Below are 54,151 nucleotides of genomic sequence, written 5' to 3'. Positions count from 1 at the left end.
GAATTTATGACTAACTTGCATTTTGCCTCTTTTTAATATTTTCAGTTTTTTTCCTTTTCTTACTAACGTCTGTGTTCATGCTTTTATTCTATTCTTCTTTTGCAATTTATGTCTGTCAATAAAAAAACAAACAAACAAACAGCAAGTAGAGGAGATTTACTAAATACATGTATTTACTAAATGTAATACTTTTTTATACCCTCTGTAATGAAAGGTACAGTTGGGTCAGTGTAGTGCTGATGATTTACATCCATAAATATGCATGTTATCAATCCAATAAGAAAATTTATCATGATAAGATATAATATATATATATATATATATATATATATATATATATATATATATATATATATATATATATATATATATATACCCAGGGGGCACAGGGTGATGTATGTGTTTAGGGGCGGGGCAGGAGGGAGAGCTGATTGGGCTGAGCAGTGTGCCTCTGATTGCGGTGAGATGCAGATGGTCAGACGTTACCAAGGAGTAAGGCAGTATTGATCGAGTATATTTTCCATCATTTTATATCTATAGCACAGCTGAACTTGTGAGGGTGCTGGAGAAATGGAAATGACTGTAATAAACGGGATTTTTAAAGGTTAGGAAAGGTTTATAAAAGTTATAATAAGCAGGGCTGGTATGTTTTATTACTTCAAAGGAACACATTTCAGATATTAATGGAAAAATATGGTTTAGGGTTCAGTGCCTCTTAAAGCAACAACAGCAAAAAAACTGAGGAGCCACTTGGGAGCTGAAAGAGTCGGTTCTTTTTAGTGAGCCGAGTTAAAAAGAACCGACTCTCTGAAAAGATCCGGAATTCCAATCACTACCAGGCACTGATGCGCTAGTGTGTGTGGATGGTGTGAAGAAATGTCTCCACCTTCTGGCCAATTAATACCATTAATACCAAAACAATATTTAAATTCTATATTATCAATAAAGAGACTGTTCAGCTTCAGAACCAGATATTTCCAAAGACTATTGAATCCCTACATTTATAGAAGCTTCTATACCCTTTGCACTTTCTGAGATCCACGTGAGACAATGAACAAAAAGCACAGTTTAATAAAGATATTATAAGATATAGTTGTTTTTTCTCTTTTTTCTTATTTAAAATTAAGCAGGAATGATTTCAGACTGTGTTCTGAAGAAGCATGGGTTCATAATTATGCAGTATTTGAGCAAAATTATGGGCTGTGTCCCAATTGTATACTATACAGTAATGGTGTGAGGTATATACTATTTATTAGTCTTAATAGTGCGGGTTTGGCAGGTCGCACACAAAATACAATATTTCATAGTATATATAATACAAAACACTCAAATAAAAATATATATATTTCAAGAATTCAATTCAGTGATTTTTACTTCTTACTAAAAAAAATAGCTTATCCAATTGACAGGATGTTTTGCTTAATATAATCATAAACAGCACAATTTACACAAATTTTATCTGTTTTTTTTTTGCCAGTGCATCTTTTGCAATAAAAAGGAAAACAATACTTTTTAATTTTCAGATTAAATTAAAAGGAAAATTCAAATATATGTTTATTAACATAACCTAGCTAATGCTAACATGGCTATTAGCTTAGCCAGACTACATTAGCTGGCTAACCAGCTAGCTAGATATGTGTGTACAGTAATATTGGTAATTTTAAAAATTAATATATATATATATATATATATATATATATATATATATATATATATATATATATATATATATATATATATATATATATGTTAATTATATATGATTAATATGTTTAGCTATGACTGAGAACGCGGCTTGTATACATTAAAAATGTTGATTATGTAGTGTTTTTTGATTATTTATTTATTTTTAATTGTAAATTAATAATAAAGTCATCTAAACTATAAAAAAAACATATGGAATTAATTAGTAAACCAAAATTAATTAAATAAACCAGAATATGTTTTATATTTTAGATGATTCAAAGTTGCAGCTCACACTGAGTTTTTTTTCAGTCAGTTTTATGAAGTAGAGTCACCTGGAATTCAGGCTTTCAGTTAACAGCTGTGCTTCATCAAGAGTTAATTACTTGACTTGCTTTCCTGTTAATTTGTTTGAGAGCATCAATTGTGTTGTAAAGAGGTAGAGATCTATCTATCTATCTATCTATCTATCTATCTATCTATCTATCTATCTATCTATCTATCTATCTATCTATCTATCTACTAGCCACCTGTCTTTCAGTCTGTCTGTATATCTACCTACCTACTTACATGTCTGTCTATCTTCCGACCTAACTACATACATACCTCTCTCTCTCTCTCTCTCTCTCTCTCTCTCTCTATTTCTCTCTATATATATACCTACATATCTGTCTGTCTATCTACCTAACTACTACTTACCTGTCTTCTAGTCTATCTGTGTCCTTATTTGTCTGTCTATCTACCTACCTACCTGTCTAAGCCTGTATGTCTGTCTAACTACCTACCGATTTACCTACCTACCTGTCTGTCTGTTTGTCTAACTACCTACTTATCTACCTACCAATTCCTTTGTCAGTCTGTCTAACTACCTACCTACCTAACTACATACATACCTACCTACATCTCTCTCTCTCTCTCTCTCTCTCTTTATATATATATATATATCTATACCTACTGTCTATCTACTTTCAACCTACCTAACTACTACTTACCTGTCTTGTAGTCTATTTGTGTTCTTATGTCTGTCTATCTACCTACCTACCTGTCTAAGCCTGTATGTCTTGTCTAACTACCTTACCGATCTACCTACCTACCTATCTGTCTGTCTAACTACCTACCTAACTATCTACCTACTTACCTCCCTACCTGTCTGTGTGTATGTCTGTCTAATTACCTACCTATCTACCTACCTGTCTGTCTGTCTGTCAAACTACCTACCTATCTACCTACCAACCCGTCTGTCTATCTGTCTGTCTGTCCCTCTCTCCTCTGAGTGTGTGTATTAGCTGTATAGAGCTGTAGGTGGAGGTGCAGTTCTCCTCCAGGCCTGCAGAGGGCGCTGTAGAGGGCGCTGCTGAGCCGGGCTCTGGGCTCGGGGATCCGCGGGTAAACACAGAGCAGAGCTGGAGCTGCTGGATCAGAATCAGCAGCAGCAGCAGCAGCAGATCAAAAACATTATTATATTATTATAAACCCTGAATATCATCAGATCAGCGCTGCTGCAGCACCCAGAGATTATTAACACACAGCCCGCAGGAGAGACTCACACACACTGCAGGTAAACAAACACACACCTGACATATACTCACCTGATTTAACCTGTTATTATTATCACATCAGACTCACTGTCACACTGTGTGTGTGTGTGTTTGTGTAGAGAAAGTCTGTATGAGTGTGTAAAATGAATGTGTATAAGTGTGTGTTGAGTGTAAGTGTATATGTGTAGGTTGTGTTTGTGTGTAGAGTGTGTACTGTATATGTGTAGAAGGAGTGTGTGTGTGTGTGTGTAGAGTGAGTTTGTAGAGTGTGTATTGTGTAGAATGTGTGTGTGTGTTTGTGTAGTAAGAGTGTGTATGAGAGAGTACAGTGTGTGTATATGTGGGGAGTAAATGAGTGTGTGTGTGTGGGTGTAGTGTATGTGTGTGTGAAGTGTATGAGTATGTGCTCTGTGTGTGTGTATGTGTATGTATGAGTGTGTGTATATGTGTAAAATGAGTGTGCAGAGTGTATATCTGTGCTAAGTGTATAGAATGTGTGTGTGTAGTGTGTGATGAAAGTGTGTGTGTTGAAAGTGTGTGTACAGTGTAATGTAGTTTCACCTACTTCCCTGAACCCTGCAGTTCAGCTGTAAGGGCCACACTGACCCACTTTATGTTTAATCATTAAAAAGCAGTTAAACAGAATTTATATATTTAATATATTTTTCGTATTTTTATAAAAAATGACTTAGTAAAGTCTAAATAAAATAAAATATGTGTTTTGGACAGAACTGAACAATGCAGTGATGCATAAATAAACACATATATGCATATTTCCATCAAGCTAGAACAGACTTGCATAACATAAATATCATCAATCAAAATACAACACTCAGTGCAAAATCCCCACAGCTTTAATTTCATCAACTTTACCCACAAAATAACAGCAGATTTATCTATTTATAGAGTATTTTAATGGTAATGTTAACTGTGTTAGTGTGTGTTAAATGTAAGATGATTTATACAGTGTTTTGGAGTGTATTATAGAAATATGATCACTTTTTAACAATGTACTGGTTGTATTGTGGCTCAGGGTCATGATCTCTAATATATCATCTCTACAGTAACAGAGAAGAGCTTCTGCTGTGTAACAGTGTGATTCATCAGGAACGCAGGGCACAGAGATGACCTGGGCTGAGTCCAAACCACACAGTGGAGCTTATACTCCCTGATTTCAGCTGATCTGATAATCATGTGGATTCACATGCTGGTTTATCTCTGATCTTTAGCCCATATCCTCAATAAATACCTAAAAAAAAATGAAGGCAAGCAAATAGAAAACATATTTAGGCCATTCCACTGAATGAGTGCCATGTGCCAAATTATGCTTCTTTTTTGTCTTTTTTTTCCAACTCTAAATCTGACACATGTATTTAACTATTTAAAACATGTACTGGTTAATTCAGGCAGCTTTACTATTTTTTTTACAAGGTTTCTAAACTGAAGATGGTTACTACACTTATGTGAGATTTAAAAAGCATGTTTAAAAGCAGATCCACTATTTTGATTTTCTCTCAAAAAAAGTCTTTATTTTATAGAATTTATTATAGACTTCATGTTCAAATAATTTATATTTATGACAAGAAAGTCAAAAATATAACTCCTGTTACTGGAACTCACTCCTGTTACTTTTTATGTTTTGTGAAACAGGAATTAAAGTAACAGGAATGAGTTTTTAGCGTAGAATTAGCAAAAACATGAAAAATAGCTAATGGTGGCTATGCTAATAGCATGAGAACACTGAGCACATTCTAGTGATTTTCCCAAAATTTGTATTTTAAAAATAAACCAATAAGATGTAAGACTTAATTTAGGTAACAGGACTGAGTGTTGAGATTGTCATAGTCAGTCATAGTTAATATACAGAAAAACTAACGAGGGAACTTCATGTTGGTCTTCCCATGATCTTCAGAAGAACCAGCTGATGTCACTTCCTGTTGTAGATGTGACTTCCTGTTGTAGAATATTCCAGATGTTCCAGATTCGGGGGTAATGTGTTACGGTAACAGGACTGAGTGAAACCCAGGAACAAAACTAAAATTGTGTATTTTAACTTAATTATTATGGATTTATGATGAAAATATATATTTAATGGTAAAGTAGTTTTTTTATGATTTTAATTACATATTTTACTTTTGCAATTAGGTCAGTGCACAAAACACTATGTTTAATAATGAAATGTATTTTAAAGTTATTTTGTGTGTACATTTGTGCATGGCACAGATTCGGCAGAATGGCTCATATACAATATTTCAGGAAAGTGAGAACAGATTTTAGTCAATTTTTTTATGCGTGACATGGCTATTTTCCTTCCCTGGTGTCATGTGACTCGTTAGAGTACCTAGAAAACTCTTCCTTTGCCTACAGTCAAGCATGGTGGTGGTAGCATCATGGTCTGGGGCTGTAAGAGTGCTGCCATTGATATTCTGAAGCAGTGCATGATCCCCTCTCTTCAGAAATTGGATCATATATCAGTTTAATAATATCTATATAATAATATCTGTATGGTGCAGATTGGTGAGCCGTGGTGACCCCGTGCCCCGGTCAGTATGGCAGAAGCTCACCAGGCGGTGGCGTTTCAGTTCACCGTCTCTCCTGATGGAATCGACCTGCAGCTCAGTCATGAAGCTCTGCGGCAGGTCTACCTGTCCGGCCTTCACTCCTGGAAGAAGAAGTTCATCCGCTTTAAGGTGATTTATTCCCTCTATCTCACTCTGTTCTATTCATCTCATCATTTAATCAGAAATAACAGTGTAAAACTCATTAACTGTGAGTTATCTCTGTGTTTTACAGAATGGTATAATGAGCGGGGTGTACCCGGGCAGTGCCCCCGGGTATATGCTGGTGTTAGCCGGGTACATGGGCAGGGCTAGATACGCTCAGCTGGACCCCTCTTTAGGGCTCTTCTCTAAAGCTGGGAAGTACATACCTGTGAGGTAGGAATGTGTTAAATACAGTCCCTGAGTGCTGATTGGTGCTCAATATAAATTAAAGCTTAGTTCTGTAAATATAGTGTTTATAGATTTGTTTAAACTGTAAGAGCTCTAGTCACACATACAGAATAGCATCACTCTTAACAAATAGATTAAATAATAATAATAATTACACTCAGCAAAGAGCAAAATATGTTTCAATTTGATAGATAGATAGGAAGAGAGACAGATAGACAGACAAAAAGAAAGAAACAAATATGTCGAAGGATGGATGGATAGATAATAACATGTCAAACATGGATAGATAAATGGAGACAGACAGGTAAATACATGCACATGTGAAATGAGAGAGATAAAAGACAGAAAGATAAAAAACTAACATATTGATGGATGGATAGAAACATGTTAAACATGGATATATAGATAAATAGAGAGACAGACAGGTACATAGAAAGACATGTTAAATGAGAGAGAGAGAGAGACAGACAGAAATATAGAACATGAACATGATAGATAGATAGATAGATAAAACATTAAAAAGAGAGATAGATAGATAGACAGAAAGATAGATAAAAACAAACATGATAGATAGATACAAAACATTAAAAAGAGAGATAGATAGATAGATAGATAGATAGATAGACAGACAGAAAGATAGAAAGAAACAAACATAGATAGATAGATAGATAGATAGATAGATAGATAGATAGATAGATAGATAGATAGATAGATAGATAAAAACATTAAAAAGATAGATAGACAGAAAGAGAAAATACAAGCATATCGATGGATGGATTGATAGATAGATAGATAGATAAAAGCATATTAAGCATAGATTGTTAGATAGAGACAGATAGATGGGTAAATAGATAGACAGACATGTTTAAAGGGAGAAATAGACAGATGGATATATAGAAAAAAAGCAAACATGTTGAAGGATGGATAGATACACAGACAGATAGAAAGACAGACAGGATATCTGATGTATATAGAATATTCCTGCTAAGTAAAAACTGGGGTTGCAAAAATTGTTGTTGAGCCAAATAAGTAAAATACTGAGTAATTAATACTGTAAGATATTGTTGTGTGTTGTTGATTAATGGGTTTAATCGTGCAGCTCTTGTTAATCAGTAGTATCTGTGAGTTGTGTAGGTTTAATAGACGTTGTGCTGCTGCTGATGTTTGTGCAGTAGGTACATGTCTCTGGACACTCAGAGGACAGTGGGGGGCATCATCGTGGGCACCGGGCTCTGGGTGGCCATCATCTTCACCATGAGGAGCGTCCTGAGGAGCCTGCTGTCCTGGCACGGCTGGATGACCGAGCGCCACGGACGCATATCCTGGAAAACCCGCGCCTGGCTGGTGAGTACAGATCAGCCATTAATACAGACAGAGAGACCATGTCAAAATAAAAGTCACTTAAACAGATTATATCCACATAAAAGACACTAATTCAAATAAACTAACAGAGTTTTATAAACGAAAGGTGATTAGTGCAGCCAGTGCAGTAACATAAATTACTTTTATATTAAAACTAACAACTAAAATTGCTTTTTATTAAAAATAAGATCTGATAAAACAGTGAAAAACATCAGATTCACTTGCCCTGGGTTTTTGATCAGTATATAGAAATAGATTTTAATAACTGCAGTGCTTTTTTTAATTTTTTTTTTTTTACTGCAGTAAAAAGCACCGATGTGGAAATTCTGCACCATTACTGATATCTGATATTATACATTTATACATATATAGCTTCTTTATAGCTTACAGGGAGACTGTACACTGTTTATATAATTTATAAACATATTGAACGTTTAAATACTTTATATTTTAGCTTCCAACCAGCTGAATACAAACAATAAAAGAGAAGGTTTCTCCTGATAAATTAGTTTTCACTTTTATTTAGAGAAATGTTTCTGATATAGACTGTTCACAGGTTAATTTAAGTAATAGATCTATTGAAAATAAAACAAAATAAATAACAATTAGATTTAATCAGTAAATTTTAAAGTGCAGGATTCGTACGGTCATGAAAAAACTGAAAAAAAAAAGTCAGTGAAAATAGCCATTTCCAGGCCTGGATACATTAAAAAAACAAAACAAAAAAAAACCAGAAAGTTTTGGAAAAGTCATGGAAATGTGTTTATTCACTGTTTTGGTTTTAAAAATAACTTCGGCAATAACTTCGGTTAAATCAAATCGCATTAACTAGCTGTGTATGAGGGTTCCTATTCAGCGCAAAGTTTCAGAAATATATTTCACACATGCAGAAATGTTATTGGGCTAGTAAAACGTGACATTTGAGAGTGTTTAAAATTAATTTTAGGTAAGATATAGGCATATTATAACCAGTTTTAACATGGATTTTTAGTTTTATGTTTTTTGGCATATCTGTACTGATGTTTTAAAGATTGTGTGGTCCTTAAAATTTACTGCGAAGTTTTTTAAAACGTAATAAAAAGTCATGAAAATGTTGAATTAGTCGAAAATATAGGAAGCCTGAAAGTAGTGTGGCCCCTGTCATTTGGTCCTTTTCAAGCATAGAAGCACACAGTATATATATATATATATATATATATATATATATATATATATATATATATATATATTGTCGACTGATACCAATATAATCATTGCACATTGCACTAGTTATGGTCTGTGTAATTGTAGTTTTGTAGTTGATGACACAAAAAGCAATAACCTGAAAACAAATAGAAAAATCCCTAAAATCATCATATATTATATGTAGTAGAGCCTGCTGTCAGAGTCTGTGTTTAAAAACAGATAATCCTGTAAATTCTGTGTTTTTAGGTGCTTGTGAAGATTTTCTCTGGGATTCAAACTCCGACCCTGTACAGCTTCCAGACCTCGCTTCCATCCCTGCCTCTGCCCTCAGTGAAGAACACCATGAGACGAGTAAAAACAGCTTTTAACCAATATTTTATCTTTTAGCTTCATAAAGAAAAACAGCTGATTTATTGAATCAGCTGAATCAGTAATCATGCAATTAATATTACTGATTTAGTTACAGTACCAGTGAAAAGTATAGACACCTCATCTCTCTTTCGTTCAGTGTATTTTCTATTATTTCTTTTTATGATAACGCCACAGTAAAACACCTACAACACCACAGCAACCACCTAACTATACTAAATTATGTTGCTTGTGCTTTTTGGAGCGATACATGGTATGTTTTTTGTAAAACGGACATTTTTAATCATTTTGAGGGTCACTTTTGGGGCGGAGGGGGATTTCCCCTAGAAAGCCCTGGCCACAGCAACCACCTAGCAACACCACAGCAACTACATACATAGCAACACCACAGCAACCACCTGGTGCTGTAACAAACTGGTACAGTTTCCGTACAACGGAGGATTTTAAGGTTTTTTAGGACATTTCAGAGCCCTCCCCACAGCAACCACCTAGCAACACCACAGCAACTACATACAGGTGCTGGTCAACAAATTAGAATACCGGTAATTTGAAATAGTGCAATCATGAAATTCTTTGAATGCATTTTTTGTGCAGAAAGCAAATCAGGTGTTCACCGCACCTGTCCTACTCGTTAGACTAATCACAGAACTCGTTACCTGGAAAAAAGCTGAGCTTTCCAAAAGGCCCATTTAGGCCATTTAACTGTGACACTGTTGTTTTATTGAATTAGAATAATGGAGAAACCGTTTCATTGAATTAGAATAAATGCTGGAATTTTTGTTTTCTGTGAAGAGTGTTCACTGTGCAGTATAAAGTCAGGGTTGAGTAGAATTTCTAAGTTGTAAAATCAATCATGGGTAAGCAGCGCGACCTCTCAACCGGAATAGTGGCTCAAATTCAAGCCCTTCGCCAACAAGGCTTGACCCAAACTAAAATTGCTGAGCAGCTCGGCATCAGCCAGTCTTCCGTCTGCAAAGCTCTCAAGAAAAACTGCAGCAAGCGCACCAACTGTTCCGGCGTCCGAAAAACTTCTGCTCGCGACAACAAGCAGCTGAGAAAGATCACAGTCAGCAACCGGTTCAAGTCCACTTCCGAGCTCACCGACTTGTGGAACAAGCAGACCGGCGCTGACGTCTCCAGATCAACCACTTACCGTCGTCTGCGCGAACTCGGCTTCAAATCTCGCGTTCCAGCAGTAAAACCGATGCTGAACAAGAAACAAATGGAGAAACGGCTGAAGTGGGCCAAAGAACACGCGAGTGGACTGCTGAAGACTGGCAGAAAGTGGTCTTCAGTGACGAATCACGCTTCTGCATCTCCTTCGGTGACCAAGGTCCTCGTGTCTGGCGTCGTGGTGGCGAAACCTACAACCACGAGTGCGTGAAAAGATCCGTCAAGTTTCCCCAGAGCGTTATGGTCTGGGGATGCATGTCCGCTCGAGGTGTAGGGAAACTCTGCTTCCTCAAGAAGACGGTCAATGCTGCCGTATATCAAGATGTTCTGGAAACGTTCCTGATTCAGACTGTTGAGGAACAGTTCGGCGAAGAAGACTTCATATTTCAACAGGATCTTGCACCGGCTCATGCGGCAAAGTCGACCAAAGATTGGTTCACTAAAAAACAGCTTGAAGTTTTGGCATGGCCGGCCAACTCGCCTGACCTCAATGTCATTGAAAACCTTTGGGCCATCGTCAAGCGGAAAATTCGCGACAGAAAGCCTACTACGCTGGACCAACTGAAGCAGAACATCGCCACTGCCTGGGAAGCTGTGAGTGCGGAAACTTGCGACAAGCTGGTCAAATCGATGCCGCGGAGACTTCAGGCAGTCATACAAGCCAAGGGGGCAGCCACAAAATACTGAGAAAGTGATGATTGTAATTATAATAAAAAATTATTCTAATTCAATGAAACGGTTTCTCCATTATTCTAATTCAATAAAACAACAGTGTCACAGTTAAATGGCCTAAATGGGCCTTTTGGAAAGCTCAGCTAAGCAAATTTTTTTCCAGGTAACGAGTTCTGTGATTAGTCTAACGAGTAGGACAGGTGCGGTGAACACCTGATTTGCTTTCTGCACAAAAAATGCATTCAAAGAATTTCATGATTGCACTATTTCAAATTATTCTAATTCGTTGACCAGCACCTGTACATAGCAACCACCTGGTGCTGTAACAAACTGGTACAGTTTCTGTACAATTTCCGTAAATTCATTTTCAGAACTTTTCGGGTTTCTATGATCCGGATCAGTTGATGAGTTTGTTTATTTGGAGCTTTAGTTTCTCCCTCTGTTTGGTTTGGTTTCACACAGGCATAAAAACCTAAACGCACCAATAATGTGCACCAATAATGTGTCCCTTAATTGTTTTCACGTCTTAAATATTATTCTACAATGTAGAAAATAGATTAAATAAAGATATAAAGAGGAAACACACGGAATGAGAAAGTGTGTAAAATCTTTAGACTGGTACTGTATATTATTAAAGATAAAATTTGATTGTGTTTTTTGTGTTTTCAGAGGTAGCTTGGTGTGTATCTGGTTAAGTATGAGGTACAGCTTGTGTGTGTGTGTGTGGAGAGTGTGTGTGTGTGTACTGAATGAACTGCACGCTGTTGGGACTGTATTCATGAACTTCTCTAACAAAAGCCTGTGAGATAAACACCCCCGGTTTTATTCAGATGCTGGAGCTGTTCTAGAACTTCAGTTCTACTCTAAATATAAATAAATAACACTATAAACCCTGTTCCTGCAGTATCTGGAGTCAGTGCGCCCCCTTCTGGATGATGAGGAGTACAAGCGCATGCAGGAACTGGCTTTAGACTTTCAGAAGAACCTCGGACCCAAACTGCAGTGGTACCTGACGCTGAAATCCCTGTGGGCCACCAATTATGTACGTTTTTTTGTGGATTATCGGCTGAAACAAGATGAAAATTAAACATTTTGGCTTAAGGTTTTCAATCATTTTTACATTTTTTCACCACAGAATTAAAAAAAAAATGCTAATTATATTTGTATCTTGCTTTTAATAGAAAATGCAATCATAAAACTACAATTTAAAGCTAGAAAAGTCTGATAACAAACTTAAAGTTGGCTTGGAAAAGCTTGTTAATAACATTAAAAAAAGTTCATAAACAGCTAGTCAAAATTAAGTCTAAAAAAACCCCTAAATCCAGTGCTATGTTAGTTTTACTTAGACTTAAATTTAAACGTATCATTTTTACTGTGAGTAGAGTAAAAATGAACTTAAACCTGCCGTTTGCATGACGTCACTGTGGAAACACTGCAGCATGACTAAAATATAATCAGTCTTTTCACTTTTTTTTGTTGGCTGAACAACAAAAGTGCTTTTTATTGCCATTATCGGACAATTTTTTTCTACTACAACTACGATTTAAGCGTATTTATTGATCCACTTTCGTCAGAAATGTGTTTGCCCTTAAAAACACACGTGCAAAGAAACATAATTTCATTATGCTCTGATTTATCATCAAAGCAACTGCTTAAAATGATCAGAACCATTAATAATACTAGACTTCATGAGGAGGAATTTGATGGTGATTTAATGAAGCATAAAAAGCACTTACTGCCCAAAAAAGGAGCTGTAAAATTATAATTCTTTAAACTTTTCTACCGTTTGCATGTGGGCACTGTGGAAACACTACAATATGACCTGAAAATAATTAGTCTTTTCACTTTTTTCATTTAGTTGAACACTGAAAGTGCCTTTTTAAAGATGATTTAAGTTTGTAAAGAAGTTGTTAACGTAGTAAACTAATACTGATAGTGTTATAAATGATGCTTTTTACACTTTTTTGTGTTTAATTTACTGTGTGTAAAATAAAGTAGAGTAAAAATGAACTTAAACCTGCCGTTTGTGTGTTGGCACTGTTGAAAGTGAGAGTGTGGTCAGACACTTATTTTTAGTTGAGTTTTTATTGAGTAAATATTTAATGCATCCCCAAAACTAATGTTTTATCTCATTTTAACTCATTTTTTTCATTTGTTCATTTTTTTTTCAGGTGAGTGATTGGTGGGAGGAGTATATCTACCTTCGAGGTCGAGGTCCAATCATGGTCAATAGCAACTATTATGCAACGGTAAGTTATATACCAACAATCGCTTAGTAATAATTCTTCTAAAACACATTATATAACACAATGCATGTATTATTTTATCTTTTATCTTCTGCTTCCTGTCTTCCTGCAGGACTTCCTGTACCTGTTCCCCACTCATATCCAATCAGCGAGAGCTGGAAACGCCATCCACTCCATCATGCTGTACAGGAGGAAACTGGACCGAGCCCAGCTAAAACCGGTTAGAATACAATTCCACCTTAAAATACCAGTTAAAAAATCCTACATAGTAAATGAATAGTAAAGTGATCTATCAGATTATAAAGGAACACATAATGAATCATGTAGTAACTTAAAAACAGTGTTAAACAAACCTAAATACAATCTTAACTTGTAGTTTCTGAGGCTGGTAACTCTGATAAACTTATCCTGTACAACAGAGAATGCCTGATGAGAGCCAGTTCCATCATTATAACATTTTTGATGGTCTAAAAATCTGGATTAGAACATTACTGAAATATTCACTATTCACTGTATACCTGTAACTCTACCTCTTCACTACTTTACTTTAACTGATGCTCTCAAACACTTTATTAAGAGACAAGAAATTCAAGTAATTAACTCTTGATGAGTTCAGCACAGCTGTTAACTGAAAGCCTGAATTCCAGGAGACTCTACCTCATAAAACTGACTGAGAAAATCCAGCAGAGATGTTCAAAACTGATCATCTAAACAAGAGGAGATAGTTTGAAGAATGTAAAATATAAAACATATTTGTTTGGTTTGTTTAACACTTTTTTTGTTTACTGAATTCAATTTTATTTTATTTGTATACATATGTTTTTTTTATAGTTTGATAACTCTACAATGCAGAAAGTATTATTACAATAATGAAAAAAACACTGAATTTAAGGTGTGTCCTAAACAATTTGTCACATATTATCACTGTTCAAATTAAGAAATAAGAAAACAAATATAGCCATTACATTTAAAATGTATTTGTTAAATTAAAAAAAAATATATATATGTACAGCTCTGTAAAAAAATGAAGAGATCACGTCAGTTTCTGAATCAGTTTCTCTGATTTTGTTAAATATTTAAGTTAATTTAAGTTCATATTTATAAAGTTTTAAGAGTTCAGAAATCAATATTTGGTGGAATAATCCTGGTTGTTTTTTAATCACAGTTTTTTTTCATGCATCTTAGCATCATGTTCTCCTCCACCAGTCTTACACACTGCTTTTGGATAACTTTATGCTGCTTTACTCCTGGTGTAAAAATTCAAGCAGTTCAGTTTGTTGGTTTGATGGTTTGTGATCATCCATCTTCCTCTTGATTATATTCCAGAGGTTTTACATTTGGTAAGATTAAAGAAACTCGTCATTTTTAAGTGAAATCTTATTTTTTTTTAAATCAGAGCTGTATATACAGTATATATATTTATATATATTTATTGCAGTTATTAATCCTTATCCTATATAAATACCACTTGGATATATATTATTTAAAAGTTAAATCTTCTGGTTCGATGTTTCAGGTTTGTGGAATTGATGAGTATTTTTGTGTGTTTTATCTTATTATAACTTTTATTATTATATTTTATTATGTTTTTGTTTCATGCTTCCTGATGTTGTATTTTGCGGCGGTGCAGCTCTATGCTATAGCTAACACCGTACCGGTTTGCTCCGCCCAGTGGGAGCGGCTGTTCAACACCAGCCGTATCCCCGGCCTGGAGAGCGGTAAAACCAGCCGGCCGGAGATTAACCGCAGATCCCCTGCACTAGTCCTGTACTACCAGACTGTCTGATTGGTTAGTACTAGAGGTGTAACGGTACGATTATTCTTTGCGAACCATCAGGGTATGGGGTTCATGATTCGGTTCAAGTAATCTCACGCAGAAAACACCGTACAGGATGTAGGAGACTTGTGGAACCAATGAACGCAATCCAGAACTAATGTTTACCGGAGTGCTGCACGCCCTGCCATAGGAAATTAATGGTTGCCTGTTGCTTTCTAGTGTGAACGCAGGGTTAGGCGCTCGTACTCTCTCTCTCTCTCTCTCTCACTCACACTGTGTCTCAGGCTCTCTCTCTCTTTGTTTCACTCTCCCTCTCTCTCATTCTCTCTCTTGCCCTCCCTATTTCCCTCTCTCTCTCTCTCTTTCTCTCTCTCTCTCGCCCCCTCTCACTCTCTCTCTCTCTCTCGCCCTCTCTCTCTCCCTCTCTCTCTCGCCCTCTCTTTCTCCCTCACTTGCACTGTGTCTCAGGCTCTCTCTTTCTCTCTCTCTCTCTCTCTCTCTCTCTCTCTCACCCTCTCTCTCTCTCTCTTCCTCCCTCTCTCACCCTCTCTCACCCTCTCTCTCACTCTCTCTCTCCCTCTCTCTCACCCTCTCTCTCTCACCCTCTCTCTCTCACCCTCTCTCTCTCTCTTCCTCCCTCTCTCTTCCTCCCTCTCTCACCCTCTCTCTCTCTCTCTCACCCTCTCTCTCTCTCTTCCTCCCTCTCTCGCTCTCTCTCACCCTCTCTCTCACCCTCTCTCTCTCTCTCTCACCCTCTCTCTCTCTCTTCCTCCCTCTCTCACCCTCTCTCTCTCTCTCTCACCCTCTCTCTCTCTCTTCCTCCCTCTCTCGCTCTCTCTCACCCTCTCTCTCACCCTCTCTCTCTCTCTCTCACCCTCTCTCTCTCTCTTCCTCCCTCTCTCACCCTCTCTCTCTCTCTCTCACCCTCTCTCTCTCTCTTCCTCCCTCTCTCGCTCTCTCTCACCCTCTCTCTCTCTCTCTCTCTCTCTCTCTCTCTCTCTTGTATTTTACGTACCAAACCGTGAATTTTCTGTATCGTTACACCCCTAGTTACTAGGGATGCACCGGTTATTTAGCAACCAGAAAAAAGAAAAAATGGACTTTCTTCAGGACTTGGTGGTATTATAAGAAAAATTATGAGCAATTTCGATTCTTTTTACTTTTTAAAATAGATATTACAATAGATACATTTTTAACTGTAGCATCTAGAGTTATCAAATATGCAAACTGATGTTTCTCTTACATTTATTTTCGTCTAAAGTCCAAACCGTTCAAATTTCATCCTGTTATTTGAAGTTTTACAATTGTAAGCAGCTTTTATACTGAACACAGTGCAAAAATAACCTCCTTATATTCCATCAAACAGCAGGTTTAAGTTCATTTTTATATTTTAGTCTCTACATAAATTAATAATGAATAAAAATGAATAACTAACTTTAAATGATGATAAATTACTTTATTACCTTTTCACAGCTTGGCTGTATTCCAGCTGAAAGAAACAAACTAAGGTACATTCATGATTAACACAGCACTACTGAGGTAAATATATATGATTAAAATAGCAGTAGGTAACTGAGGTAAATATAAGATTAGAATAGGACGGCTGACATAAATTCATGATTAAAATAGTACTGCTGAGGTAAATATATAATTAGAATAACAATGCCAAGGTAAATTCATAATTGGAATAACACTGGTGAGGGAAATATATAATTAGAATAGCAATGCTGAGGTAAATTAATGTATTTTGGTGCATCCCTATTAGTTACCAACTCATATGGACTGGAATTTTTTCCCCCTCTCCTATTGGCATACTGGTGTTACAGGACTACCTTCCACCCTCCTCCAGTTCTCCCATTACACTCGTCTATCAGTTCAGTTTTCCTGTATTTATATGTTTGGTTCTGGTTCTGGTGTTGTTTGTTTTCGTTGCCGCCATTTTGGATCCCTGTCCTTCCGTATTGATCCTGTGCAGCTCGAACTCCTCTATTTCCTGTTTAAGCCCCTCAGTAATGACCTCACTTCCTCCCACATGGACCTCCTATTGGACCTTACCTGCCCCTTTAAGCCCCGCCTCTCCTTTTATTTGACCTCTTCCTCTCTGCTTTTACAGCTTTTGCTTCAAAACACTATCCCCATGTGCTCGTCTCAATACGAGTGCATGTTCAACTCCAGCCGCATCCCAGGCATAGACTCAGGTACTGAACCCAGACACCAATCACCACTACCCACTAAACCCCGCACTCAGAGTATAGTTTCCCCGACATACGGCAGGTTTAAGTTCATTTTTACTTTCAACTCACATCAGTGAAATCAAATAAATCAAAGTGTTCAGGATTTATTTTACTCAATTACTGTATACTAGCTGTACAGAACTAGGATAGTAATGTTAGCTAAGCTAACTTTTTTACTGAAGGACTGACTGAGGTAAACTTATGATTAGAACAGCCCTACTGAGGTAAATTTATAATTAGAATAGCACTGCTGAGGTAAATGTATGATTAGAATATCACTGTTGAGCTAACTTTTTTACTGAAGGACTGACTGAGGTAAATGCATGATTAGAATAGCACTGCTGATGTAAATGTATGATTAGAACAACACTGCTGAAGTTAGTGTATGATTAGATCAGCACTACTGAGGTTAATGTATGATTTAAAATAGCACTGCTGAGGTAAATGTATAATTTGAATAGCACTGCTGAGGTAAATGTATAATTATAATACCAATGCTGAGGTAAATTTATAATTAGAATAGCACTGCTAAGGTAAATGTATGATTAGAACAGCCCCACTGAGGTAAAGTTATGATAAGAGCAGCACTGCTGAGGTAAGTGTATGATTAGATCAGCACTGCTGAGGTTAGTGTATGATTAGAATAGCACTGCTGAGGTAAATGCATGATTAAACTAGCACTGCTAAGGTAAATACATGATTAGAATTACTTCTATAAAACTTTAATAAAACTCAAAATTCTAATTCAAGTAAATGCCCCTTATATGTAACACTTTTTACTGAATATTTTGGAACAGAGGAGATCAAGCAGTATAACAGTATATATTCATAATTCTGCATTTTAGTTAAAGGTCAGGCATTTGTTTCATGTATGGTAAATTTGAGCTAAATATATGTAAGTGTATATTTATTAGTATTTATTTAAATTGTTATGATTTATTTATATATATATATATATATATTATTGTGTGTTTACACAGAGAAAAACCCGTACACCTGTGTGAATGGGCCAAAATTTACATTTACTAAACATAATTTAGTAATGTTTTATCTATTTATGATATTTAGACATACTAAATACATTATTATGTTTTTTTTTTTATTATTAATATCACTTTAATTCAATTCAATTTTATTTCTTAACGCTTTTTACAACAAAGGTTGTCACAAAGCAGCTTTACAGAGAAAAACAGGTAATATCAGTGGAGTAAATACTCTAAAAATATAAGTGACATTACTAATATAGTTTATCTCAATTATTTCAGGGACAATATATCATAACAGGCCTTGCTGTGGAAAAAGAAAAGAAAATACAAAATACATGAAACTAATTCCTTCACCTAATTTCATTCCCATCACCCCCCTCCCGTGGCATGTTGCAGAATTGCCCTGCTTTATAATGTATGAAAATTATTTACTTTTTTTTATTTTTTGGCATTTTTTATTTGTTATTTGTAATATATGTTACATTATTGCATTCTGTTCCCTTTTATAATAATATAAATGTCTCTCTTTGTGTGTTTATTGGTATAATACAGCTCTGTAAAAAATGAAGAGAGCGCTTCAGTTTCTGAATCAGTTTCTCTGATTTTGCTATTTATAGGTTTATGTTTGAGTAAAATGAACATTGTTGTTTTATTCTATAAACTACAGACAACATTTCTCCCAAATTCCAAATAAAAATATAGATAGATAGATAGATAGATAGATAGATAGATAGATAGATAGATAGATAGATAGATAGATAGATACTTTATTGATCCCCGAGGGGAAATTCTAGACATCCAGCAGCAGACACAAAGTTACAAAATAAAATATATAAAATATAAAGATAAAAATACGTATAAATACAAACAAATAAAAAAATAGAATGTACAATGTAAAAATACAGTCCTTAGTGTGTGTGTAATGTAGAATGGAGGTAGTGCAGTTGAACAATAGACAGTGTATTGTCATTTAGAGCATTTATTTACAGAAAATGAGAAATTACTGAAATAACAAAAATAATCCTGGAATAACCCTGATGGTTTTTAATCACAGTTTTTGTTTTCATGCATCTTGGCATCATGTTCTCCTCCACCAGTCTTACACACTGCTTTTGGATAACTTTATGCTGCTTTACTCCTGGTGCAGAAATTTAAGCAGTTCAGTTTGGTGGTTTGATGGCTTGTGATCATCCATCTTCCTCTTGATTATATTCCAGAGGTTTTTAATTTGATAAAAGCAAAGAAACTCATCATTTTTAGGTGCTCTCTTATTTTTTTTTTCCAGAGATGTACATATAATAAGGAATGTAGTGGAGTTTGTACTGTATTTTGAGTATTTTAGGGTAATTATTTAATTATTTCTGGTCCTGAGTGCAGACACTATACAGCACGTGTCGAACAGCAGGCACATAGTGGTGTACCACAGGGGGCGCTATTTTAAGGTGGGCATGTTTTACGACGGCCGGCTGCTGTTGCCGCGGGAGATCGAGCAGCAGATGCAGAGGATCATCGCCGACACCTCCGAACCCCAACCTGGAGAGGAGAAGCTCGCCGCCCTCACTGCAGGAAACAGGTAACTTCCTGCTGTTACGCTGGATTCTGTACGTTTAGTTTCGGTTTCACTCTGCAGTTTTAGTGACTGAGCGACTGAACTACTTATCACTTATGTGGGCGGAGTCTTCCTACTAAACTCTAGGAGTGCAAATCTCTCAGTGATCTATAAATTTTGTTTAAATTACAGGGGTTGGAGAATGAAAGTGAAACACCTGGTTTTAGAGCACAATAAATGATAGTGGTGACGGACAGTTCTGGTGGAAACAGGAGAGTTGAGGTGCACATTGAATTCTGCGTGATTTGATCAGCCGTGGTTTTATGTTTTTTTTGGATACAATCCGGGTTAGCACCCGAACATCCCTTTCAGACAGCTTCCTCTTACAGGATCCACAGTTAATCCTGTTGGATGTGGTTGGTCCTTCTTGGTGGTATGCTGACGTTACCCTGGATACCGTGGCTCTTGATGCATCACAAAGACTTGCTGTCTTGGTCACAGATGCTCCAGCAAGACGTGCACCAACAATTTGTCCTCTTTTGAACTCTGGTATGTCTCCCATAATGTTGTGTGCATTGTAATATTTAGAGCAGAACTGTGCTCTTACCCTGCTAATTGAACCTTCACACTCTGCTCTTACTGGTGCAATGTGCAATTAATGAAGATTGATCACCAGGCTGCTCCAATTTAGCCATGAAACCTAAAATCCCACACTAAAATGATGACAGGTGTTTCAGTTTCACTGTCCAACCCCTGTATGCAATTGAGTAGATGAAATGACAATTGAAACAAATAGAACATTTATTTAAAATAATAATTTTCAGTTCTTTACTGTATCAAATCTTTAAAATGTAACCTTAAAAATAAAACACGGATGTCACAGTCTTTTTTAAACTTATTGCATCATGGCTACATTTTCAACACTTAAAATCACCTAAATATTAAATATACAAGTGGGTCGAAGAGTCATTGTACATGCTACATGATGCAGCATTGCCGAATAGCATCACAGCGCTAACACTCGAAGGAAAACGCAGCTACTCAGTTCTGATACATCAGCTCACAGACGCAGCCTTGTGCTGATCCTCATCACCCTAGGAGTAATGAATAGGGGAAAGAAGAGCACCACTGTACTACTCTCCCCACCCAGAGAGAGCAAGACCAACTGTGTGTGCTCTCTCGGGGCTCCGGCAGCTGATGGCAAGCTGCATGACCTGGATTCGAACCAGCGATCTCCTCACGATCATAGTGGAAGTGCTTCAGCATCTCTGACCTGAAATGATCTGAATTAAGTTGAGAAGAGAGTGAACAAGCAAATAACTGTTGTATTTAATAATTAGCATTTTTCCTCGTTCTCTGTGTTCTGATTGGTCAGGGTGCCGTGGGCGTGTGCGCGGGATGCGTATCTCCGGCAGGGGAAGAACAGGCAGTCTCTGGACGCGGTGGAGAAGGCGGCGTTCTTCGTCACGCTGGACGACACCGAGCAGCGGCACGACCTGAAGAACCCGGTGCAGTCTCTGAGGAATTACGGCAAGTCCCTGCAGCACGGGAAGTGCTACGACAGGTGAGACAGGTGTGAGACAGGTGTGAAAGTCGCAGGTACTGCGCGGGAGGTGGCGAGAGCTGTCTGTACTGGAGCTGTGTGTGATCCTGTGTTTCAGGTGGTTCGATAAATCTTTCAACCTGATCGTTTATAAGAACGGAACGATGGGTCTGAACGCAGAGCACAGCTGGGCCGACGCACCAATCATAGTCCACCTCTGGGAGGTAGATAAGTGCATGATTACACCCTGAAAAACAGTGTACACAAAATTTTATATGGTTTTTAACGTTTTTAGTAAATAAAAAATGTGAAACTGAGTCAATACTTTGTCTATAAGAATAGAGTCAAAATCTCAGTCTCTAGAGACAAAGTACCAGAGAGTAGTTTGACAATCCAGGATCAAACACGGAAAAAACACGGTGTTAGAGGGTAAGCTAAGGCGAGGTTAAAGTATATAAAACACAGGTTCGTAACAGGCAGTTAATACAATAGGCAATGAGAAAAGAAAACAAGAGAACGCATCATAGAAGAGCTAGAAAACTACTTTAAATAATGGAAGCAACAGGAAGGTAGTGGGTGGTATATTTACACAATGTAACAAGTGAGAATAATTAGAAGCTCGGAGAGCGGGAGCGCCGCAGTGTCGTGATCAGTAGTGTTAGAGAGTTCCAGTAAAAATGCATGCTAGGAAGTCTGTTGAGTCTTGAGTTCAGAGTCAGAAAACATTAGCTAACATTAGCGGCGGGCTAGCTAACATACTATCGTTAGCAGTGAATTATCTAGCAACATTACAGAAAAGAAAACTATGGTTAACAGAGAGCTAGCTAACATAATAACATTAGCGACGAGCTAGCTAACATAATAACATTAGCGACGAGTTAGCAATGTTATCAGGTTAGCGGAGAGCTAGCTATCATAGTAACGTTAGCGGTGAGTTAGTTGCTGCAAATTTTGATTTCCAATACAACAAATTATTTGCTACCAAAGAAAATATGACTATATTTTTGGGTCTTAAATTATATTTTTTGTGGTCTAAAAAAGGTCTTAAAGGGCATTTTGCATTTTACATTTTTACAGTTTTGTTTACTTAACTTAGCTTTACTTAACTTAGTTGCCCCTCACCATCACCCAGCAGTGAGACCAGCTGAATTAGAAGGGAAACATGGCGACACCCCTGTTCCTTACTAGTGTCGCATAATGCACCTTATAGTGCGGAAAATGTCGTACTAAGCATTTTGTTGGGCAATATATTAATATAACATTTTTTTATGAAAAAAAAAGGGATCACATTGTTTTTTTTGTTTTTTTTTTTAACACAAAAAAGCAAGTGCTTGCGATGGACATCGAGATGAGCTACACTGCAGATGGGCACTGCAAAGGGCAGCCTCACCGCAACCTGCCAGGACCCCAGAGACTACAGTGGAACATCCCATCTGAGGTGAGTCTCCGGTTTCCCATCATTCCCCCTGTTATAAACACATTATACTGCAGCATGGGGAGGTTGTGGTGAGGTTCTGATCCGCTCTGGTGTCTGTGTGTGTATTATTACTCTCAGTGTCAGAGTATGATCAGTAACTCGCTGGCGGTGGCTCAGGCTCTGGCGGACGACGTCGACTCTCACATCATCCCCTTCGAGGACTTCGGGAAAGGCCTGATCAAAAAGTGCAGGACCAGCCCAGACGCCTTCATCCAGATCGCCCTGCAGCTCGCGCACTACAAGGTCCAGAACTCTATTATTAATATTATTATTAAATTAATTCAGCTCCACTGATCAAATATAGAGCTCTGGCTTTCAGTTAACAGCTGTGCTGAACTCATGAAGAGTTAATTAGTTGAATTTCTTGTCTCTTAATGTAAAGTTTGAGAGCATCAGTTAAAGTAAAGTAGTGTAGAGGTAGAGTTACAGGTATACAGTGAATAGCCCTAAAAATACTTTAAGAAAAAATAAGGGTCAGTCAATCTGAAAAGAAGAATTTCACTTTGAACTTTGAAAATATCCTCAAGTGCTGTCTTCAAAAAAAACATCAAAAACATATATAATATAATAATGATGAAACCGGCTCTCATCAGGACCAGCCCAATAAAGGAGGAGAAATTTTTAGTTTGTTTAACACTGTTTTTAAGTCACAACATGATTCCTTATGCGTTTCATTTATTATGTCTTTTCTCAGTTGTGAAATAATAACTAAAATAATCAAAATCTAATCTGAGAATTTTAAATTTTAAATTTTATATATTTAAATGAATAATATTGAGATTCAATTGTTTTCAAAATATCACCCTGTTTGAAGCATTTTTTGTTTATTGTTTAGGACAAAGGGAAGTTCTGCTTGACGTATGAGGCGTCTATGACCCGTTTGTTCAGAGAGGGCAGAACCGAGACGGTGCGGTCCTGCACTGTGGAGACCTGCAACTTCGTCAGAGCCATGATCAGCAACGAGACGGTACTCAACTGCTATAAATAACAGCCTGTTCATCAATTACACAGATGATCATACTACTAATCACTCGTTACAGGATTCCTGCAGCTCCTTAAAACGTCTTTCTTAAATTAAATCTGGGTAATTAAGGTCTAAAATTGACTTAAATCTACTGTAAACTTGTTGTAGGTATTACATTTTCAGACTGTGAGCTTCATGCCAGTGGAAAAGCACATGCTAACTTTAGCGACGAGCAAGCTAACGTTACAGGAAAGAGAACCAAGGTTAACAGAGAGCTAGCTAACGTTAGCAGCGAGCTAGGTAACATGCTAACGTTAGACGCAAGTTAGTTAACATAATAACATTAGCGGTGAGTTAGCTATTAAGGTTAATAGAGTGCTAGCTAACATCAGTGGCAAGATAACATTTCTAGGGAGAGAACTAAGGTTAGCAGAGAGCTAGCTGACATTAGCGCAGAGCTAGCCAACATGCTAATATAGTAACATTAGTGGCGAGTTAGATACTTTACCGGGGAGAGAAATAAGGTTAGCGCAGAGCTAGCCAACATACTAACATAGTAACGTTAGCGGGGAGTAAGCTATTTTACTGGGCAGAGAATTAAGGTTAGTGGAGAGCTAGCTAACGTTAGCAGCGAGCTAGAGAACATACTATTTTTAGCTGTGAGTTAGCAAGCTACGTTACTGGGGAAAGAACTAAGGTTAGCAGAGAGCTAGCTAACATTAGCGCAGAGCTAGCCAACATGCTAACATAGTAACGTTAGCAGCAAGATATCTACGTTACTGGGGAGAGAACTAATGTTAGCAGAGAGCTAGCTAACATAAGCACAATGCTAGCCAACGTGCTAACATAGTAACGTTAGCGGCAAGATATCTACTACCGGGGAAAGAACTAATGTTAGCAGAGAGCTAGCTCACATATTAGCGTTAGCGGCGAGTTATCTATGTTACTGGGGAGAGAACTAAGGTTAGCGAAGAGCTAGCTAACATAAGCACAATGCTAGCCAACATGCTAACATAGTAACGTTAGCGTCAAGATATCTACTACCGGGGAAAGAACTAATGTTAGCAAAGAGCTAGTTAACATAGCAAATTAGTTATTTTTGGTTAGGATTTCCAATACAACAAATTATTTTGTACCAAAGAAATTATTACTAAATTTTTAAGTCTTAAATTATATTTATTGGGGTCTAAAAAAGGACTTAAAAAGCATTAAATTTGCCTTTTAAAATGGTGGCCCGGAGAGTACATTCAGAAAAGTTAGAGCCTAACAAAAGCAGGAAAATTAGCAGAACATTCTTCTTGTTTTGGATCAGAACTCTGTTTAAACAGGTCTGTAATGTCCTCGTGAACTTTTGTAAAAAGTAAAAAACTAAAAAGAGCTACTTTTGTCGAGCTCACGCTGACATTCACAAGAACAGCTTCAACTCTGACATTCTGACACTCGCAGCACCTTCCCCTGTTCCTCACCACATGTTCTCCTGCTGAGGAACGCTGTGAGCTTCATCTGAACTGCATGCTCTCTTTATAAACTGCTCCGTTCAGTGAAGGATTAATATTTAAATATACCATAGAATAGAATAGAAAAGTCCTTAAAGTCTTTAAAATCTTAAAAAGACTTAACAATTCTTTTAAATTATTTAAAAGTCTTACAAAGTCTTTCAAATACTTTCAAAGTCAAAAAAGTGTAAAGTCTGGAAAAGTCTTGAAAGTTTTAAAAAGAAAAGTCTCAAACAGTCTTAAAAATCTTAAAAAATCTTTTAAAAATCTTCAAATGTCGTTAAACGCCTTAAAGCGTCCTATAACGTATTAAAACAGCTTAAAAAGTCATATAAGTCTTTAAAAATCTTAAAGTCCTAAAGTCTTAAATAGATTCTGAAAGTCTTAAATAGTCTTAGAAAACCTTAGAAACTTTTAAAATGTATTTGAAAGTATTTGCACTTCAGTTTCTGAATCCGTTTCTCTGATTTTGCTATTTATAGGTTTATGTGTGAGTAAAATGAACATTGTTGTTTTATTCTATAAACTACAGACAACATTTCTCCCAAATTCCAAATAAAAATATTCTCATTTAGAGCATTTAATTACCGAAAATGAGAAATGACTTAAATAACAAAAAAGACGCAAATGAAGCAAGTTCATATTCATATTGAGTTCAGAAATAATCAATATTTGGTGGAATAACCCTGGTGGTTTTTAATCACAGTTTTTTTTCATGCATCTTGGCATCATGTTCTCCTCCACCAGTCTTACACACTGCTTTTGGATAACTTTATGCTGCTTTACTCCTGGTGTAAAAATTCAAGCAGTTCAGTTTGGTGGTTTAATGGTTTGTGATCATCCATCTTCCTCTTGATTATATTCCAGAGGTTTATAATTTGGTAAAATCAGAGCTGTTTTTACAGTGAGTAGAGTAGAAGCTCTGCTGCAGATGGAGAAGGAGGTGGTGGAGCTCTGCCAGTGTTCAGTGCTGTATTTCTCTGGTTACTATGATCACCGTTACTAAAGGCTAAGATTCTGGAACATTTCAGCTTCAGAGTTTCAGCCAGAGCGTCCATCACCACCGCTCACCTCCAACCACCTCCAACCACTGAGCCTGAACTCCGGCAGTCTCCAGCCTAAAGTCTCAGATACGTCATCACCCGTCATTAATCATCACACATCAGCTATTCAATGAGATAATGCACATTTAAATTATACCTGTCATCCACCTGCTCACTGCTCAGATATCTCACTCCTGATTTGCAGGATTCACGGTTTATTTAATTTAATGCTGTAGAAAGTAGGAGCTGGGCAATATGGCCTTAAAATAATATAAAAAATAATATCACAATATTTCATAGTATTTCATGGTAACTACTTTTGGCGATATATGACAAAACACTGAATAAAAATAAAAATTAAGAATACACTACTGCAACAAAATGACATTTTTATTTTACAATATTGCACCCCCCTAACTGAGATATTAAAAAAATACAAGAATTTTATCAGATTTGTATCAGAAGTCAATGATTCCGAATGATCAGTCATGATAATAATAATATTGCACTCCATATATCTCCATATATCCAGGATTAAAGTAAAATAAATGATACTGGACAGATATAACATGTCTATAGTAGATATATAATGTGAAATGAGAACAGAGTGAATTTTTCTTTTGATAAAAACAGTAAAAAAGTAGAACCCTGATGTGATAATTAGGGGTGGGTGATATGATATATATTTCTTGGGTATAATATCGTTCACCAAATTCAAAAATGTTGGTGATGTTATTGCATACAATACGATTAAGATACTATAATTAATATAAGATTAAACCAAACTGAACTGCTTGAATTTTTCACCAGGAGTAAAGCAGCATAAAGTTATCCAAAAGCAGTGTGTAAGACTGGTGGAGGAGAACATGATGCCAAGATGCATGAAAAAAAACTGTGATTAAAAACCAACCAGGATTATTCCACCAAATATTGATTATTTCTGAACTCTTAAAACTGTATGAATATGAACTTGTTTTCTTTGCATTATTTGAGGTCTGAAAGCTCTGCATCTTTTTTGTTATTTCAGTCATTTCTCATTTTCTGTAAATAAATGCTCTAAATGAGAATATTTTTATTTGGAATTTGGGAGAAATGTTGTCTGTAGTTTATAGAATAAAACAACAATGTTCATTTTACTCAAACATAAACCTATAAATAGCAAAATCAGAGAAACTGATTCAGAAACTGAAGTGCTCTCTTCATTTCTGTGTTTTTGTACAGAGGGAGAAGAAGCTGGATCTGCTGAAACAGGCTGCAGAGAAACACCAGCAGCTCTACCGTCTGGCGATGACGGGTCAGGGCATCGACCGCCACCTCTTCTGCCTGTACGTCGTCTCCAAGTACCTGGGCCTGGACTCACCTTTCCTCTCTGAGGTCAGCTGATGGGATTAGCATTGCTATCACAGCATTAGCATCACTAAAATACCAGCCTCTAGCCTCACTCAGTATCACTACTGTAGTGTTAGCATCGCTATCGCAGTGTTGGCCTCTCCTAGCATCGTTATCACAGGATTTGCATTGCTACCATGCCCGACTGCAGTGTGTAAATCGAGTAGCTGCTCCCATCTCAGTCATTTACAATGGGATGAATGCTTTTTCTGTGCAAATCAGCCATATTTAGCAGACGTGCTGTAGTAAAAACACTTAACTAACAGTGGTGATATGTCGTACCTGTGCTGTTTGTCTGCAGGTGCTCTCAGAGCCGTGGAGGCTGTCCACCAGTCAGACGCCGGTTCAGCAGCTGGAACTGTTTGATCTGGTGAAGCATCCTGAGCATGCAACCACCGGCGGCGGCTTCGGTCCGGTGAGTCCCACAGATTTTATGCAGATTATATGCAGTTTATATGTAGATTGTTTACAGATTATATACAGTTCATATGCCGTTTATATACAGTTTATATGCAGATTATATACAGTTTATATGCAGATTATGTACAGATTATATACAGTTTATATACAGTTTATATGCAGATTATGTACAGATTATATGCAGATTATATACAGTTTATATGCAGATTATGTACAGATTATATGCAGATTATATACAGTTTATATGCAGATTATGTACAGATTATATGCAGATTATATACAGTTTATATGCAGATTATGTACAGATTATATGCAGATTATATACAGTTTATATGCAGATTATGTACAGATTATATGCAGATTATATACAGATTATATGAAGATTATATACAGATTATATACAGATTGTATACAGATTATATACAGTTTATATGCAGATTATGTACAGATTATATGCAGATTATATACAGTTTATATGCAGATTATGTACAGATTATATGCAGATTATATACAGTTTATATGCAGATTATGTACAGATTATATGCAGATTATATACAGATTATATGAAGATTATATACAGATTATATACAGATTGTATACAGATTATATACAGTTTATATGCAGATTATGTACAGATTATATGCAGATTATATACAGATTATATGAAGATTATATACAGATTATATACAGATTGTATACAGATTATATACAGTTTATATGCAGATTATGTACAGATTATATGCAGATTATATACAGATTATATGAAGATTATATACAGATTATATACAGATTGTATACAGATTATATACAGTTTATATGCAGATTATGTACAGATTATATGCAGATTATATACAGATTGTATACAGATTATTTACAGTTTATGTATACAGATTATATACAGATTATATACAGATTATATGCAGATTGATAGTGCAAAAAATACGATAGATCACTGTGCAATATCTTTGTTCCTTACTAGTGTCGCTTAAAATGTGGTTTATAATACAGTGCACCTTATAATGTGAAAAATACCTTTTTTTTTTTTTAAAGTGAATGATTGGTGTAGAAATAGGAAGGTGGTCAGAAAGTCATTCTTTTTTTGTTGTGGATGAAAATAAAGACACATTTCTCGTAGTCTAATCTCAGTTTCAGACAGAACTGTAGAGCTGCAGGAAGTGGCGTCTGTGAGACTGTATTTTTTAATGTGGTAATAAAGCCAGAGCTTACGCAACTTCCCCCGAATCCTAAATCACTTCTGTTCAAATCAAATCACCGGTTCCAGTTCTCCTGAGCAGCGTGGAAATGATGTTTTACAGCGAGCAGAAGAAGAGCCAGAGCCGGTATTAGTTCCTCAGACTGCAGGAGGGATTGATCTGGATTTATCTGAAGGTCTGTATCTGGTAATGGAAGGTGGTGTTTTGTGCTGCAGGTGGCTGATGATGGTTATGGGGTGGCTTATATCATCGTGGGTGAGAAGCTGATTAACTTCCACATCTCCTGCAAACATTCCAGCCCAGAAACTGTGAGTAAAAAACATTAATATACATTATTATACATGTAAAATCAAAACTCCAATCCAAATCATTAAAATCCAATGGTGCTCCAATCTCTCATCCAATTTTAAAAAGACTATAACAGCTTTGTTATGCTTTTCTATTCTTTATGATTTTATTCTATTGTTCTAGTGGTCTTAAAATGACAATAAAACACAAGTAAACACTAGTTTACTATCTCAGGACTTCATACAAACCTACATACTACTCAGTGTAGCTGTGATGCTTACCGTGTGCAATATCCATCTCACTACGAGTACTGTGATCCCCTTATCACCATTTGTGCAATATGTTTAATGTGCAATATTTTTCTCACTTTTTTATCTACTATTTATTTGATATTTTTTCACTGTTACTCTTGCGCAATAATACTGGTCCACCCTACCATAATCATATCTCTGTATATATGTATATATATTTTTCTTTTACTATCTATACTTTTTTAAGTATCTTTATATATTTTCCTGCAATAGTTTTTTGTATATATAGATTTATCATTATTTGTTTATACCTTTTCCTGACCTGTTTCTCTGTCCTTTACTCTGCACAGCTGTAACATGGTAAATTTCCCCATTGTGGGATTAATAAAGGACTATCTTATCTTATCTTATTTTATAAAAATCGAGTGTTATAATAAAATAATATGCCGCGAACGCCTCAAACAGAAGTACAGTAGATGGGCGTGGCCTTTTGTTCCTCATCTATTCTTAATTTTCAGTGTAGCCGAGCATTTATAAAAACAGGGATCAACACGATAAAGAAAATAAGAAGTAAATTTAATCTTTTTTAAATAACAGTAAATTAAATATAAAAATAGATTTTAAAAAATTATAATTATAATAGTATAATAGTAAATCGTAAAAAACTTGGTTTAATTGATAAGATATTAAGATCAAAAGAAGGTAAGATCAAAACAACAAAAACGCTTTAAAATTAAGCTAAAACTAACTTTTACATAGTACAATATAAACAATGCAAATAAATAAATGAACTAAAAAAATAGTAATAATAGTAATAATAATAAAAGAAAATCTAAATAACTTAAAGAAATAGTTCAAAACTATTAAACAATAAAAAAGAAAAATATGAAAAGAAATAAATAGGAAATAAAGACTAAGAGAAGAACTACAAGAAAAAAAATAAAACTTAAGAAGAATGTAAAGAATAAGATAAGATAATACAAATAACTGCATAGTTGCGCATATAATGTAATGTCCAGATTGTCACAGTATTTCTAGTCATTGGTGATCATTTTGAAAAATGGCCGCCATCTTGGATTGTTTAGGTGGCTAATGTGCTCTTATTAATGCCAAATGTGTTGCTTTTATTACAAAGTGTTAAACGTATCTTGTAGAATATGGACCTAATCAGCAACACTATAAATATCTCTGTAAAAAAAATAAGATTTCACTTAAAAATGATGATTTTCTTTGATTTTACCAAATTAAAAACCTCTGGAATATAATCAAGAGGAAGATGGATGATCACAAACCATCAAACCACCAAACTGAACTGCTTGAATTTTTACACCAGGAGTAAAGCAGCATAAAGTTATCCAAAAGCAGTGTGTAAGACTGGTGGAGGAGGAGAACATGATGCCAAGATGCATGAAAAAAAACTGTGATAAAAACCAACCAGGATTATTCCACCAAATATTGATTATTTCTGAACTCTTAAAACTTTATGAATATGAACTTGTTTTCTTTGCATTATTTGAGGTCTGAAAGCTCTGCATCTTTTTTTTTTTTTTTTGCAAATAAATGCTCTAAATGACAATATTATATATACATAAATATATAATATTTAAATAGAATAAAACAACAATGTTCATTTTACTCAAACATAAACCCATTTTTTTCCAGAGCTGTATTTATGTTAATAGAGGGGAATCTGTAAATCTATAACTGGTTGATTGAATGCATGTCTCTTATATGACTCGTGATTTTTGTTTGGTTTTCAGGATGCTCAGCGTTTTGGGAACCACATCAGACAGGCGATGCTGGACATGCTGGCCCTGTTTCAGCTGGATCCCAAAGCTCTGAAGTGAGACGAACGCCCTGCTTTACCTTCTGCAGCTCATTTCTCTTCTCTTTTCTTCTCTTTTCTCTTTCTTTTCTTTTATTTTCTGTTGCTGGAGCGAGATTGATATGGGTGTTATAATTCTGAGTTGAAGGATTTGATGAAAGGGAAATGAGAGGCTTTGAGTGTGAGTGTGAGTATGAGGGCTGCATAGTGTATAGTTTCAGCATTGTGTGCACATGTAGAACCGGGAGGTACTGTAAAAATGTTTAAAATCATGATATTTAAAGACATTTTCACTATATATTTATTTGTTCAGTCAAAACAAACATTATTATAAGGCGCATTATTAAGCGACACTAGTAAAGATGCCTAGGAAAGCTGGCGGAACCACCTACGTAAACAGAACTGTAATTCTTAAACAAAAAATGCTGGATGTTAATCTACACAGATTTATCTTCTAAACAGTAACCTTACATTTTCAGCATTTGTATAAGGGTGAGTTTTCAGCGAAGTTTCTCCAGCACTAAGGCTGGGTGCAGCAGCATTAGCATTAGCCGCTAGTAAACGCCGCCCAACAGCGCTAAACTGAGACACCTGAATGTTCCACTCTCACTTAGGTTGTTTTTTGTTTTAAACTCCCCTCTGAAAGGGGAAAGAGCTAGTGCTTAGCGCTGTGGTTTAACGGCTAATGCTGCTAATGCTCCAGCCTTAGTGCTGGAGAAACTTTACTGAAAACTCTTATAACACCCTTATAACTCTGTACTTCAGCAGAGTGACTTTACTGCTCCTTAATACTTATCTGACTGGTAGAATTCATACATAAGGAGCACCGGATTATAAGTTCGCCTTATATATAGTGCGAAACGAGCTGAAAATGCAATTTTACGATACACAGTGCACCAGAGTGTGCACATTTCAGTCTAAATTCTCAATCATGTTTATTGTTCCTGGTAATTTTATTGCTATATCTGATCTATATTTCAAATATTGTGCAGCCATAGTGTGAATATGAGTGTGAATATATGTATTTAAGCTCAAATACAGGGTTGTTTTAAGTGCCGGTGCTTTAAAGAGGGTCTTAACTGATCTGCTGAAGACTGAAAAATATATACGGACCAAACGTTTGGCCAATAAAAACGAAAGGAACCAATCAATCACAGCATCACATCATCACAGCATTACATCACATCTCTTTCTCAGTATCTTAGTACTTAATTATATAAATTCTTTTAGCTTTAAACACTAGATACTGCGTATATAATCAGAACCACACCTTTTCCGTCTGCTGACATTTCCTGCGTTCAGCGTTTCAGTGGGGAATCACCTCCTGACCACCGTTTATTTAGCTTTAGGGTTTATTTAGCTTTAGCGTTTATTTAGCTTTAGCTGATCTCTCCAGACCTGTAGTATTAATGTGGTGGATGACGCTGCTGTGGTAAATCTTGTTTAAAGTGTTTCCAAGTGCTGATAAAGTGATTTGAGAAGAATTAGGGCTTTTTTGCAAGCTTTGCTCTGCTGCTGCTGTTGTGCACAATATTACAGGACTTATTATATCAGTCTGTGTGGAGAGTGATGTGGTGTTTACTGAAAAAATACTGTGCTGAAAATATATTAAATATATTAAATATTATAATAGCTTAGACATTCTCAAACAGGGAGTGTATGATTTTATTGTTAACTGGGCAGAATGTATTTAAGTGCATTTAAAAGTTACCAGTCTCTCACCAAGAGGTGCACTACCCTACCAAAACTAGCCATTCCAGGTTCATTGTGGTAAATTTTGTTTAAATCTAGTGGTTTTTTGGTCATTTTGCTTTGCTACTGCTGTTGTGCACTATTACAGGACGTGCTAAATATAATACAGTAAAATATATATAATTTATTTTTCATAACAACCATAATGCTTCTCTTAGTTCATTAATACACCACTTTTGTAGTCTCTCAGCTGGACAGAATGTCTTTAAATGCATTTAAAAGTCACCGATCTCTCACCATGAGGTGCACTACCCTACTAAAAGTAGCCATTGTGGTTCAGTGTGGTAAATCTTGCAGTTTTCCAGTAATTCTGCTTTGCTACGGCTGTTGTGCACTATATTATTACTATATTAATACAGTATTTATGGGAAGCAGGTGGTGAGTTGTGGCGTTTTTACAGTGCTGAAGATAATACAGTAAAATATATATAATATATTTTTCAAAACAACCATATTGCTTCTCTCGGTTCATTAATACACCACTTTTGTAGTCTCTCAGTTGGACAGAATGTATTTGAGTGCATTTAAAAGTCACCGATCTCTCACCAAGAGGTGCACTACCCTACCAAAACTAGCCATTCCAGGTTCATTGTGGTAAATCTTGTTTAAATCTGACCGTTTTCTGTATATTTGCTTTGCTTTTTTGTGCACTATATGCTAAAGATAATACAGTAAAAAAAATAAATAATAATATATATATATATAAACAGCTCTGGAAAAAAGTAAGAGATCACTTCAGTTTCTGAATCAGTTTCTCTGATTTTGGTATTTATAGGTTTATGTTTGAGTAAAATGAACATTGTTGTTTTATTCTATAAACTACAGACAACATTTCTCCCAAATTACAAATAAAAATATTCTCATTTAGAGCATTTATTTACAGAAAATGAGAAATGGCTGAAATAACAAAAAAGATGCAGAACTTTCAGACCTCAAATAATGCAAAGAAAACAAGTTCATATTCATAAAGTTTTAAGAGTTCAGAAATAATCAATATTTGGTGGAATAATCCTGGTTGGTTTTTAATCACAGTTTTTTTTTCATGCATCTTGGCATCATGTTCTCCTCCACCAGTCTTACACACTGCTTTTGGATAACTTTATGCTGCTTTACTCCTGGTGCAAAAATTCAAGCAGTTCAGTTTGGTGGTTTGATGGTTTGTGATCATCCATCTTCCTCTTGATTATATTCCAGAGGATTTAAATTTGGTAAAATCAAAGAAACTCATCATTTTAAGTGCTCTCTTATTATTTTCCAGAGCTGTATAATCGTATATTTTTCAAAACATTCATTCAGCTGGGCAGAAGGTCTTAGATTGTGTTTTAAAGGTATTTAAAGGCATCGTCTAGAAGTTACTGATCTCTCACCCAGAGGTGCACTACCCTACTAAAACTAGCCATTCCAGGTTCATTGTGGTAAATCTTGTTTAAAAGCTGATAAAGTGATTTTAACACCGCTGTTGTTCACTATTACAGGACGTGAAAATATTTGGATGAATTATATTATTATTGAATAATTTTGTTCTGAGTTGCTAAAGAATTTGAAAAAACATTATTTCTTATTAAAAAAAAGTAAAAAAGCATTAATTAATGAATTAATGGCTAATTGTATGTCCATCTTGTACCTGACCAATGCATTAAATGCACTAAATGCTTAAAATGTACATTATGATTATTATTTGTTTTTATTTTTCTACACTTCATCTTTCTGATCTTTTGTTAAAATTAATTTTAGTTGAAACGAATCTCAATGAGGCACAAATGAAATGTTGTATTACTGTACGTTATTAATGCAAGAATGATGTAAACGGTTCTGAATTGTGAATCACGAGTGAAAAAATTAAAGAACTAAAGAAGAATGGGAGCTGAAATGTGTTTGTTTATTTGTGTTTATGATAATTGCAATTAAAAACATGAAATATTTACATTAGCATAAATTAGCATAAAAATACTTTTATACTTAAATACCACACAAGTGTATGTGCTTTAATTAATAAAAAATAAAATAGAAAATCACATTAATAATCATTTACCAAAACTTATTTAGAGAAAAACATCCTTTTACAGCTTTTGCAACATAAAAATAGTCTTAAATATATATATATATATAATCATAACATTCTGACCATTTTTGTATCCATTATTGTTTCATCTCAGTTCTGTATCTGTTTCTATATATATTTTATTATTCTCCTTTTTTCACCCTGTTCTTCAGTACTCTATACTATATACAATACTCAATACTATATATTTATATATATATATTATATATATATTTATATATACATATATGTGTGTGTATATACAGTGTATATATATATATATATATATAATAACAATCATAAACTTTATTTATATAGCACCTTTCATACATAAAAATGCAGCTCAAAGTGCTTTACATAGAGATAAAATTATGATAGAATAAAAATACAGTCGAAACCAGAAAACCATAAAACCATAAAAATAAGATGTAATTAAAAGCTAAACAATTAAAATAAGATAATACAGTAAAAATAAAATCATAACCAAATGATTAAACAGTAAATAAAACATTTATAATATATAAACATTAAGAAAGGTCTAAATAAATGCTAGAAAATTAAGAATAAGGTCTTATTAAAAGCGAATATAAAAAGATATGTTTTTAGCTTTTTCTGAAAACTAGGAACAGAGGGTGCTTGATGAATATTTATCGGTAATGTGTTACAGATTGTTGGTGCATAAAAACAGAAAGCTGCTTCTTTACTCTTTTTGAGTTTCATACGGGGGATCTGGAGGAGTTTATGAGTGTAATAAAAATAAAAAAATAATAAAATGAACATTAATAAAATATAATACTCAAAAACAGATTCATAAAAATTATGATAGATTAAAAATACAGTCAAACCCAGACAGATAAAAATAAGATCTAATTAAAAGCTATAAAATAAAAATAAGATAATAATAGAGTAAAAATAAAATCAGAACCAAATAATAAATCAATCATAATATATAAATAATAAGAAGGGTCTAAATAAAAAGTAAATTAAATAAAAAAATTAAAAGCTAGTGTACAAAGATATGTTTTTAGCTTTTTCTTAAAAATAGAATCAGGTTGCTTGGTGAATTATTTATCGGTAATGTGGGGGATCTGAAGGAGTTTATCAATAAATATATAAATGTATATACATAAGACCCACAGATCAGATACCTCAGTGTTACTGCAGGACTGAAAATAGTCCACCAACAGCATCCTGTGTGCAGCGCGTCATACTGCAACCAGCCAGCAGAGGCGCTAGAGCTGTGGTAGCTCTAACCCTAACCCTAACCCTAACCCTAGCTACTGTTGAGTTGAGTTTGTGCTTCTTTCCAGGTCTTTCTAGAGTCATTTCTTTTATATGTTTCTTCGTAAAGTTTTAAGACTGTATCCTCTGGAAAAAGGCCACTTTATCCAGTGCAACAGGAAAATTATGTAGAAAAGTCCCGCCATCAAAAACCTGCCTGTTCCACCCGTCTCTCCACTGAACCCCGACTCCTGGCAGGTAGATGTTCCTGTTCCGAGCTCCTTCCTCTGTTACAGGAGCCACCAGGACCTGGATACATCAGAATAATGTGTAAATATAATATAAAATAATAATAATTATTATAATAAAATACAATCGAGGTTTGTGTTATAATGTGTAATATTGGCACTGCTGTGCTGTGGTCGTAGATCAGAACATCAGTGCCAATATTACAGGTTATAGCACAAACCTCGAGTGCATTATTGCTTACGATTATACCACAGATCCATTATCTCTGTTTATTAAAATTTTTTAAAGAGTTAAAGAGGAGGAGAAAGTAGGATCTGTTTGGTTGTAAAAACTCCATCAGTTAAAGTAGTTCCATTTCTGCTCTGTTTGTAGCTGCGCTGTTTGGCTTGTAAGCGCTGCATCGTTGCTAGGTTACCTATATGTGGGCGGAGTAATACAACATGAAGAGCTTCGGTTTCAGTGCATTACCAGCTGATAATGGCACTTATAGACTGCCTTTCAGCCAATCACATTGCAGGATCTGAACTAACTGTGGTATAATAATAAATATAGCTGCAAGCAGTGATTTACGGCATCTGAGAAGCATAGGGCAAAAAGTTTATACTCCCCTGCATATTTTAATGCCAAATATGTGGGGATTGTGCTTATAGACTTTTAATTGTTTCCTATCCAGGTTTTTTATGATGTAAGTTTTAGATTCGAGACCTCAGATCCGATCAGGAACTGGTCGTCGATAGTGAAAGTGATTGGATCTTCAGGGCTGATCCACCACAGCGGTCTGTAGATTGGATTTTGAGTTCGTCTCCATTCCTCAGTGAACTTCAGAACCAGAGGAACCACGAATGCACTTGCACACTTTATTATGTATGTACTTGCATACTTTTTTACAGACGTACTTGCGTAGTTTCTTACATACTTGCACACTTTTTTATATGTACTTTATATTTCTTACATACTTGTGCCCTTATGTACTTGCATATTTTCTTAAGTGCTTACTTGCATACCTTCTTACATAGTTGCATTCTTTTTACATACGTACGAATGTACTTTCTTACGTACCTGAGAACTTACTTACTTTTGTACGTGCATACTTTACGTACTTACTAACTACTGAGATTCTTACTTGCGTACTTATGTACAGTTGTGGTCAAAAGTTTACATACACTTGTAAAAAAACATAATGTTATGGCTGTCTTGAGTTTTCAATAAGTTCTACAACTCTTATTTTTCTGTGATAGAGTGATCGGAACACATACATGTTTGTCACAAAAAACAGTCATAAAATTTGGTTCTTTCATAAATTTATTATGGGTCTGCTGAAAATGTCACCAAATCTGCTGGGTCAAAAATATACATACAGCAACAAAATTTGTCAATTTTGGTGATGTAGCGAGTTGTGTCAATCAAATTAGCTTCATGTCATGGCCTCTTCACTTCTTGTAAGTGATTCTGATTGACTACAGCTGTTGACTTCTCATGAGCCCATTTAAATAGGGCTCATTTGACCCAGTGATTAGACTCAGCTACAAAAGCTACAATGGGAAAGTCAAAGGAACTCAGTGTGGATCTGAAAAAGCGAATTATTGACTTGAACAAGTCAGGGAAGTCACTTGGAGCCATTTCAAAGCAGCTACAGGTCCCAAGAGCAACTGTGCAGACAATTATACGCAAGTATAAAGTGCATGGAACAGTTGTGTCACTGCCACGATCAGGAAGAAAACGCAAGCTATCACATGCTGCCGAGAGGAGATTGGTCAGGATGGTCAAGAGTCAACCAAGAATCACCAAGAAGCAGGTCTGCAAGGATTTGGAAGCTGATGGAACACAGGTGTCAGTCTCCACAGTCAAGCGTGTTTTACATCGCCATGGACTGAGAGGCTGCCGTGCAAGAAAGAAGCCCTTGCTCCAGAAAAGGCACCTTAAGACTCGGCTGAAGTTTGCTGCTGATCACATGGACAAAGATAAAACCTTCTGGAGGAAAGTTCTCTGGTCAGACGAAACAAAAATTGAGCTGTTTGGCCACAACACCCAGCAATATGTTTGGAGGAGAAAAGGTGAGGCCTTTAATCCCAGGAACACCATGCCTACTGTCAAGCATGGTGGTGGTAGTATTATGCTCTGGGGATGTTTTGCTGCCAGTGGAACTGGTTCTTTGCAGAAAGTAAATGGGATAATGAAGAAGGAGGATTACCTCCAAATTCTGCAGGAAAACTTAAAACCATCAGCCCGAAGGTTGGGTCTTGGGCGCAGTTGGGTGTTCCAACAAGACAATGACCCAAAACACACATCAAAAGTGGTAAAGGAATGGCTAAACCAGGCTAGAATTAAGGTTTTAGAATGGCCTTCCCAAAGTCCTGACTTAAACCCCATTGAGAACATGTGGACAGTGCTAAAGAAACGGGTTCATGCAAGAAAACCATCACATTTAGCTGAACTGCACCAATTCTGTCAAGAAGAGTGGTCAAACATTCGACCTGAAGCTTGCCAGGAGCTTGTGGATGGCTACCAAAAGCGCCTAGTTGCCGTGAAAATGGCCAAGGGACATGTAACCAAATACTAATGTTGCTGTATGTATATTTTTGACCCAGCAGATTTGGTGACATTTTCAGCAGACCCATAATAAATTTATGAAAGAACCAAATTTTATGACTGTTTTTTGTGACAAACATGTATGTGTTCCGATCACTCTATCACAGAAAAATAAGAGTTGTAGAACTTATTGAAAACTCAAGACAGCCATAACATTATGTTTTTTTACAAGTGTATGTAAACTTTTGACCACAACTGTACTTGCATACATACTTATATACTTACTAGCTAATTAACTACTGGGGTTCTAAACCTTTTTTAGGGTTTGAGATATTAAGATGTGCCCTCTAGATCAAGAGCATTTAATAAATGTGTATTAATGAGTGTCAGTGTGCTTTCTGTCCAGTCAAATATAGTGGAAGATCTTTATAATAATAATAATAATGGAGACAAATAACATTAATAAACATTGTTAGATAGTTAAGTAATGTCTTAACTAATAATTAATTGGCTGTATTTAAGAACAATTTAAGACATTTTGTCATAAGTAATGTTAAATTAAGTACTGTTCTGTTGTTATAAAGTGTAAAAGTGAATTATACGCTGTACCCGGGACTGACTGAAGCTCCACGGCGGCGTCTGGAAGGACATGACTGGAAGAAAGGAGATGATTTGCAGCCAGCGAATGAAGAGCTCCTCATCTGTGATGAGATCATCCGTCAGAGAACCGCCTGCATCCAACAGATAAATCAGACGTTAAATAATAAAATCCTGGCTTCACCTGAGAGACTGTAAATAAACCAGAATCACGTCGAGTATCAGACTCACCAACAGCATCAGGAATGAAGAAGTTATATCCCAGCAGGCTGTAGTGCAGCACGGCGGGTATGATGCCCCTGATGCCCGTGTAGCTCCAGCTGTGCTGCAGCGGCGCCATCCTTACGTCCTGAAGAGACACGGAAAAAAAACGGTGTCATAAAAAAAGGACTTTAACAATAGTTACATTATTGGCTTATCGATTATGATTAATTAATGCGATATCGATCATTTTGTCACCTTTAATATTGTATATCTTCTCTCTAACAGAGACAAAGACTATAATAAAATAAAATGCTTCTCTGGTGAGCTTTTGTTTATATCCCTCCCCCGTCTCTCTCTCTCTCTCTCTCTCTCTCTCTGTCATGCTCGAAGTGACTTTAGTTTAGTTTACGGCCGTTCTTGTTTTTCTGCCCGTTCTTGTGCTCTCGATCTCCTTATAAGGGCGTAAGTTTTTTCCCGACCGTGTCCCAATTCACTAGCTGGGGCAGCGATAGGGTATTGGGACGTGACCCTGACGACACAGGTTCATTCCAGCATATGGAGCGCTGTGTTTATTTATTTGTTTATTACTATTTATATCCTTTTTTTTTGGGGTTTACCTGCTTTGAGATCAACTGTTTTCAATTGGGTTCAACAACTCTCTGGGCTGGAGAGCTACTAGTCTGTAGCAGCACTCCATCCCATTACACTTCATTTTACAAAGCAGAATTAATTTTTTTGTGGCCACGTAATGGCTTGCAAAAAACTTCATTGCCGACCCCTGCACTACAGTTTTACTGCTGCTGTAGTCTTTCACACTGTTTAATCAACTTCTGTTCTAATTCTGTACTAACATCGCTGTCCGTTCTGATTAAAAATAGTCCGACTTTTGCATTGAAACAGATAAAAGACTAATCACCTCTAATCTGATACACGCTGAGTCTATAACTCCAGCAATATGGTAAAAAATTATTACCATACAATTAATACATGACTTTAAAACTAGGAAAATATCTGAACACTGACCTTCTAAACACACGATTGACCTGGTATGAGGATTTTATTTTAAAACAGTGTTTTAATTTTATTTTATGTGTAGAACAGATTTTCATAATTTTTTATTGGAATATTTTATCCTATTATCTGCTATGATGCTATGAGAGGATAACAATTGATCAACCCCACAGAGGGAAAATATTGCCTTTTTATATACAGCTCTGCAAAAAAAATAGGAGAACTCTTAAAAATGATGAGTTTCTTTGATTTTACCAAATTAAAATCCTCTGGAATATAATCAAGAGGAAGATGGATGATCACAAACCATCAAACCACCAAACTGAACTGCTTGAATTTTTACACCAGGAGTAAAGCAGCATAAAGTTATCCAAAAGCAGTGTGTAAGACTGGTGGAGGAGAACATGATGCCAAGATGCATGAAATTAAAACTGTGATTAAAACCAACCAGGGTTATTCCACCAAATATTGATTTCTGAACTCTTCCAAAAACATGAAATCTTTTGACCTATTAATGGTTTGCAACATTAATGGTTTGACCTATTATTGGTCTTTCCAACTATATGAATTACTAACATTATGGAAATGTTATAGTAAATTTCCCAAAACTAAAAACTAAAACACTGTTACTGTAAGTGGGGTTGCAGTGATGTTACCAGAATGTTTTAAAACAATAAATAAAAAAATGTTCTAAAACATTTAGAAAACTTGACAGATTGAACGTTCTAAGAATGTTAACGTTTAGAAAACATTCTAACAACCCAAAACTGTTAGCTGGGATATGTATATAATCTAATGCATATTTAGTGGTATACAAAAAACTATTAAATGTAATAAAAACATTTAAAACCAGTGATCCTGACAGGTGTAATCAGAAGGTCTCTGGGTGTATAACTGAGCTGTCTGCTCTGGGCGGTTGGTACCTCGACCCTGAGGTCAGTATGGTCGTCCTCCCCGTCCTCAGAGCGAGTTTAGCCAGCAGCTGACTGCTCTGATCTTCTGGAAGCTCTTCAGAGAAGCTCTGCTCTCCTCCCTCCAGAATCAGGAACTCAGCGTCCAGCTGAACGGAGCAGTTCCCCACTCGCTCCAGAAACCAGCTGAGAGCCGCCGGGTTAGAGACGTTCAGCTTCACACAGATCTCTCCCTTCCACCGACTCGTTAGAGGAACCTGAGGCAGAGAACACACTCAGATCAGAGAGGCGGGGCTAACGGAGCTGACTGAATGATTGACTGATGGTGTTTAATACAGTATATCTGACTGCTGTGTGTGTTAGTAGTGAGTTATGGGACTTGTCCACTGCAGGACGTGAAGATTCTGAGATGTGAGACGATGCCGTTAGTAATGTAGGTTGATTAATGTGGGTTACTCAATGGGATAAAGGCCGGAGGCGATGGCAGGGCGAAGACAGTGGTGATGCAGGACGATGCTGGTAGTTATGTTGGACGAGGACCATGGTGATGGCGGTGGCGAAGCGGGACAAGGCGACTGGTGATGTGAGATGAGGTTGGCAGTAAATCGGTACGAAGACGTGGAAAGAGGACAGTGGTGATGTGGTACGAAGACTATGGTGATGCGTCACAAAAAGACGGTGGTGATGCGGAACAAAGAATGTGATGATGTGGGATGAAGACAGTGGTGATGTGGAATGAAGACTATGGTGATGCGTTAAAAAAGACAGTGGTGATGCGGGACGAAGACAGTAGTGATGCAGGAATAAGACCGTGGGGATGTGGGGAGTGGACAGTGGTGATGCAGGACGAGGCTGGTAGTTATGTTGGATGTGGAACGATGCTGGTGGTGATGGCGATAGTGATGCAGGAGAGGTCGATGGTGAAGCGGGATGTTGCCCGTGGTGATGGTGATGCGGAAAGAGAACGGTGATGCAGGAAGAGGTTGGTGGTGATGTGGTACGAGGCAGGTGGTAATGTGAGATGGGGTTGGCAGTAACTCGGTACGAAGACGGTGGAAAGAGGACAGTGGTGATGTGGTACGAAGACTATGGTGATGCGGGATGATGCCGGTGGTGATTCGGAACAAAGACTGTGGTTATGCGGTACGAAGATTATGGTGATGCGTTAGGAAGAATGGGGTGATGCATTATGAAAATGGTGGTGATGCGGTGGTAATGCCAGTGATGATGCGGTACGAAGACTGTAGTGATGTAGAAACCAATAACATCCCATAAACCTCTCAGACCATTCTGTTATAGAATAAAAATAAATCACACATTACAGGAATATTCATACCAGGACACAAATACCATTCATTACAATTTTTGTCCCAACTGCTTTCAATCTAAAAGGAAAATTCTACTTTAAACGGAACTGCTGCTTTAAGTAATGAAATATGTTGTTTTACCGCGTTTCTCCGGGTGGTGGTGAGTCGGCTGAGCCAGAAGTCTCCGTTTCCCGTCTGCAGAGACGTCTGAAAGCGCCGGTCGTTGACGCTGACGTACGGAGAAAACGTGATGGAAATGTTGAGATGCCGAACCAGCGGAAGATTCCTGTTCTTTCCGGGGGAATGACTGCGGTCCTGATGAGACAGACGTTTAGGCAGATTCATAAATTACAGAAATATAAACAAAATGCTTTTTTTTTCAGTCAATCAAAAAAAAAACTCCACCTCCATCTCCTCATCCAGCTCCACCCCTACACCCACCGCCAGCTGCCCCTCCCACTCCGTACAGAACCTGCTGGAGTCGGGCCGGCACCGGTTCCCGTGGCTCCCCCAGAAATGCAGATGAGAATCAGCGTCTCCAACGGGTCCAACAGAGACGTCCAGCACGGGACTGTCCTCAGAGAGCGTCCTGAACACCAGAGAGCTCCTGCCAGAGTCCCAGAACAGCCCAGAGAACCGGCCCGGCACCATCCAGTGCAGGTGGGGCTGATCCACCACCTACCAGTAGATTAATCCCAGAGTCAGAGCGAACAGGAAGCCGATAGCGACGCAGGCGGCGGTGCCCTTCCACTGCTCGCCCTCCGCCCTCAGCTCCGAGTCCCAGAACACCTCCGGGTACGGGCACGCCCTCCTGACCCGGGAACCAGTCCCACCGCAGCGGCGGGCATGGAGGAGCATGAACATGATACAGTACTTAAGGTTAGGAGAACATTTATGATCATATAAACCTGTCTGGCCTACATGTTGTAGGCTGTAAGAACAAGCACCAGTTTCTAAGATGCAGTAACTCTGTATTCGCTGTGTGCTGAATACTGTTCACTCTATAGGATATATTTCTTTCTACTTTATTTTACTTTATTTAAAACAAATTTTAGGCAAAATTTTAACTTATCCAGACATTTCCAAACAGCTTTCTCAGCTGTGTTGCTTATTTTTGCCACATAACATGAGTTTAATCAACTTTTTCAACTGTTTAGTCTGAGTTGCCATTGGTACCTTCTTTTCTATTGGCTTCTGTCACAATCTATTTGCATATTGGGTGTTTTTTCCCAGTTTCTGACATTTACCATCAGTGTGTAGTTACTCCCCCCCCCCTCCCTAGGTTACCTTAGGTAAACTAATAGATGCTATATTATGATTAATTGTCTGGTTTCGATGTTGTAGGCTGTAAGAACAAGCACCAGTTTCTAAGATGCAGCAACTCTGTATTTGCTGTGTGCTCAATACTCTTCACGCTATAGAATTTTCTTTCTATATCGAATTTTTAAATCTATATTTTACTACAGTAAAATTATTTTGCTAAGATTTTAGTAAACTTTACTTTAAAAAATTGAGGCAACAAATTGTCTCAAATGGTTTAGGTAAATATTTTTTTTTTGACATTTACAAATATTCCTCAACTAGGTTGAGTATTTGTGCCACATATTTTTTCTGTTGGCTTCTGGCACAATCTGTTTGCGTATTGGGTGTGTCCCCCAGTTTCTGACACTCAACATCAGTGTGTTGTAGGCTGTAAGAACCAGCATCGTTTTCTCAAGATGCTAACTTTGTGTTGTTGGCTGTGTGCTCAATACTGTTCATTCTACAGCATTCTTTTTATATAACATATTTTTACATTTATATTTTATTTCGATTAATCTATTTAATACACATTTAATCCATAAAATATTAGAGTTAGGTCAATTTTACTTATCCAGGCATTTCCAAACATTTTCCAAACGAGTTTAATCTGAGTTGCCACTGGCACTTTCTTTTCTATTGGCAATCTATTTGCATACTGGGTGTGTCCCTCAGTTTCTGACATTTACCATCAGTGTGTAGTCACCCCCCTCCCCAGGCTGCTTTAGGTAAACTTATAGATCATATATTATGATTATTTGTCTGGTTTCAATGTTGTAGGCTGTAAGAACAAGCATCATTTTCTCAAGATGCCAACTTTGTATTGGCTGTGTGCTCATTACTCTTCACTCTACAGCATTCTTTTTTTTAAACTTATTTTTACATTTATATTTTACGTCAATCAATCTATTTTAATCCATATCTTATCCATAATACATAAGATTTAACCCTTTAGTTTAATTAACTCATTTTTTCAAGTAAACATTACTATTTCTTATCCAGGCATTTCCAAACATTATTCAATGGAGATCTTTGAGTTGAATCAACTTATAATAACTGACTTTAGTCTGTTGCCATCGACAGCTTATTTTCTATTGGCTTCTGTCACAATCTATTTGCATATTGGGTTTGTTCCCCTAGTTTCTGACAGAAACTCACCATCAGTGTGTAGTCACTCCCCCCTCCCCAAAAGAAGCCTAAATACAAATTTATTTTATTCACCTGATAATAATATTTAAAATAGACTTATTGTGTAAAAAAACGAATCAATCAATTAAATTAACTTTAATTATTTAAATAAATTGTATGTATCCGATGTATCCAGGCGTGCAGTGTGTTAAAAGGTGTTGGATTGCTGGTTGAATGTGTCGTTTTTCACCTCTACCTTAATCATTTGTTACGAAAATACATTTAAATTTTTTTTTCTACATTAAATTCTGCAAAAATATTACTCTGGTATCTCTGGATGGAATAAATAACCCTTATTTACCCAATAATGAACTGACTTAACTCTAACTTTTGAACATTTCTGTTCAGTTTACCTCAGTATCAGCACGGCAGTGTCTATAATCCCTGTGTTGCTATGCTAAGCTAAGCTAACAGCTGGTATTAAAGCAGTGGAAGAGGATCTGGTGTAAAGGAGGACTGAGAGTCCGGGATCTTCTCCCCACAGCGAGGGAATGAATCAGCTGCTCAGATCTGAGGCTGAGGGCCACAGAAAAGCGGGCAGATACCCCGCGGGCACTGGCACCCGCCCACATATACCCACCCGGCTCTTATACAGACTGCAGGACACACAACATTTAAAGTTTAATATTTAATAGGTTTTAAATATATTATATTAATGTTTATAATAATTTATCAGTATTTTCTGATTCTGGTTAGTTTTTGTATTAGTTCCTTTTTAAAAAAAAAATCTAAAAATGATCTAATTTTCATTCAGTGTTTTTTTTATACACATAAATGTATTGTAAAGTGATCTATCAGACGATGAAAGAACACATAAGGAATCATGCAACAGAGGGAACTCTTGCTCTTCCTATCCTGGGGCACTCCTGATGAGTGCCAGTTCCATCATCCATCACGTTTTTGAAATGTTTCAGATTGACTGACCTTCATTTTTTTCAAAGTATTTTTTTCTTCACTTAGTAGAGTAGTTTTTTTGCTTCTCATAACCTGGATTCGAACATTCCTCAAATATTCACTATTCACTGTATACCTGTAACTCTACCTCTTCACTACTTTACTTTAACTGATGCTCTCAAACTTTTACATTAAGAGACAAGAAATTCAAGTAATTAACTCTTGATGAGTTCAGCACAGCTGTTAACTGAAAGCCTGAATTCCAGGAGACTCTACCTCATAAAACTGACTGAGAAAATCCAGCAGAGATGTTCAAAACTGATCATCTAAACATAAACATATTCTGGTTTGTTTAAAAAAAAAACAATTCTGGTTTACTGGCATAATTCCAAATAATTCCATGTTTTTCCTCATAGTTTGGATGAATGAATTTAGTATTAATCTACAATACAGAACATTTTAAAATAGGGAAATAAAAACATAGAATTTAAGGTGTGTTCAAAGCTTTGACTGGTAGTGTATAATTGTAAAACATGCTATTCAGCTCCCTACTGGCCCCCTAAATTTGACTTAAATAAATGTATAAGTTATTTTAATGCTGAATCAGCTTGTGTAAATCTCCTCAGGTGCACCTGCTTATTAGGAGAACGTCCAGAGCAGATTCCAGAGCAAACACCTGACCGGATCACTTACCCCCCCATCAGCTCCGGGATCTTGGCAGGTAGATGGACTCGGGTCGGTTTCCCAGAATTCCCTCTCTCAGCGCCTCTTCTAATGAACCCGCCGGCTCGGGTTTCCGGTGGCGTAAGAGTCCTCAGAACTCTGGAACTCCTCCCACTGATCTGAGTTCAGTTCTCTGTCTCACAGTAGAGGGATAGACAGTACTGATGGACTCAAGAAGAGGGGGGGGGGGTACAGGAGGGGCAACCACCCCCCTCAAGGCCCCTATGGTTTAAAAAGTGTCTCTAAAGTGCCCTTTAGAGTGGCTAAAGTGATTGTGAAGAGGATGTTTAACCCTTGGAACCCCATTGATGCAAATTGCGTAAAAAACGTGCATTGTTTTTAGAGCTTAGTTACTCAGGAATTGCATCAACGCACCAACATGATTCATAAATTGTGATAAATAGGGAACCTTACTGTTTCTAAAAAAAAGCACTGACCTCCTGCTCATGTATTCTGTGACAGTAATAATCCATGTGATGAACTATCATCAAAATCCTTACACTTTCAACTAATATACACTTTAATCTAACTATTAATGAAAAGAAAACTCTTTTGTGCAATTATTTAAAGTCTGTACATTCAAAAATAAGTAAAAATGGTAAAATTGGGTAATATTTTAATCAAATTCAAATTCTGGAAGCATTTACATCTCAAATAATGACATTTTTGTGCAGCACAAGATCTTCTGGTATAAAGAAAAATAAAAAAGCATATGGCGTCTCCCTACATAACTGTGTTATAACATAGTGAAATGGGAACTGACGAAAACAGAGAAAAAACACACTTAAATAGACTTTGGTTCAAAGGGTTAAGAAATACTGATACTTATAGGTGCCATTCTGCTCTTACAGTTTTAAATAAGTACAATTATAAAGTACCTTTCATGCCACCCATACTAGACAGTGTCCCAAAGGTGCCCTTTCCAGTGCCCATTCCAGGAGAACCCTATACAGCATAGCATCCTCTGCATTTACTCTGCTGGAAGAGGCACCTTTATGATGCTGGCAAGTGGAAGTGGCACAGCAGGCACTTCAAAACAACACTGTTTAGTACAGGAGAGACAGAATGGCACCAATGGCTGGCACTCATTAGGACATAAGATCAAAATTTCTTTCTATATCTAGAGGCTCATCATCATTATTTATTGCAAAAAGAGGCACTCCTGTGGTCACTCACCTTGATCACGTTTTCTCCATAAGAAGGTCAGTCATTAGGGCACTTTGTCATAATTCTTGCCACCCTAGAGAGCACTTTAGAGGCACTTTTGAAACCATGGGTCCACAAAGGGGGGTGGTTGCCCTTCCTGCACCCAGCCACCTTCTAATTCCACAAGTGGCTGTCTCATAGGGTGGCATAGAAGGCAATTCCTTATAGAAGACACTTCCTAACTGAAGAAGGGCAGAATGGCACCTATAGGTGACACTTTTATTAATCTAGTGGCACAGCATAATGTATTGTAAGAAGGGGTACTCAGTCACTTGTTTTCCCACAAGAATTTTTTGCCACAGCCACTTGTGGGCACTTTAGAGGTACTTTTTAAACCATGGGGGCACCAGGGAGTGGTTGCCCCTCCTACAGTCAACCACCTTCTGGGTCAACCATTGATTGTCTCATAGGGTAGCATAGAACGGCACTCTTTATGTTGGGAAGGGCAGAATGTCACCCATAGATGGCACTTTTCTTTATCTAGTGGCACAGCCACGTTTTGTAAGAAGGGGAACTCGACACACTAGCTGGCACTCAATCATTTTTTCAACAAGACAGTCAGCCAATCGGGCACACTGTCCTATTTTTGCCACTTTTTACACTTTTTAAACCATGGGGGCAGTAGGAGGTACATAGAAAGCAATTTCTAATGGCACTCTTTACCCAATAAGGATGGAATGGCACTGAGAGATGGCACTCATTAAGACATAAGATCGAAAATTCTTGATCTAGAGGCTCATCTTCATAATTTATTGTAAGAAAAGGGCACTTTGTTAAATTTTTTCCACTCTAGAGGGCACTTTAGAGGCGTATATATGTAATAGGAATATATATATATATATATATATATATATATGTAAAGGAAGGGGTTCATTTACAGAGTGTTAACCTGGCTGTCAGACTGAGCTCTATAAATAACAGCAGCAGCAGCAGCAGCAGAGCGTGAGAACCCTGATCACACTTCAGATCACCAGACCTGACCTCACTCTTCCTGAGTCTCCACCAATCCCAGCATGCAGCACAATTTACTCTACATATTCTCTTACACTTTACACTTACAGCCCTAATCTACACCAATCAGATCAACCCGGACTCAACACACACCAACGCCGGCTCATCTCCAGCCTGCTGTTACAGTAATGATTAAAAACCATGTTTCATATTAATCAGTCATCAAAACACATAAAAATCCATATTAAAATGTATAAATATGATCATCATCCTGAAATCCAAGAAAAGGGCAAACAAAAGATCAAGGATAGACCGAAAAAGACCAACAAAATGTATAAATATGATCATCATCCTGAAATCAACAGTGTTTTATTATATTTAATGTAATTATATTTTACTAGTTAGCATGATAAGCTGTTCTGTACCACTGGCCACCAGCAGGGGAGCTGAGCAACGGAGGGGAAGAATCAGAATCAGTGGGGTTGGGTCTCGAAACTCCAATTCCCAGAAACCCCGGTGGTGATCAGTACCAACCACACACACCTGTGCAGCACTTTATAAAAACACACCCTAAAGCCCGGTAACAGAGGGTCAAAAAATGAAAAGAAAAACAAGATAAGACTAAAAAAGGACACAAGGAAAGACAAAGAAAACACAAAAAAGGAAAGACCAAGAAAAGACAAAGAAATAACAAGAAAATATCAAAAAGACAAAGAAAGACCAAAAAAGTCAAAGAAAAGATCAGACCAAGAAAAGGCAGAAAAAAGAAATGAGAACGGAAAAAAGACCAAGAAAAGACAAAGAAACAACAAGAATATACCAAGAAAATAACAAAAAAGAACGAAGAAAAGCCCAAGAAAAAATTACAACAAGAAAAGACAAAGTAAAGACCAAGAAAGACAAAGAAAATACAAAAAAAAAACTAGAAAAGACAAAAAAGCCTGGGTGAAGACCAAAAGAAGACCACAAGAAAAAAAGCAAGCAACAAGAAAAGACCAAGAAAGGACAACAAAACAAAAACAAAGAAGAAAAGGCAAAAGACAAGAGAAATTTAAGCAAAAGTTTATCAGAAAATAAATCCATCAATATAACTTTATTAGTTTATTAGAATTAAACAGAGAAAAGAAAGAGAGAGAGTTTTAAGTTTAGTTTAATTTGAGCTAAAACCTGTTTGTTTGTATTTTGTTTGTATTTTGTTTGAGTGTCTTTTCCTTTGTTCTTTTTGTTTCCCACCTTTTTTTCCACACCTCTTCTGAGGTTTTTGTTTTCCCACCTATTCTCAGGTCTAATCTGTGGAGAATCATGAAGTTTCACAAACTCACTCTTTCCTTCACACTATAACTAATACATATAACTATTAAAATAAAGGACAACATAAATAATAGACTTATTAAAGCATACTCAAATAAATAAACAAATAAATAAATGTAACCTTTAACTGTGCTGGTATTGCTGTATTTGTGGGGACTGTATTTGTAACGGCTGCAGGGGAAATAACTTCTTCTTTAATCTGAACCCCCTGAGAAGCACAGAGGGAGATAAGATGATAAGATTAGGAGATAACAGTGAGGAACAGGTAGGAGATAAGGGGGTGGGGTGTGAATTATCACAGGAAACGGGAAATGGAAATGCCAAAAAGTCATGAAAAGAAAATTAAAATCAAGTATTTAATCAGATTAAGCTGAAATAAGGAACTTATTTAATAATGAACAAAACAATTAAAATTAAATAGTAAAAGCATTAGAAAAACAAGCAAACGATATACGATTTAATCAAGAAGAAATAAAATAATTCAGAATAAAAGCATAAGTGGACAGGCTGAAATAAAGTAAAGCAATAAAATAAAGAGATAAATTGTACTTGTAATTGTATTATACAGCCCTGTATCAGAATAAGGTTATTTATTCATCAATAAAACTAAAATATTAAAGTAAAGTAAATTAAAGTAATGAAAGTTGATATAAAGAGTTTACACCACTAGAGAGTGCCACAGTGCACGGGTAGAACTGTAGAGAAGTCAATAGAAAAATGGAAGCACCATTCTACACTATTATTTTATGTGTTTTATGTGGAGAATTAGTGTAATATCACACAATTTAATAAAATATCTCTAATTTTATGGAATATGATTAATTCTAATATAATTTCACTATGATTTATGGATATTCTAACTTCCATCTCCTGGAAACCAGTAGACTTTATTGATCAGCGTGTTGTGTGGCATCCCACAGGGCTCTGCTCTAGGGTTAATAAAGTTGAGTTCAACCCTATAGGTTTATTATTGATGATAGATTATATTCCATTGATTTTTTTTCCAGAGCTGTATATAAGGTTAAAAATGGTGGTTTTTACACCAGATTGATGGTGATCTGATGAAGAATCTTTGAGAAATCCATTGTGAAAACACGTAAAAAGTCATTTTAAGGCTTTTAAGAGTTCAGAAATCAATATTTGGTGGAATAACCCTGTTTGTTATTGTTTGTAATTTCATGCATCTTGGCATCATGTTCTCCTCCACCAGTCTTACACACTGCTTTTGGATAACTTTATGCTGCTTTACTCCTGGTGCAAAAATTCAAGCAGTTCAGTTTGGTGGTTTGATGGTTTGTGATCATCCATCTTCCTCTTGATTATATTCCAGAGGTTTTTAATTTGGTAAAACCAAATCAAATAATCTTGTAGAGAAGACAATAGAAAGAACACTTTTACTCAGCATGTTTTATGTGGAGAATTAGTGTAATATCACTAAATTTCACAAAATATCTCTATTTATATGGAAAATAATTCATTCTAATATCATTTCTCTAGGATTTATGGCTGTTCTGCCCTTCTTCTCCTGGAAACCAGCACATATTATTGATTAGCTTGTTGTGTGGCATCCCACAGGGCTCTGCTCTTGGGTTAATAAAGTTCATGCTAATTTTAACAGAACCATATCTCAACCCTTTAGGTTTATTATTAATTATATATTAGATTCCCATGCTTTTTTAGATATTTTTATCTTTTTTTTTAGATATTAGATATATTTTTTAGATTTTTTAATATAAAACTGTAGAGAATTAGTGTAATATCACTCAATTTGACAAAATATCTCTCATTTTAAAGGATATAATTAGAATTTCTCTGTGATTTATGGTCATCCTCCACTTTATCTCCTGGAAACCAGTCGCTGGAAGTGTGTGGTGATCTGTCACACGGCTCAGTGCGGCACGGAGGAGCTGTTGACAGTGTAAACATCCCGCCAGCAGTGGCTGCTGCCACTAATCCCAGTGACTGGGGGAGTGACTGGTCTGGACTGGGAGTGACTGGTTCTCTCTGCATCCAGCAGCTCTTCACCGGAGCTTCAGATCTTTGGACATGTTGAGGCTCGTTCTCTGAGGTTCTCTGAAATTCTGACGTTTATTCGCAGAAAAACAACTCAAATACAGAATGTATTTTAATTACACGCTACTGTATGCAGTTGAATTGCACTGTAATAATGTTAATAACATTTGAACAGTATTTGCTTGTAATAATGCAGACATTATCACAAATGATGTGGTAACAGTTTCAGTGTTTTAGTGCATTTTGTGGCATCCCACAGGGCTCAGTTTTAGGGTTAATAAAGTTGATACTAGTTTTAAAAGTACCTGAACTCAACCTTAAGTTTATTGTTGAGTTATATTCAGTTTTAATACGGTAAACATTGTAACTTATTTGGTAACAGCACATTTTATGGTTTAATGCATTGTGTGGCATCCCTCTGGGCTCTGTTTTAGGGTTAATAAAGTTTATACTACTCTTAAAAGTACCTTAACAGAACTTTACCTCAACCCAGTGTTTATTATTGAGTTATATCCAGTTCTGATGCAGAAACGTTATAAATTATGTGGTAACAATTTGGTTTATCACATTATTGTGGCATACCTCAGGGCTCTGTTTTAGGGTTAATAAAGTTGATGCGTTCCTTAACTCAACCGTAAGTTTATTATTGAATAATATTAAGGCCAAATGCAGGAAACATAATGAAATATTTGGTAACATTCTTTGTGCATTTTGTAACATCTCCCGTGGCTTTATTTTAGGGTTATAAAGTTGGTCCTAATTTTAAGAGTAACTTAACTCAACTACATTCTGTTCTTATATAGGAAACTTTTAAATGCTGTTTGGTTTATCACTTATTTTAGCATCCCTCTGGGCTCTGTCTTAGGGTTAATAAAGTTGATTTTTAACAGAATCTTAATTAAGAGTGCTGTGTGTTCTAGAATTAAGTCTAGAATTTAGAGCGTGTCAGTGTGTCTTTGCTGTCATAACGACGGGAAAAGTACAGCTTGCTCGGCTTGAAACGCAAAGCAAAGTCATGTACTAATTCTCTTAATTAATCATGGATGTGGTTAATTTTGGGTGCAACGTGAAATAAACCAATCAGAGCATCACTTGCTCATCATTCTCTTT

General features: G+C 36.4%; 1 protein-coding gene and 1 pseudogene across 3 annotated transcripts; one reads left to right on the top strand and one right to left on the bottom strand.

Moving 5' to 3' along the window:
• The first annotated feature begins 3,049 nt into the window (after window positions 1-3,049).
• Window positions 3,050-35,249, top strand: cpt1aa (carnitine palmitoyltransferase 1Aa (liver)). 3 transcript variants are annotated; one of them, XR_007429063.1, is made up of 20 exons: window positions 3,050-3,241; window positions 5,735-5,911; window positions 6,015-6,157; window positions 7,345-7,516; window positions 8,966-9,070; window positions 11,838-11,975; window positions 13,105-13,182; window positions 13,292-13,399; window positions 14,810-14,897; window positions 19,554-19,749; window positions 21,101-21,289; window positions 21,387-21,492; window positions 22,593-22,706; window positions 22,824-22,988; window positions 23,581-23,712; window positions 27,470-27,622; window positions 27,939-28,052; window positions 29,487-29,579; window positions 31,571-33,970; window positions 34,792-35,249. XR_007429063.1 is itself a non-coding variant. In XM_022665225.2 (19 exons), exons 2-19 carry the CDS (start codon window positions 5,771-5,773, stop codon window positions 31,655-31,657), a joined length of 2,322 nt encoding a protein of 773 aa, XP_022520946.2. In that variant the 5' UTR covers window positions 3,050-3,241; window positions 5,735-5,770; the 3' UTR covers window positions 31,658-35,249. The 3 variants fall into 3 exon arrangements, 2 of the variants coding, with proteins under 2 accessions (XP_022520946.2, XP_022520947.2); XM_022665225.2 differs by having other exon boundaries at window positions 31,571-35,249; XM_022665226.2 differs by lacking the exon at window positions 14,810-14,897 and adding an exon at window positions 17,070-17,154 and having other exon boundaries at window positions 3,051-3,241; window positions 31,571-35,249.
• Window positions 35,250-36,711: 1,462 nt separating this feature from the next.
• On the bottom strand, window positions 36,712-44,469 carry LOC111191157 (SITS-binding protein-like; annotated as a pseudogene).
• Between the last annotated feature and the right edge of the window lie 9,682 nt (window positions 44,470-54,151).

Source organism: Astyanax mexicanus, chromosome 23 (genome assembly GCF_023375975.1).
Source record: "Astyanax mexicanus isolate ESR-SI-001 chromosome 23, AstMex3_surface, whole genome shotgun sequence".
Classification (NCBI taxonomy): domain Eukaryota; kingdom Metazoa; phylum Chordata; class Actinopteri; order Characiformes; family Acestrorhamphidae; genus Astyanax; species Astyanax mexicanus.
Note: the sequence above shows the minus strand (reverse complement) of the source record. Positions and strands in the feature narration are given on the sequence as shown.

Coding starts and splice junctions, on each gene's coding strand:
- cpt1aa (XM_022665225.2), top strand. CDS start 5,771: ATGGCAGAAGCTCACCAGGCGGTGGCGTTTCAGTTCACCGTCTCTCCT. Junction 14,898..19,553: donor TATCCCCGGCCTGGAGAGCG/GTAAAACCAGCC, acceptor TCCTGAGTGCAG/ACACTATACAGCACGTGTCG. Junction 29,580..31,570: donor AACATTCCAGCCCAGAAACT/GTGAGTAAAAAA, acceptor TTTGGTTTTCAG/GATGCTCAGCGTTTTGGGAA.